This window comes from Nicotiana tabacum, chromosome 22, assembly GCF_000715075.1.
Source record: "Nicotiana tabacum cultivar K326 chromosome 22, ASM71507v2, whole genome shotgun sequence".
NCBI lineage: Eukaryota > Viridiplantae > Streptophyta > Magnoliopsida > Solanales > Solanaceae > Nicotiana > Nicotiana tabacum.
In genome coordinates, this window is record NC_134101.1 from 199,802,270 (window position 1) to 199,874,358 (window position 72,089).

General features: G+C 38.9%; 2 protein-coding genes across 2 annotated transcripts; both read right to left on the minus strand.

Moving 5' to 3' along the window:
• Nucleotides 1–41,412: 41,412 nt before the first annotated feature.
• LOC142176221 (secreted RxLR effector protein 161-like) lies at nucleotides 41,413–41,978 on the minus strand. The gene is made up of 2 exons (XM_075243343.1): nucleotides 41,799–41,978; nucleotides 41,413–41,703 (listed from the first exon to the last, which is right to left on the minus strand). Exons 1-2 carry the CDS (start codon nucleotides 41,976–41,978, stop codon nucleotides 41,413–41,415), a joined length of 471 nt encoding a protein of 156 aa, XP_075099444.1.
• Nucleotides 41,979–44,693: 2,715 nt separating this feature from the next.
• On the minus strand, nucleotides 44,694–45,206 carry LOC142176222 (uncharacterized). Its single transcript, XM_075243344.1, has one exon. The coding sequence runs from the start codon at nucleotides 45,204–45,206 to the stop codon at nucleotides 44,694–44,696; it is 513 nt and encodes a 170-aa protein (XP_075099445.1).
• Nucleotides 45,207–72,089: the final 26,883 nt, after the last annotated feature.

The window sequence follows — 72,089 nt, forward strand, 5'->3', positions numbered from 1 at the left end:
TTTAAACTAATTCGAAATTAAGCCTCACAACTACACCACGGGAACCGTACCTGTAGTTGTGATGATTTTATTACGTGCCTAAAGCAAGCTATGATGGTTCATGAATTATTTTAACCTATTTAATTAACTCGTTAAATAGTAACATAACATGTAGTATTAAATGAGAGAGATACTAAAATGACATAAAACCTCTATGTTAAATTTTCCAACATTGTAACATAAACACTCTCATCATTGGGGTCACATGCCAAGATATAATTGAAATCAGAATAAGAGTGGAAAGGCTAATAAAGACCAAATTTAGGTGACACTCATCCTACGAAATCAATGATGGAAGACCAAATTGGACTACTGTAAACATTATTGCTAAAATGATGGAAGAACAAACCTTTTAACTGCTGAAATTTTAGATCTAAACAATGAAAAATAGAAAATCTCGAACAGTAATGTGGACCGCAAATATCAACCGGAAAGCTCGAACACCTCAACCTTCGACAAACTCCATTTTTAGCTTCTGTCCAAGTATTGTCCGTGTTCTCTACTGTGTGTGCGTGTTTCGGCGAGCTGTTGTAAATGGGAAGAAGCAGAAGCAACAACTAGGTTTGTTCTCGTCGGATTTCGGCAGTAAAGAAATAGCACCGACTGCTGCTGTCTCCGGCGAGTTCCAGGTGGTGTGAGAGATGTGTCGTTCGCATGGTTGGTGTGCGGTTTAGGGGTGGACGTTGGTTCTATTGCTAGCGGAGATGGGGAAGTTTGGTGTGGGTGACTGCTGGTGTTGTTTGTGCTGGTGTCCTTGGGATGATATGGAGGAGTTCCTTTTATAGATTGTGTGTTTTGAAGAAGAAGATGGCTGACTGTTGGTCTCTAGCGTTAGCCTCCTTTTATAGGTTTAGGGTTTTAGGTTATTTTTGTGTATTTGCCAATTAGTCCGTAGGTCTTTTGTGTATTAGGTCCTTAGGGTCTTTTTATTTATTTTTGTTCCAAAGAAGAGTCTAGAAGGGTCCCTAGGATTAGCTTAATGAGTATTGGATATTGAGCTTAAGGAATGGGCTAGAAACTTGGGCCTTTATGACTAGCTATGTTTAAAATTAGCTTAATTAACTAAAAGTATTATCAAAAATATTAATTAGCTCTACTTAAGTAAAAATAATTATTAAAATAAGACTGACCATTAAAACAAAATCATTTTTTTGGTATTTTTCCAAGATTAAAAATGACTACAAAACACTAATGAACCTATTTTTTTGTAATTTTCGTTTTCTTGTAATAAAATAAAGTAAACAAGTAAAAATGAGTTGAAATAGCTATATTAGGCCTAAATTAAATATTTTACGCTAAAATGTGAAAAATCTTGGGGAGGGTCAAAAATCACATGTGTACAGCTGCCCCTCTTTGACTGGAAAGACGAAGTCTTTTCAAGCAAAGAACGACTAGGCATATTTTTTGGCCCGACCCTTAATTGGAGAGACTAAAACTAAGAGAGAGGGGAATGTGACCGAGCCCTGGTATCTGAGCTTCCTACATATCCTTGGCTATAAAGGAATCACGCCACGTGTAGTTCAGAGATAAGTGAGATGATGGAGTATGCCGAGGTGAAGAGCCAGTCGAGGTGCCGTTCCGCAGAGGTCCCGGTCCATGGTTCCGTTATTACATCAAAATCATAATAAAAAAAACTAACTAAGCCTGTCAACTAGTTACAAAATTCCTATCTATATCTTCAAACTTGATCTTGTGATTCTTGTTGCCTTGTTGACTTGTATTCTCCCGGTGAAATCCCTTTGATGCCGACTTGAATTGTAATCTGAGATGTTTTTCCTTTCTCCAGGTGGATGCCTGACTGCCAAAAACTTGAACTGTATTCTGAGATGCTTTCCCTTTCTCCAGGTGGACGCCTGACTATTGAACTTGAATTGTATTCCCGTGCTCTCAGATGGGCGCCTGATTGCTGAAACTTGAATGCATTCCCTTGTTCTCCAGGTGGGCTCCTGATTGCTGAAGCTTGAATGTATTCCCCTGTTCTCTAGGTGGGCTCCTGATTGCTGAAACTTGAATATATTCCCTTATTCTCCAGGTGGGCTCCTGATTGCTGAACTTGAAATGTATTCCCCTGTTCTCCAGATGGGCGCCTGATTGCTGAACTTGAAATGTATTCCCTTGTTGTCCAGGTAGGCGCCTAATTGCTGAACTTGAAATGTATTCCCTTGTTCTCCAGGTGGGCGCCTGATTTCCACAAAATAGACAAAAACAAAGAAAACTTCTGCCCCAGTTTGGCATGCTACCAAATATCAGTAAGACTTGAAAACTGAAACTTGAACTATACTCCCTTGTTCTCCAGGTGGGCGCCTGATTGCTGAACTTGAAATGTATTCCCTTGTTCTCCAGGTGGGCACCTGATTTCCACAAAATAGACAAAAACAAAGAAAAATTCTGCCCCAGTTTGGCATGCTACCAAATATCAGTAAAAACTTGAAAACTGAAACTTGAACTATACTCCCTTGTTCTCCAGGTGGGCGCCTGGTTGCTGAACTTGAAATGTATTCCCTTGTTCTCCAGGTGGGTGCCTGATTGCTGAACTTTGAAATGTATTCCCTTGGTCTCTAGGTGAGCGCTTGATTGCTGAACTTGAAATGTATTCCCTTGTTCTCCAGGTGGGCGCCTGATTGCTGAATCTGAAATGTATTCCCTTGTTCTCCAGGTGGGCGCCTGATTGACAAAAACTTGAAATGTATTCCCTTGTTCTCCAGGTGGGAGCCTGATTTCCATAAAACAAACAAAACAAATGAAATTTTCTGCCCCAATTTACACTAGGAAGATTTGTGAGTTGTTAGCAATATTGTAAACCACTTATACTATTGATGCAATGATGAGAGTAAATTAATGACTAGACCAGGATGTGCATCTCCTATGAGTAAAACCCAAAACTTTGACTAGCAAATGCGTCTTCTAAAAATAAAACCTGAATGAACCAAACTACGAAGTGCGTCTCCTACGGGTAAAACTTGTATGAACCAAAACCAGGAAGTGCGTCTCCTAGGGGTGAAATCTCAATTTAGGAAGTGTGTCTCCTACAGGTGTATCCTGAAAGACCCAGACTAAGAAGTGCGTCTCCTAGGGGTGAAATCTCAATTTAGGAAGTGCGTCTCCTACAGGTGTATCCTGAAAGACCTAGACTAAGAAGTGCGTCTCCTAGGGGTGAAACTTCAATGATTCAAACTAGGAAGTGCGTCTCCTATGAATGAACTCTCAACTTAGGAAGTGCGTCTCCTAAATGTGTAACTTCAATGACTCAAACTAGGAAGTGCGTCTCCTATGAATGAACTCAATTTACGAAGTGCGTATCCTAAAAGTATATCCTGAAAGACCCAGACTAGGAAGTGTATCTCCTAGGGGTGAAACTTCAATGACTCAAACTAGGAAGTGCATCTCCTACAAATGAACTTAAATGAACCAGACTAGGAAGTGCGTCTCCTGGGGAAAATCTCAATTTAGGAAGTGCGTCTCCTAAAGCAAAAATATAACCCGAAAGACCCAGACTAGGTGGTGCGTTTCCTAGGGGTGAAACATCAATGACTCAAACTAGGAAGTGCGTTTCCTAGGAATCAACTTAAATGAACCAAATAGGAAGTGCGTCTCCTAGTGGTAAAATCTTAATTTAGAAAGTGCGTCTCCTAAAGCAAAAATTATAACCCGAAAGACCCAGACTAGGAAGTGCGTCTCCTAGGGGTGAAACATCAATGACTCAAACTAGGAAGTGCGTCTCCTAGGAATGAACTTAAATGAACCAAATAGGAAGTGCATCTCCTAGTGGTAAAATCTCAATTTAGGAAGTGCGTCTCCTACAACGAAATATAACTTGAAATACCAAGACTAGGAAGTGCGTCTCCTAGGGGTGGAACATCAATGACTTAAACTAGGAAGTGCATCTCCTAGGAATGAATTTAAGTGACCGAGACTAGGAAGTGCGTCTCCTAGGGGTGAGAACTTCAGTGACTAAAATGCATATGATCCAAACTAGGAAGTGCGTCTCCTAAGGGTAAAATCTCAATTTAAGAAGTGCATCTCCTACAACAAAATATAACTTGAAAACTCAGATTAGGAAATGCTTTTCCTAGTGGTGATGTGTGATCTTCTCAATAGCCTTTGCGTAAGCAGAATCGGGGCATTACACCTGAAAATTTCAACCTTCCAAGCTTTGATATGAACATAGCTTCCGTCCCTATTTCAGACAAAGAAAACTTGTGAGTTTAAACATGGTGGTTGGTTTGTGGCTTTGACTTTGTGGCAATTGCTCCTTCACTTGCCATTATAACTTTGATTTCACCTTGAAAGACATTGCTTGCTTATTGACTAACCAATTTCTCTGTCACCCTTATCACAGAAAATACCTCTTCTCCGTTAGACCCAATACCCTCTATTTGTTGCATTGCTCATGAACTGACATTTACCAAACCTTTGTGTTTCATATGAATCCCAAAGCATGTTGATTGTTAACAACTCAGTGCGCACGTTGTTCTTTCTTGACTTATGCCACTTTGATGTGCTAGACAAATTCCGTTTTGTACAATTGGAAAGTTGGTAGCAAATTTTGAAGTCATTTTTCACTTGTTCTAACCAAATAGACTCAAGAAGGGTAAGTAAACAAAACAAAAGGAACAGAGTAAGGACAATGGAAAGAGATGATTCCTAACAAGAAAACTAAACACTTATCAGATGTAGATACCAACTCTAGTGACCGTGACATGCACCTTTGGATTAAATGGCCTAATCTGCCAAGCAAGTTCAACTCTTATTGTACCTCTTCGCCGTGAAACTGGGCTTCAATGCTCCGATTTTCCAATTTGATTCATGATCCTTACTCGACTTGTAGAGCCCGAAGGGTTTTCACCATCAAGACTCTCTCATTTTGTTCTTTCTCTCAACTTACTGTCGCCTTATGGTGATTGTGGAGGTTTTCACCGATAAGACTCCCTCATTTTTGTTTTCCTTGTGTAGAAGGGAGTGTTGCCCCTGATGTGAATCATACCTCTAAATCGCTTGCCTTGGTACTACACAAAGATTGATCAGAAGGTCTTTCTTTGGACCATAATGTGAGCTTTTAGATGGGGTTAGAAAGAAAGGGTATCATAAAGGCTCAAAAACAGCTTAAAAGGGCTCAAATTTACAACTTTTGGAATCAGATCTCTTACAACAACCACAACTTCTATCCCAGTTTCTTTGCTTGGGGACTTTTGAATTTTTATTTTGATGGGACCGAACCGTGAGGTTGCCTACGTATCCTTAAAAGGAATCAGGTCGAACGTAGTTCATGGAAACTTTTGTTTTTGTTTTTCCTTTTTGTTTTGTTTTCTCTTCCTTTTTCCTTTTCTTTTTCCTCTTTTTTTTCATTTTCTTTTCTTTTATTTATTCTTTTTCCATTTTTCCTTCTCTTTTTCTCTTTTTTTTTCTTTTCTCTCCCTTTTTCTGTATCACATTTCTAAACTCTGCTTCTGATTCCAAAAGAGGGATATGAAAGAAAATAAATAAGGCTCAAAGGGGCGACAAAGGATAAAGTGTTTAGATAGAAGAATAAAATACCTTCGTCATTCCAATCTTCAAAGCATGCCAAACACAAACAACATAATTAAACAAACCAAAGAAATCATACGTAATATCTTTTGACTTCATCAGAATTGATAGCCATATCTACACATTTACCTTCTATATCTGTTAAATATGAAGCACCATTGGACAACACTCTCATTACGATGAATGGCCTCTGTCGATTTGGGGCAAACTTGCCTTTAGCTTCAACCTAATGCAGCAGGATGCGTTTCAATAGTATTTTTTTTATTCTATCTGCCCCAGTTTCACAATTCAAGCTTGAAGTGATCTCAAAATGCCTTTACTTTTTTCCCTCAAATGTCCCTATCATCTTCAAAATTGTTTCATTGCTTCATGACTAAACTAACATTTTAAGACCAGGCTGAGAATTATGAGTGCATGTCATGTCACTAAAGTCAACAGGAAAAGGACTATAAAAGGAAAAGAGAACTAAACAAAAATGACTAAAAATAGAAAATAGAAAATTGCATTAGACAGATGGTGAAAGGGTTTGAACAACAAAACAAGCAAACTAAACTGGGCTACAACCCTGGAATAAACCTAGACAACACTAAACGAGTTACTAAGAAAAATAAACTAGGCAAAATAAAAGGATAGAAGGGTTTGAATCACAAGACAATGTCCGGATTACAACCCTGAAAATAACCCGGACAACAGAAATGACAACAAAATAAACCACCAAGACTCCTCTCCAGCTAGCCAAGAGATGAAACATCTTTCTAATTACCAAGCACGACATCTTAGCCACTGGGTTCCACATCAATATTGCCAAAACCATTAACAACTTCAATATCATTAACTTCAGTTCGCAAGTTTCCAAGAGGACTCGCATGCTCCCTGTCTCTGTCATTGATCACAATTACCCCTTCTTGAATCATTCTTTCTATTTCCCTTTTCAAAGAACGACAATCTTCAATGCTATGCCCTTGGACATTAGAGTGGTACATGCATCGTATAGTAGGATCAAAGCTTTTTGCATATGGGTCTGGAGTATAGCCGATGAGTGGCTCAATCAGGCCAAAATGCTTTAACTTTTCAAACAAGCTTGAGTAGGACTACCCAATTGGCGTGAAACTATTTCTTTGCCTTTGTTCCCTTCTCTGCCCCTGTTTTCTAGGGTTGTTGGGTGCTCAAAAATGTTGTGAAGGCAAGAATGCATTATGCAGTGCTGGCGCTCGCCATAGGGAGTGACCTGGTGGTTGGACATATGACTGGACATTGTTCGGAGGATAATACTGAGGTGGATTATGTGGAGCTCAGGGACAGGTTTGGGGTTGGAGTTGAGGCTGGGTATATTGGCGCGGCGGACCTTTTGGTCCACGTCGTGACTCTGAAACAACTATGGCAAAATCATCATGTTCCTTCTGACCCAACAAGCTTCCTGTGTCGTTCTGAATTGCTTGCGTTGTGGGTTTTAAAGCAGAATAACTCATGATCTTGCTGGACTTCAACCCATCTTCTACCATTTCTCCCATTTTTACCACATCATTAAAAGACCTACCCACAGCCGTGATCAAATGCCCAAAGTAAGTTGGTTCTTGAGCTTGAAGAAAGAACTCGGCCATCTCTTTTTCTTCCATAAGAGGATTGACTCTGGCAGCTTGCTCTCTCCATCTGAGCCCGTATTCCCTAAAGCTTTCATTGGGATTCTTTTCCATCTTGGCGAGGGACATGCGATCTGGGACAATTTCTATATTGTACTGAAAGTGCCTGGCAAAGGCCTGAGCCATATCATCCCACTTGTACCACCTGCTAGCATCTTGGCGGGTGTACCACTCCAGAGCTGCCCTACTCAGACTTTGACTGAAATACGCCATCAATAATTTGTCTTTCCCACCGACGCCTCTCATCTTAATGCAGTAGCCTCTCAAATGGGCCACGGGATCTCCATGTCCGTCATATAAATCAAACTATAGCATCTTAAACCCATCAGGCAGTTGGACGTCAGGAAACAAGCACAAGTCTTTGTAAGCCACACTCATCTGGTTCCCTATCCCTTGCATGTTTCTTAAAGACTGCTCTAAGATTTTCACCTTCCTGGATATCTCATCTTGCTCCACTATCTTAGCAGGCTTTTCAGTTTTACCGGGAGGCTCAAAATGAGGAGCGTGAGAGTATGAATCTGAGACTTTGAAAGTTGGTTCTAGAGCATAGTGTTGGGCATTAGGGACTTTGAACACAGCCTCGTTAGAGGATCGAGGAAAGGTAGCTGGGGGAGGAGCTACAAGAGCATGAGTGGCCAAAGGAACGTGATACAAGGTGGTTTTGGCGGGTAGAGTGTTAAAAGGTTGTGGGGTGATATCATCAGCAGTGGGAATCTGGATTTGTGATAGTGGTGGGATAGTTGTAGGGTTTTCAGTGTAGTTAGTGGGGAATGAAGGTGGAGGATGCCCCTGATCCAAGACTGATACATTTCTGCCATATGTTGTTTCACCCTTTGGACCTCCTCTTTTAATTCAGATTCTGATTCCAGAAACTCCCTTGATGGGTCAACAACTCTTGTGCCCAAGTTTTTGCTAGCCATGACTACCTTGCCCTTTGACCTTGTGTTGTATGGACGAGTTACCTTAAGAACTACAAACCAACCACCCTTCTGCTATAATGAGGAGAACAAAGAGGAACAAAATGAAGTCATTATGTTAGCGTTAGGGAATTTAACAGCTAAAAATATCACATTTAGTGCAATGCACCTAGCAACAATTAACGGTTCAAGAATGACTTCGAGGGTCACAAGGTCACTTGGCATTATCCCAATTTGTCCATTTGAATCTTCTCTTTTCTTGTCTTTGCTCGCACTTCTTAGCTCGCTCTTTTCCTTCCTTTTTTTTTTCTTTCTGATTATCGCTTTTTTCTTCCCTCTCATTTCTCACATCCCATGATTTCATCTCCTTTTTTTTGGTTATTTTTTTTACTTTTAATAAATAAAAAAATGATTCGATCGAACCCTATGTAGGTTGCCTACGTATTATGACGCCGCATGAATCAGATCTTTACGTAGTTCGGGAAGATCGGGAATAGAGTAAACAAACTAATGTTCTTTTTTTTCTTTTTACCTTAATAACTACTCTGATGGGAAAAGAGAAACAAAAGAAGCAATTTTTTTTCTAGACTGAATGTTCTATAACCTACTCTAAACTCAAGCTTAACGAGCATGTTTTTTTCTTTTTGAAACAAATAATCTATGGAAAATTATTAAGGAAAAAACCCTACAAGAAAAAAATATTTTTGATTCTCTTTTTCTAGGAAGGAAATCTAAAGAATAAACCAAAGAAGAATATTTTAAATTTTCACTTGATATCCTGAAGAAAAGATTTCGAAACAAGAAATGAAAAAGATAAAAAACTGTTTTTGGATTTGAATTTTTAATTACCTAAGGAAGAAACTCTGAAAATAAACCAAAGAAAAAGTATGTTTTTTTATTCTATGTAAAGTATCCTAAAGTTCTAATGAAAATAAGAAAAGTTTTTTTTTTCCATTTTTCATCAATTTCCCAAAGAAGCACCTCCAAAGATTTTTTTTTAGATTTTTGGAACTAAAATCTTAAAGAAAACTTTTAACAGAAATATAAAACGCGAAACCTCCTTTTTTTTTGGATTTTTGAGTTACAACACACTTTTTCAAATATAAAGTAGAAAGTACAATAACAAAAGACTCGGTGTTACTGTACAAAACTAAAATGTAAAAGACAACATAAAATGAAGAACATACTCAAAACATAAAAACTAAAACAAATCTCCTTAAGCAACTCCTGAATGAGCGATCCTGACTGGATGATCACGGGGTGTTTGTCATGCTCAAACCCCGGTAAGTAGATCCACACCTGTATGAAAAAAACTCAAACTAACACTAGGTGAGACAATAACACTCCTTATTGGACACATTCAAGACAAAATTGAGGCTATTTTTGAAAAATGGCTTATTTGGCCAAAAGGTGGCTAGAAGTGCAAAATTTGGCTATGACCTCGCAAAGCCAAGAACCTAAGATTTACTAGGAAGACCGGAACCTATGTGGGTTGCCTACGTATCACGCCCCGAAAGACGAGAATCAGGTATGCGTAGTTCGGGCAGATTGGATACGGACGAGAATATTTTTTTAAAAAATAACTAATTTAGAGGAAACATACTTTTTTGTCTTCTCTTTTTTTTTTGAAAAATGATGAAACATGTAAACTCTTTTTTTGGATTTTATTTTCCTCTTTTTTTTTTTGATTTTTTGAATTTCGGAAAATGATGAAAAAGTGAAAAATCTTTTTTTAAAAAATGTTTTTCATGTTTTTATCCTTTTCTTAACAAAAATGTGAAAGAAAACATAACTGGGCCCTACTTGCTTTATTTTCACAATTCACCCTCTCTTTTTTTCTTTTTCTTTTTGTTCATTTGCCCTCAACTATTATTGGTCCGCCAAATGACCCTTTTACCCTTGAAGATTGCAACATGTAGCACATTAGTATGCATCAGGATGGTCTTTTATTTTTTAGGTACACCTGTCCTAGACGGACCCAACCCCTGTGTTGAGTCTCCAAAGTCAAAATGCACATGATGCAAACAAACGTTCCTACTAGGGATCCGGCACGAGGTATTGTTATACTAGGTTTAAAAACCTAGGTTTATTTGTTCTAGACCTGGCTTACCCGAGCGGACAACTCGAGCCGAGGGGGTGGGGGCTGCGTACCGGTAACCAAAAGATCATCCGGCTTTGCAACTTGTCCGAACCTCGTCCTATTTGGGATATGACACTAACAGAAAGAAGTCACGACCAGTGTGCACTCCTCAGGAGAGAGAAGAGAGGGGTTTCGTAGCATTTTATATATACAATTCAGATAATATCAAAGCGGTAAAAAAAAATAACATTTAGCACATTAGTCCCAAACATCTAACAAAATCAGATAAAGCCAACTATAACAATTTATCTACGCTCGAATTCTGAACCCTGAACCAGAGATTCTGGGTTCGTCCCAAGCAGAGTCGCCAGAGCTGTCACACCTCCTTTTACCTACACCCCGGAAGAGAGTATATAAGGGAGTTTTTTCCAACTTAAAGTGACAATCGAAAACAGGATTATTTTATTAAAAATTCAGATTCGCCACTTGGGATAATTTTATGGTGTCCTAAGTCACCGGTTCAAATCCCGAATCGAGGAAAAGATTGACTCTGTATTACAGTCCGCGAACACATAAATCTGGGTAAGGAATTCTGTTAACCCGGGAGAAGGTGTTAGGCATTCCCGGATTCCGTGGTTCTAGCACGGTCGCTCAACTGTTATAATTGGCTTATTTTCTGATTTTAGTACACTTTTAAACCTATGCACATTTTTAACTTTAAACCGCTTTTAATTAATTAAGTTTTAGAAAGATTTCAATGTCACATAAAATGCGTTTTGAACCAAGTCACATAAATGCACCCGCAGTCCGCAACATATTTTATCTAACGTTGTTGAGATTTGGATTTGGGTCACATAAATGCACACTCGAGTTTAGGAAGTTAAATTATTAAAAACGTGCCTAAAGCAACTCCGCACTTTCAAGTTTGTGAGGGCCATGAAAATTCAACTAAATGGCACGCCTCGAGTTCTAAGGATTAAAATTATTTAATTGAGGGCCATAGGTTATATGATTCAAATGTTTGAATGGCACACCTCAAAACTATTCAACTAAATGAACTACGAATATTCATATTTAAACTAGTTCAAAATTAAGCCTCACAACTACACCACGGGAACTGTACCTGTAGTTGTGATGAATTTATTACGTGCCTAAAGCAAGCTATGATGGTTCATGAATTATTTTAACCTATTTAATTAACTCGTTAAATAGTAACATAACATGTAGTATTAAATGAGAGAGATACTAAAATGACATAAAACCTCTATGTTAAATTTTCCAACATTGTAACATAAACACTCTCATCATTGGGGTCACATGCCAAGATATAATTGAAATCAGAATAAGAGTGGAAAGGCCAATAAAGACCAAATTTAGGTGACAATCATCCTACGACATCAATGATGGAAGACCAAATTGGACTACTGTAAACATTATTGCTAAAATGATGGAAGAACGGACCTTTTAACTGCCGAAATTTTAGAGCTAAACAATGAAAAATAGAAAATCTCGAACAGTAATGCGGACCACAAATATCAAGCGGAAAGCTCGAACACCTCAACCTCCGGCAAACTCCATTTTTGGCTTCTGTCCAAGTTTTGTCAGTGTTCTCTACTATGTGTGCGTGTTCCGGCGAGCTGTTGTGAATGGGAAGAAGCAGAAGCAACGACTGGGTTTGTTCTCGCCGGATTCCGGCAGTAAAGAAATAGCATCGGCTGCTGCTGTCTCCGGCGAGTTCCAGGTGGTGTGAGAGGTGTGTCGTTCGCGTGGTTGGTGTGCGGTTCAGGGGTGGACGTTGGTTCTGTTGCTAGCGGAGATGGGGTCGTTTGTGGTGGGTGACTACTGGTGTTGTTTGTGCTGGTGTCCTTGGGATGCTATGGAGGAGTTCCTTTTTTAGATTGTGTGTTTTGAAGAAGAAGATGGCTGACTGTTGGTCTCTAGCATTAGCCTCCTTTTATAGGTTTAGGGTTTTAGGTTATTTTTTGTGTATTTGCCAATTAGTCCTTAGGTCTTTTGTGCATTAGGTCTTAGGGTATTTTTATTTATTTTTTGTTCCAAAGAAGAGTCTAGAAGGGTCCCTAAGATTAGCTTAATGGGTATTGGATATTGAGCTTAAGAAATGAGCTAGAAACTTGGGCCTTTGTGACTAGCTATGTTTAAAATTAGCTTAATTAACTAAAAGTATTATCAAAAATATTAATTAGCTCTACTTAAGTAAAAATAATTATTAAAATAAGACTGACCATTAAAACAAAACCATTTTTTTGGTATTTTTCCAAGATTAAAAATGACTACAAAACATTAATGAACCTATTTTTTTGTAATTTTCATTTTCTTGTAACAAAATAAAGTAAACAAGTAAAAATGAGTTGAAATAGCTATATTAGGCCTAAATTAAATATTTTATGCTAAAATGTGAAAAATCTTGGGGAGGGTCAAAAATCACATGTCTACAATCATGACTCATTTGACTCAAGAAAAGTTAATTTTTGAAATGATCATTTCAAAAATAAAACCCGGCTTTGCAAATACGACCTTTCAGCACTTCCGGGGAGAAGATTTTAAGGCTATGCTTGCTAACCGGCCAAAAATTCGAAAAAGAGACCAAAGGTGGCTGTTCTTGCTAAAACAGCCTTCCGGCGTCCTTTTGGGGGCATTCGGCTATTTTAGACAAAAATGGCATCACCTTGCTTATTTAAAATAAAATAAATTTTTTTGTTCTTTTGGGCTATTTTTGCAAAAGGGAAGTTGGACCCGATGGGGATTGCCTACATATCCCACATCCGACGAAAATCAAACTGGCATAGTTCGTGCAATTCTGACAAAACAAAAACCAACTCTTTTTTTTCTTCTTTTTTCACAAAAATTATCTCTTTTTTTTCTTCAAAATTTTGGCAGAGTTTCGATATGTTTTGGACATTGGTTTTCAAAAAACAGACAATTATCTCTCTCAGTCCCCACATTTTCCTTTTCAACTTTTCCTCTATGCGCCGGTCAACATTCAAATCCAAAGCAAATGAATGCACAAGTAGCAAGTAAGATGCATCAGGATGGTTTTTTCATTTTGGGTACACCTGTCCTAGACAGACCCAACCCCTGTGTTGAGTCTCCAAAGTCAAATGCACATGATGCAAACAAACGTTCCTACTAGGGATCCGGTATGAGGCTGAGTTATTCTAGGTTCAAAACCTGGGTATGTGTTCTAGACTGTGAACCCGAGCGGACAACTCGAGCCGAGGAGGGGGCTACGTACCGGGAACCAAAAGGCCATCCGGCTTAGTAACTTGTCCAAGCTTCTTTCTTATTTCAAGGTATGACACTAACAGAATAGGGAGTCTCGACCAGCGAGCACATCCCCGAAGACGAGAAGAGAAGGGTTTCGTAGCAGTTTATATACAGTTCAAATAGTATCAAAGCGGTAAAAGCAATATTTAGCACATTAGGCCAAAACATGTAATCAGATAATAAATAAAGCCAAATATAACAATTTATCTAAGCTCGAATTATGAACCCTGAACCAGAAGTTCTGGGTTCCAGTCCCCAGCAGAGTCGCCAGAACTGTTACACCTCCTTTTTTCCTACACCCCGAAAAGGGTATAAGGGAGTTTTTTTCCAACTTAAAGTGACAATCGAGGCGGGATTCATTTATTATTAAAAATTCAGAGCCGCCACTTGGGATAATTTATGGTGTCCCAAGTCACCGGTTCAAACCTGAATCGAGGAAAAGATTGACTCTGTTTTACAGTCCGCGAACACAGAAATCCGGGTAAGGAATTCTGTTAACCCGGGAGAAGGTGTTAGGCATTCCCGGGTTCCGTGGTTCTAGCACGGTCGCTCAACTGTTATAATTGGCCTATTATATGATTTTAATACATGTTTTAGCCTATGGTTCAATTTTAACTTATTAACCGCTCTTATTCATTTTTTAGAAACAACGTCATTTAAAATATGTCTTGAATCACGTCACATAAATGCACCCACCGTCCACAACACATTTTATTTAACGTTGTTGGGATTTGGATTTGGGTCACATGAAATGTACACCCGAGTTTAGGAAGGTAATTTTAAATTACGCGCCTAAAACAATTACGCATTTTTCAACTTTGCGAGGGCCATAGAAAATTCGTTAAATGGCATGCCTCGAATTCTAAGGATTTAAAAATAATTAAATGAGGGCCATGAGTTTTGAGGTTTTATTGTGGATGGAGTGATATAAATTGATAAGTACAAAAGGCCTAAAGAAATGAGTTAGCTACATGTATATCACTGGAGCCTTTTGTTATAGCATACTACAATTCAGAAAGGTGGAGTTGACATTTATGTGAAAATAACAAAAGACAGGTGCCAGCTTTGGGTTCATCTCCATATCATCTTCAAAAGACCGACTTTTGTTTTCAAATTCTATAAAGAAACTAACAAAATTTTATAACAAAATAATGAATCTTAAATGACCATATGAGCATAAAAAAAACCATGCTGGGAACTATTTGGATGAACCAGAAGGAACAAAACAAACATGGACATACAAAAATGCATTTTAAATTTGATTATAACAAAGAACACTTAAAGTAATTAATTTATTTAACACTATGCTAAAGAGAAAGTTGTAGTATCACCACTATAACTTCTACAATACCATTTTGAAGCAGAGGAAGTTGAATCTTCACATGGTTAATTTAAGAAAATATGCAGCTAATAACATAAATTGATGATAAGATCCTTCCACTAACACAATCTATTTTTTTTACATCTTAATGTTGACAAATTGTTCAACTTCACATACTTCTTTAAATTTCAAAATATGAATATGGTGCTACATGAGCTTGAAATCTAAATGTAAACAAAACAATACCTGCTGGTTACAAGTCATGAACCAAGAAAAATAAAAAAAAGTAAAAAAAAATAAATAAAGAAAAACGAGACAGAGTCATGAACAAACTAAAATAACGTTAACATTTTCAAATCTCAATTCACTCAATCAAAGAAACATCATTCATGCGAATAGATCCAATACAAAAGAAACTTTATCAAAAGAACCAAATCAATTTGCTTCTGCTTCAATAATGATGCTCCGACATTTTTTAACTCAAAAGCTTGAATTACATACCTACAAAAGAGTGAATTCAAATGAATAAAATTTGAAAGTTGTAGAGTCAATACAGCAACAACAACAAAATCTCTATCAACTCTTCTTCAAACCCAAGATTCAAGGCCCGAAATGTTGAAAGAAAAATTTAATGAAAATTTTCAACCTAAATTTCTCTCCTCCCCCTCTCTTCTTTTCTTCTTTTTTCTTCTCAAATTTTTTCTTCTATTTATATCAAAATTTTCGAGATTTTCCAGATTTTTTTAAAAAATATTTTATTATTTTATTATTTTTTAATTAAAAGAAATCCTACTTACAAATTGTTTTTATTTTTTTATAAAAAGAAATCCCACCTTTCTTTACTTTTATTTTTTAAATTCCAACTTTAATTACTTTTATCTTATTTAAAATCCCACTTTTTTTACTTTTAAAAGAGAATTCCACTTATTTAACTTTTCTTAAAAAAATAATCCACTTTCTTTTGCTTTTCTTTTAAAAATGCTACTTTCTTTTACTTTAATTTTTTTTAATTTTCAGATACCTTTATATTTATTTTTTAATTCCAACTTTCTTTTACTTTTTATTTTTTTAAAATTTCCACAAAACTTTACTTTTATTTTTTTAATTTTCTACTTTCTTTTACTTTTTAAAAGAGAATTCCACCTACTTTTACTTTTATTTTTTAATTCAATACTTCCCTTTTTCTTATTTTTTAAATCACTCCTGAAAATTAAAAAATAAATTAATATTTTTCGGAATTTTTTAATTATTTTAAAATAAAAATAAAAGAATATTAATATTAATAATTCACCTTTTGAAATTTTGTATTTTTACCTATAATAAAAAGTGTAACAAAACTAAAATTTGTAGGTTAAAACCCCTAAAATATTTACATAGAAGAAGTGATAAAAAATTAAATATTGTCAAAAATTAGGTGCTCACAAGTTGTAGTAAGTACGACGGCTTTTCGGCCCAGCTTTATATTGATATTTAGTTAGCAATTGCAGTTGTCTTGCAATGTGGCCCATGGCCAAAGTATGACATTATATGTTCAGATTCCCTTAGTCGTAAGTTGGTACGCAAGCATAAGTGAGGCACCGGGTGCCGGTCTCGCCCCCAGGTTCGGGGCGTGACAAAAGTGGTATCAGAGCAGTTCTGTCATAGGGATTTTACAAGCCGTATCTTGTAGAGTCTTGTTTATGGGTGTGTTATGCACCACACTTTTAAGCAGGAGGCTACGAGACATTTAAGGCTGTCACTCTTACTTCTTACTCTAGATCGTATGGTAGAGCTCACTTGTAAGAATTCAGTGTCACAACCCAAACCGATGGGCTGCGACGGGCACCCGATACCTTACTCAACCGAGTACCAACGTAACGTATCTTTCATATTACATCATCATATACACGTGACATACAGGCCTAATAGACCAACATTATCATTTACAAACTCAAAACAAAGGACGACAAGGTCGTACAATCTTTCACGTATACGACATATGTCTACAAGCCACTAAGAATACATAAATGTCATAGAGGTCGAGATAGAGTCCCCCATACCAAACAATACACGTCTAAATCGTACTAACCAAACAAGCAACTCCAAAGCAAATAGAGCGCACCAACATCTTCCGCTGAGTTGATAGCCTACTTGGAGGGCTCTTGACCTGTCTATCGGAACCTGCAGGCATGGAACGCAGCGTCCCCAGGCAAAAGGGATGTCAGTACAAATAATGTACCAAGTATGTAAGGCACATAAATAAATACATAAGAGATATGGAAGACATATGGAGTACATGACTCAACCTGTGAGTCTGAATAATTTTGTAAATCATAAATTACTTTCAGCGTCATGCATATGCGTATGAATGTCATGTCGTGCATAGGTACATATTTCATAATATCATCAGCCTCTGAGGGCATCCCATCATATCATATCGGCCACTGTGGGCAAAATTATCATCGTATACCAGCTGATCAGGTGGTGGTGCGTATATAACACCATAACCTTTCCCATATCCCATATACATATATATAAATACATATATACGCATATATAACGCCGTTTGAATACATACCCATACACGCGTATATAACGCCGTTTGAATTATATTTCAGCCACTGTGGGCAACATCATCATCATATACCAGCTGATCAGGTGGTGGTGCGTATATAACGCCGTAACCTTTTCCCATATCCCATATACATATATTTACATATATACGCGTATATAACGCCATCTGGTCATGGGTCAATGCACATGAATGCAGTGCATAAAAAGTATTACATTAATAAAATCTTTCGGAATCTCATAAGATCATTTTGCCTTTGAGTAATATCATCAAGTAAACTCTTTTCCACTTTCGTATTTTTTTCTGAGACCCATGAACATATGATAAAATATTATGACACATGGAATTTCAAGAACATAGATATCTCTAATACTTCTATGAATAGAGTAACTCATGGAATTTGTGCATTTGCACGTTTCGTTCGTATCGTATGGATCATGCCAAAAGAAAGAAGGGATAGCCTTAACATACCTAGAGTAGAGGAAAATCCGTGTAATGTCCTTGGAAAAGATTGCAAAGATTTCTCGTTGTAATGAAGTATTAAGAATCAGAACTTTGCTTGAATTTGATAATAGCAACGTTCTGTTCTCTTTTGTTTGAAATTGAGAATGGCAAAAGTTTGTTCTGTTAAAGAAACTTTGTTTGAAAATCACTTCCTAAATTCTCATTGTAGTAAGATGACTACTATTATGATGATATACGAATGTAAGTATGAAGTGTCCTTTTACTTTTCTTACTTGGTTGCCACCTATTAAATGACTAAGGAGTCATTTGTTTTAAATTGTGGCCAACTGCCACGTTTTCTTGAGGGTGGAATTTATAAATTTTTATCCACTTATTAGTTAACTGGGTAATATTTGTTACCCGGTAATTAATCTATTACCCACATAATTTAAGAATTATTATAAATTACTTAAAATTCTATTTATTTTTAAAAATACTTCATATATACTTTATATATTATACTACCGTGGTCATATGGTACCTTGCATGGTACTAGTTCATAATTATCGGGTATTATCGCTCGACCCGTATTTTATTCCAAATTGATCACTTCCAACTAAACTCGTTTTCTTTAATCTGTGTACCCCTTTATCCTTCATAACACTTATTTATCGCCTGTTATAAATAGCATAGATACGTTAATGTCAAGATGATCTCATCCCCGAGTCTACGTTGGTTATCTGAAAACGAAATTTTAACGTACAATACTTTAGGATGTAACATCGTTGTAACTTAATACTGCAAAATGTAACATCACCGTAATGTAATACTGCGGGACGTGACATCTCACTTCCGGGCTCTCATTAATTTATTTATGGCGTATTTTCATGTACGAAAATATGGGGTGTAACATCATTCCCCCCTTTGGAACATTCGTCCTCGAATGTTGACTAATGCACTTATCGTTTTCATATCCCATAGCTCTTGCGAATACTTTAGTAGTCCTCTTGCCATCTAGGCAACTGTTATGTGAATAAGTCCAAAGTCTAGGGCATTCCCCCCTTAGGCATCCTTCTCACACCACAACTTGTAGTCAGAATCCATCCAATCTCGTAACTGTTGCTACCTTTCATCATGCAACATGTACAATTTTGACCTTGTACGTGTGCCCAATCTCTAGGCTTCATATGTAGAGCTTGATAAGATGTCCCTTAAGGCATCTATGAGTATACTGAAGTTCTTTGCTCGGTACTTTGTTGAATTCACGAATATGTATCTTATCGCATAAGTCCGTTTAGCCATCCGTATGAATTTACTTCCATAACTCTTACTTTAATTATCATTACTGAGGTCTGTTACCAAATCCCAGATTGCTCTCATTGCTTATCCCATATGTATAAGTCTAAGTCCTTTAATGCTTCCTCATTACTGTTTATCCTAAGAGCAATGACCTAACCTCATTTCATACTTTGTAACTTTTATCCATCCATTGTTGATTTACCTCAATATCTATCTACAATCCACCACTGATAATTGAAACCTCTTACGTAATATCTTGCTACTAGGGCTTACGTTGCATCGATAAATACATGAAGTGATTCCCATAATCGTATTTTATAGTATCTCATTGTGATTCACCTTATGAGGGCATTCTAATCAAGTGCCGTCCGCAAAATCTTTTCTCTTCCTCCCCTTTATTTTTTTCCTTCAAATCATTATTCAATCAATGGCCCAAACATCATCTTTTATCTGTCACAATTACATCCTCATTTTATTACCAGGTCAGCATTCCATTTCTTCTAAATGATACTAGTCATAGACTCCTTTGAGCTCATTCACGCTATACTGGGCTTTATATAATTTAGATAACCCATCAACTCCCTTGATTTCACGGGCTTAATCTCGAGGATTTATCCATTTTCATCATCTTCTCGCTTGCCCTTTTCTTATCCTTACTCCTGTCTTGCTAAAACCCTGTTGTTCTATCATACTTTAGCTTGCGACCGATTTCCTTATGCTTTTCTGGAACATCGAGATATCACATCGCCTCTAACTTTCCTTTCACTCTCTAATTAGACCTTTCGGTACCTAGAAACCATAGGCTGGAAGGTATGCCACCGACGACGCTGCTATCATTCCTGGGTACTGAATCCCCGTGCTTCTAGCCCATTATCCGCAGTGTGGACTATTCATAACCTTCTGTATTTGAGTATCTTGTATGTTATTTTACATTTTCCTTACTTACCTTAAAATATTGTCTCACACTCTTCTATATTTCTTTCATAACCTCCCTTCCGCATAGGTAGAATTCACATCCACAATTTAAAACTCTATTATAATACTTGCACCTATGGTGCCTATACAATCCGATGGGAGTTCCATACTGACTTCTTATGAGGCTGGTACTTCTTCTAACTGGCTTTATCATATAGTCGTTATAGAATATAGTTGTTGTGCTATCTCTCTTGCACCTCTAATATTAAGAGTGATTATGTTATGTTCTCAATCATGATTCCTATAACTTCTGGGTCCAATAATCGGATTCCTGATTTACTTCGTTAATATAACTCTTTTAGTTTCCTCTTCCTTCTGATCAGTCTTTATGTAGGCTTAAGCTATCTTCCAATCTATGGCTCATGGTATTAGTTATTGCCTTAACCTTTCAAGGGCGTTATGGAATATCCGTGATACAATCTTCTAACAATTCAATCCTTTGTCTATGCCCTAGGCTCAATTCTTTCTTTTAACTTATACCAGAGTCTTCTGTGGCTGTATGATTGTCAACAAATATGATTCCTGGATAATGCTCCAAAATCTTGAGTGTATCCATAACGTACTAACTCTGAATCATTGATCGAATAACTCTTCCGTTCCATCTTAGTTTTCTTTCAATGTGAGCTATTACTTTTCCTGGTCTTTTTACCCCCTTGTTGCGTCCATACTTAGCTTATATTAGTGCCCACACTTGCCAGAGTTTTTATACAACTCATATGATCTTGAATATTACTTTTAATTTTTACTCCCTGTTCATTGGCCACTGTAGGTGCTACTTTCTTAGGGAGTTCATACAATGTTGTTTTGAGACTGTTGTCACATGACCATTTCCTCTTTAGGTCATTGTACTGAGGTTGAAGCCTTCTTCCTTATTTTCTCAGCTAGTCTTTCGTCGTAGTACTTAGGGAAGACCCTCTGACTCTTATAAAGATACGAGCTTATTATCCTGTATTCCCAATTGAATTTTTGATGTTCGTGCTCACTTGTAATTATCCTTAGTTACTTACCTCCATACTCATCTGCTCGTACAGCTTCTTCTGAACTGAAGTTTTGACTGTCTTCCCAGTGGGACTGTCTTTTATTTCCGTAATACTCATATGGTACCTTTAACTACTCCAACTCCTATTTGAATATTTCTCAAGTATTACAATGTTATAACTATGGGGCTAAATTCACTATATTGGGTTTTACTATCTTTATCTTGCACGACTTGCTGTCTTGTATTGTATTCTCTTGACTAGCCATGACTAGGCTCTTTCTGAATCAACTACTAACTACTCATTGGCCCATCCTCATGTCAATATTCCGCGAAATCTTTCTTGGGTTATTTCCTTGGTCTTAACTTACGTCTCGCATTGGCTCCTTAATTATCAATAACATCTCGGGCAGGAACCCTTACTTCTTCTCCTTGTCGTTGCGTTTGCATAATGTTCTAGAATCATAGTATAGCTGTAGCATTTGGATAAGTGCAATATCATCCCTTTCTTATTTTTATCGCATTCTTCCTTTTATCATTCCATATTCCCCCCTTTAGGGGAGTACTAAGAGTTGGAGCTACGATGACCTGCCTATAGATGTTTCACCTTTTCATCTTTGCCGTTCTTTTACATCATCGATGGCCCTTACTCACCTTGCGGTAATCCTTATGTACCAAGGATACAAATTTCCTTACTCACAATGGTGACACTTAGTGTAACTGGCATATACATTCCCTTGATCTTAACTTTGTTCCCCTTGCTTGCTAGGGATACGTCTTCCTGAATGACCATTCTTTGAATTTCCCATGAATCTTCTTTTATTATCCATTCTATTATCGTCGGAACGCGATCTGAAATTCTCATGACGCCGACCGTTATAGAGTCACTCAGTCCCTAATTTAGGTTTAGTTTATCTTGTTTACCAGTCCATACTGACTTCTGTTACTCTGGGGATTAACTCTCTCCTCTAGTAGTCGTGTTGGAGTCACGAACTTATTTCTCGAAATGAGGATATAACCTTATGGCCTATACTTTTTTGTTGTCTTAAGGCCCATCACTTTTCGTCTCTTCCTTCATTTGACTATAGGTTCTGTAACATTCTACCGTTTTTATCCATGTATCACACCTTTTTCATAATGCTTCCTTATCTCTCTTCTCATTACTCTGCTAATATTTCTGCATATCCCTTTTCTTGTGAAAATTTCAATACGACATTCTTTCGCTTTTAGCTTTCCTTTGCTCCATCCAGTGGCTCTTCAAATTGCTTAAAGTTCTCACTTTACTAGGGCCGCGAGCCACGCTAAGGTAATATGTATCCCTTCAAGGCTTATAGTGCATGTCTTTGTAGTACACATATCTGGCTGCACTATTTTAGAGTGCACTATCTAGGTATCTCATAAAGAAATCTATTAGCACATTTGCAATATCCTTCGAAAATGTCAACTGACGCAATCAATTCATCCATCATATCTTCTTATACTACTTTTGTTAACCCCCATAGGGCATATCTGGAAGGGGTGTGACCAATTGTATATAATTCTTTTACTATTGAATATAACTCAAAAAACTTATGTCCCTCTGCCTCAATTATAAGCGTTGTTAACCTTCATCAACTGGGTATCTCATACCCTTTTTTCACCTTGCTCCTTTTACTTGCTGAAACTTGTACTTATCTTCTTAATCTCTCATTGTCCTTTACCATAAACATGGATAGACATTCTTGCCTTAAGGCTTCTTATCAGGAAGCTTACACCTTTCATTACACCAATGATATGCTAAAGACCTCATTTACTTATCGTAGGCATCATACAAAAATCCGATTCCTCTGACTCAGCTCTTCCAAAACTATCTCTCTTTCCAACATTCTTTCCGGATGTAGGCATCGTCTTATTACGAATAAAATAGATTTTCGGAATTTGAATTCTTATAAGTGGCTTTACCACACGATCTAGAGTAAGAAGAAAGAGTGACAATCCTAAATGCCCTATAGCCTCCTGTTTATAAGTGTGGTGCACGACACATCCATAAATAAGACTCTACTAGACACGACTTGTAGACTTCGAGAACTGCTCTGATACCACTTTTGTCACGACCCAAACCGATGGGCTGCGACGGGCACCCGGTACCTTACTCAACCGAGTACCAACGTAACGTATCTTTCATATTACATCATCATATACATGTGACATACGGGCCTAATAGGCCAACATTATCATTTACAAACTCAAAACAAAGGACGACAAGACCGTACAATCTTTCACGTATACGACATATGTCTACAAGCCACTAAGAATACATAAATGTCATAAGGTCGGGATAGAGTCCCCCCATACCAAACAATACACGTCTAAATCATACTAACCAAAAAAGCAACTCCGAAGCAAATGGAGCGCACCAACATCTTCTTCTGAGTTGATAGCCTACTTGGAGGGCTCTCGACCTGTCTATCGGGACCTGCAGGCATGAAATGCAGTGTCCCCAGGCAAAAGGGATGTCAGTACAAATAATATACCAAGTATGTAAGGCACATAAATAAATACATAAGAGATATGAAAGACATATGGAGTACATGACTCAACCTGTGAGTCTGAATAACTTTGTAAATCATAAATTACTTTCAGCGTCATGCATATGCGTATGAATGTCATGTCATGCATAGGTACATGTTTCATAACATTATCAGCTTCTGAGGACATCCCATCATATCATATCGTCCACTGTGGGAAAAATCATTATCGTATACCAGCTGATCAGGTGGTGGTACGTATATAATGCCATAACCTTTCCCATATACCATATATATATATATATACATACATATATACGCGTATATAACGCCGTTTGAATACATACACATATATGTGTATATAATGCCATTTGAATACATACCCATATACGCGTATATAACGCCGTTTGAATTATATTTCAGCCACTGTGGGCAACATCATCATCATATACCAGCTGATCAGGTGGTGGTGCGTATATAATGCCTTAACCTTTTCCCATATCCCATATACATATATTTACATATATACGCGTATATAACACCATCTGGTCATGGGTCAATGCACATGAATGCAATATATGAAAAGTACGTTAATAAAATCTTTCGGAATCTCATAAGACCATTTTGCCTTTGAGTAATATCATCAAGTAAACTCTTTTCAACTTTTTTTTCCTGAGACCCATGAACATATGATAAAATATTATGACACATGGAATTTCAAGAACATAGCTATCTCTAATACTTCTATGAATAGAGTAACTCATGGAATTTGTGCATTTGCACGTTTCGTTCGTATCGTATGGATCATGCCAAAAGAAAGAAGGGATAGCCTTAACATACCTGGAGTAGGGGAAAATCCGTGTAATGTCCTTGGAAAAGATTGCAAAGAATTCTCGTTGTAATGATGTATTAAGAATCAGAACTTTGCTTGAATTTGATAATAGCAACATTCTGTTCTCTTTTGTTTGAAATTGAGAATGGCAAAAGTTTGTCTATTAAAGAAACTTTGTTTGAAAATCACTTCCTAAATTCTCATTGTAGTAAGATGACTACTATTATGATGATATACGAATGTAAGTATGAAGTGTCCTTTTACTTTGCTTACTTGGTTGCCACTTATTAAATGACTAAGGAGTCATTTGTTTTAAATTGTGGCCAATTGCCACGTTTTCTTGATTGTGGAATTTATAAATTTTTATCCGCTTATTAGTTAACTGGGTAATGTTTCGTTACCCGGTAATTAATCTATTACCCGCATAATTTAAGAATTATCACAAATTACTTAAAATTCTATTTATTTTTATAAATACTTCATATATACTTTATATATTATACTACCATGGTCATATGGTATCTTGCATGGTACTAGTTCATAATTATGGGGTATTATCGCTCGACCCGTATTTTATTCCAAATTGACCACTTCCAACGAAACTCGTTTTCTTTAATCCGTGTACCCCTTTATCCTTCATAACACTTATTTATCGCCTGTTATAAATAGCATAAGTACGTTAACGTTAAGATGATCTCATCCCCGAGTCTACATCGTTTATCTGAAAACGAAATTTTAATGTACAATACTTTAGGGTATAACATCGTCGTAACTTAATACTACAAAATGTAACATCACCGTAATGTAATACTGCGGGACGTGACATCTCACTTCTGGGCTCTCATTAATTTATTTATGGCATATTTTCATGTACGAAAATATGAGGTGTAACATTCAGATTCCTAAATTTTATTATATTCTTAATACAATGATACCTACATCTAGAAAGACGGTTGGTAGGGGATTGAATACAGTTGTGGAAGAATTGAGTTAGATGAACTCAATTTTGCATCATGCTTATGATGAGTAAATATAATGTCTCCAACAGAACATGTGGATACTAAGATGTATAAGTTTCTTGATAAGGATCCATAAGGCAAGAATATCTATCCACTCTTACAGTAAAAAGGAATAAGAAAATCGGGAGGTAGACACAAGTTTCAGCAAGTAAAAGAAGCAAGGTGAAGAAGGGTACGAGGTACCTAGTTAATGAAGGTTAATAATATTTACAACTCAGGTGGAGGAATATAAACCTTTTGAGTTACCTTCAATTGTAATAGAGGTATGTACAATTAGTCACACCCATTCCAGTTATGCCCTATGAGAGTCAACAAAAGTAGTATAAGAGAAGGACGAAATATCATGATCTGGCTAGGGTTGGAGTAACCCAAAATGATGGATGAATTATTTTTGAGTTAGTTGACATTTTCGAAGGATATTACAAAGGTGCTAATAGATCTCCTTGTAAGACACCCAAATGCTGCACTCTAAAATAGTACAGCTAGATATGAGCACTACAAAGATAGGCACTGGAAGCCTTGAAGGGATAAATATTACCTTAGTGTGGCTCCCGTCCCTAGTAGAGGGAGAATGTTAGGCAACCTGAAGAGCCAGTAGATGGAGCAAGGGGAGGTAAAATCAAAAGAATGTCTTATTGAAGTTTTCAGAATAAAGTGATAGACATAAATATTAGCAGGGAAATACGAAGATGGATAATGAAGCATTATGAGTGAGATGTGATACATGGATGACAACGGTAGAGTGTTACAGAATCTATAGTCAAATGAAGAAAGAGACGAGATGTGATGGGACTTAAGACAACAAAAGTGTATGGGTCATACAGTCACATCCTCATTTCGAGAAATAAGTTCGCAACTATAACATGACTAATCGAAGGAAAAGTTAAACCCCAGAGTAATATAAATCAGTATGGACTAGTGAACAAGATAAACTAAACATGAATTAGGGGTTGAGTGATTTGATAATAGTCGGTATCGTGAGAATTTCAGAATTCATTTCGGCGATAACAGAGTGGACAACAGAAGAAGATTCATGAGAAATCCAGAGAATGGTCATTCAGGAAGACGCTTCCCTAAAGCAAGCAATATGAGAAATGTGCAGCTTAAGGGACGATATGTTCCAGTTACACTAAGTGTAACCCTCGGAAGTAAGGAATTTTGTTATCCTTGGTACCAAAGGATTACCGTAAGGCGAGTAAGGATCATCAATGATGTGAAAGGAAAACAAAGATAAAGAGATAAAACATCTATAGGTAGATCGTCGTAGCTCTAAATCTTAGTACTCCCCAAAAAGGGAGGAATATAGAGTAATGTGGCATGAAGTCAGAATTAAGTGGTTCTAGTAATCATGGAATGGTAAAGAAAGAATGCGGTAAAAACAAAAAAAAGGAATGAGATTACACTTATCCACCTCTTACGTATATGCTATGATTCCAGAACATTATGCAAATGCAACATCAAAGAAAGGAAGTAAGAGTTCCTGCCCGAGATGTTATTGATAAATAAGGAGCCAATGTAAGACGTAAGTTAAGACAAAGGAAATAACCCAAGAAAGATAACGCGAGATATTGATATGAGAATGGGCCAACGAGTAGTTAGTAGTTGAGACGAGAGGATATAAACAAATCAATAGACCATGCAAGATAAACATAGTGAACCCCAACATAGTGAATCTAGTCTTGCAGATAATGATATTGTGATCCTTGAAAAATATTTAGGTAGGAGTTGTGATAGTTAAAAGGTTCCATATGAGTGTAACGGAAATAAAAGAGAGTGCCACGGGGAAACAATCAAAATTTAAGCTCAGGAGAAACCCTACAAGCTCAAGGGCATGTAGGTAAGTAACTACGAATAAGTATAGGCAAGGAAGGACATTAGAAGGGTCCGTCGAGTATATGATATAATAAGCTCACAACTTTACAAGAGTCAGAGGGTCCTCCCTATGTACTACAATGAAAGACTAGCTAAGGAAAATAAGGAAGAAGGCTTCAACCTAAACACAGTGATCTAAAGAGGAAATGGTCTTGTAACAACAGTCTCACAACGACATTATATGCACTCCATTCGGAAGTGGAACCTATCAGGGCTAATGAAAGGGAAGAAGAGAAAAAAAAAGAAAAAAAAAGTAATATTCAAGATAATGTGAGTTGCACGAAAATTCCGGCATACGTGGGAACTCAGATAAGCTAAGTATGCACGCAACAAAGGGGCAGAAAAACCAGGAAAGGTAATAGCTTACATTTGAAGAAAGCTGAGAAGAAACGAAAAGAATTGTTCGATTAGTGATCCAGAGTTAGTTACATCATGAACACACTTAAGCTTTCAGAGTATTATCCATACAGCATATATGTTGACAATCATACAGCCACAGAAGACTCTGGTGTAAGTTGAAAAAAAGAATTGTGCACAGGGCATAGACAAAAGATTGAATTGTTAGAAGATTGTTTCGTGAATATTCCATAGCGCCCAGGAAAGGTTAAAGTAATAACTAATACCAGGAGCCACAGATCAGAATATAGCTTAAGCCCACATAAAGCCTGATTAGAAGAAAGAGGAAACTAAAGAGTTACATCAACTAAGTAAATCAGGAGTTTGATTATTGAACCCAGAAAATTATGGACATAGTGATTGAGAACATTGCAGGATCACTCTTAATATTGTAGGTACAAGAGAGATAGTACAGTAGCCATATTCTATAATGGCCCTACGATAAAGCCAATTAGAAGAGTACCAACCTCATAAGAAGTCAGTATGAAGCTCCCACCGAATTGTGTATGCACTAGAGGTGCAAGTATTATAATGGAGCTTTAAGTTATGGGCGTGAATTATACCTGTGTGGAAGAGAGGTCATGAAAGAAATAGATGTGATGTGAGACTTTAAGGTAAGTAAGGTAAATGTGGACAATGTACGAGATACTCAAAAGCAGAAGGTTGTGAATAATCCATACTTCAGATAGAGGACTAGAAGCGTCGGGATATAGTGTCCAAGGATAATAGCAGTGTCATCAATGGTATATCTCCCAGCCTATGGTTTCTAGGTACCGAGAGATCTACTCAAGAGAGTAAAGAAGAGTTAGAGATGATGTGATGTCTCACTTGGTGTTCCAAAATAACACAAGGAAATCTATGATGCAAGCAAGTTGAAGGAAGGCTGCGAGTAGTATAAATAGATATGTGTAGGTCACAAGCTAAAGTATGGTAAAGCGACAAGGCTTTAGGGATATAGGAGTAAGGATAAGAAAGGGAGAGTGAGAAAGTGATAAGAATGGATAAGTCCTCGAGATTAAACTCATGAAAATAAGAAAGCTGATGATTTCTCTAAGTTATAGAAAGCTCAGTATAGTCCGAATAAACTCAAAGAGTCTAAGATTAGTAGCATTTAGAAGAAATGGAATGCTGCCTTGGTAGTGAAATAAAGGTTTGATTGCGATAGATAAAGGATGACGTTTGGGCCTTCGATTGAGTAATGAATCAAAGAAGATTTCATGAATTGTATGGGATTAAAATACCCATGTAAGGTAAATCACATTGGGATTCTGTAGAATATGATTATGGAAGCATGGTATCGCCCCTTGGTGGATCAGTCTAATCATTTTAGAGGTTCCCCGATGAGACGTCAGCCCTAGTGATTACGTAAGAAGTTTCAAGTTATCAGTGGTAAATTATAGATCAATATTGAGGTGAATCAACAATGGATAGATAAAATTTACAAAATATGAGATGTGATTAGGCCATCAATCTTAAGGATAAGCAACAAGAGTAGCCTGGAGGTGGTTACGGACCTCAGTAACGATAAATTGAAGTAAGAGTTATGGTATAGTATGACCAATGTAGATGCAGTAAAGTCACACAAATGGATAACTAGGTCTATGAAATAAGATATAGCAATATTCGCAAATTCTACAAAGTACCGGGCGAAAAACTTCAGTATACCTATAGATGCCCAGAGAGACATACAAAGTAAGGCCTAGAGATTGGCTAAAAGCTGGAGGAAAAATGAGAGAAGAGTCGCATATGAATGCTTACAAGGTCAGTATCATACAAGCTGCATGATGGAAGGTAGCAACAGTTACGAGACTGGAAGGACCCTGACCACAAGTCGTGGCGTGAGAAAGAGGCCTAGAGGAGAGGATGCCCTGACCTTTGGAATTATTCACAGAACGGTTGCCTAGATGAAAAGGAGAGTACTAAAGTATTAGAAAGAACTATAGGTTATGATAATAATAAATGCATCAGTCAACATTCGAGGACGAGTGTTCCAAAGGGGGGAATAATATTACATTCCGCATTTTCGTACGTTAAAGTTTTGTTGTAAGTTAATCGACATAAGTTTGGGAATGAGATTATTTTGAAATCATAAGCATTATGCTATTTCAAACAAGTAATGAGTAAATTCGTGAAGGTGCGAGGGTAAGAAAATCAAAGAAAATGGGTTTCGTCAAAGTTGGAATGTTGGGATAAAATATGGCCCGAGTGTGACGACCCGGCCAGCCGTCTCATGAGTTACCGCTCTATTTCCACCATTTCTGCTTCTTATTGCTTTGTCTATCGGTTCTATATGTGATCGGGTTGGTTGGCTCGGTTTCGGAAAATTTGGTAAGGTTTGAGACACTTAGTCTCTTTTGAGGAAGCTTAAGTTGGAAAAGTCAACCGAATGTTGACTTATGTGTTAGAGGGCTTAGGTGTGAATTCTGATGGCTTGGATAGCTTCGTGAGGTAATTTGGGACTTAGGAGCATGATCAGAATGAGTTTTGGAGGTTCGGAGTAGATTTAGGCTTGAATTGGCGAAGTTGGTATTTTGGCGATTTTTGGTTGGTAGGTGAGATTTTGATATAGGGGTCAGAATGGAATTCCAGTAGTTGTAGTATTTCTGTTGTGTCAATTGGGATGTTTGTGCAAAATTTTCGGTCATTCGGACGTGGTTTGGTTGGGTTTTTGATCAAAGGAGGAATTCAGAAGATTTTTGGAATCTTAGGCTTGAATTTGATGTGATCTTGGTGTTTTAATGTTGTTTGAGGTGTTTTAAGGATTGGTACAAGTTTGAATAAGGTTATGGGATATGTTTGTATTTTTGGTTGAGGTCCCGAAGGCCTCGGGGTGATTTCGGATGGTTGACAGAGAGGTTGGAATTTTTGGTGAAGCTGCAGGTTTTCTGCTTCTGGTGTTTCGGCACTTGCAGATTGGGGACCGCAGGTGCGATGCCGCAGATGCAAGGAAGAAGGCCGCAGAAGTAGAAAGTGGCTGGGAAGTCTGGAGCCGCAGAAGCGGTTGGTGAACCGCACCTGCGATGGCGTATCTGCGTCTAGTGCATCGCAGATGCGATTTTGGCCGCTTTAGTGAAAACCGCAAAAGCGGTTCAAGGACCGCAAATGCGGTACCATAGAAGTAAGAATTTGGCCGTAGATGCAAAATCCCTGGGCCATAAGGTATAAATTGTTTCCTTCACGATTTTTGAGCTATTCCACCATTTCTAAGTCGGCTTTGGATGGATGATTTTGAAGAATGATTTCAAGGGAACTTCATTGAGGTATTTTGGACCTAAAACTCGTTCCTATGGTATTATTTCACAGATTAGAGCTATAATTAATGGAATTTAAGGGTTAAAATTGGGGAGACTAGGGCTTGGTATTGGAGACCTAGACTTGAGGATTTGAGGGATCATTTGTGGTCGGATTTTGGTACTTTTGATATGTATGAACTCGTGGGTAGATAAGGAACCTATTGGTGTGAATTTTATCGAATTCTAAGATGTGGTCCCGGGGGTCGGGTTTTGGTAATTTCGAGATTTGTGTTGTAAATTGATTATTTTCGCTTGGGCTTTATTCCCTTAGCATATTATGATGCCGTGATTTTGATTTTGGATAGATTCGACACGAGTGGAGGCCGATTCGAGGGGCAAAGGCATCGTGGGCTAGAGTTTGGACCGGATTGAGGCGAGTAATGATTGTAAATATTGTCCTGAGGGTATGAAATCTCGGATTGCACATCGTTGTGCTATATTGAGGTGACGCACACGCTTGATGACAAGCGTGGGGTCGTGCACTATTGAGGATTATGACTTAGTCTGTCCCGAATGACTATTTTACTGCGTATTTGACTGGAATCTAGTTGTGAACATCATGTTTTGGGTTGAACGCCATATTTGGGCCTCGTGCCAACTATTTGAACCCTTAGGGGATTTTTATTGATATTTTCTCACTGTTTTGACTTTATACTTGAACTCAGTCATGTTATATTCCACTGTTTTCATAACTCAGCCATGTTTACTTTGTTTTAACACTTAAATGATCTTTTAAATGATATTTTGGGTTGAGAGTCATGTTTTACTATAGCCCGAGTGGCTTGTGAGGATTTTGACTGAGTAAGGCCGAGGGCCTATGTTGTGAGGAAACACTGATTATGATTATGAGGCCGAGGGCCTGAGATATGTATTCCACGAGGTGGCTAGTTGATATGAGGCCGAGAGCCTAGTGACGATGCCACGAGATGGCTTGATATTACGCTTGGGCCATAAGGTCCCCCTCCAGGAGTCTGCACACCCCCTGTGAGCGCATGTACCCATTATGATGTGAGATATAGCCCGAGGGGTTGGTATTGTTCTAAGATATTGCCCGAGGGGCGAATTCGTTGACATTGTGCCCGAGGGGCGAATCATTATGTGTTTATCTTTCTTATTTTCCTGTCATTTACCTGCTTAATTGTTAAAAGGGCCTTTTACAAAGTTTAAACTGAACTGAAATGATTTTTACATATCTTTACTGATTCACTATTTTACTGCTTCATTATAGCCTGAAATGTGTCTTATGTGATTTTTTGCTTTCAGTCTTTATTTATGATTATGACTCACTGAGTTGGAGTACGCACTTTACTGCCTACACCCCATGTGCAGATTCAGGCATTGCTTATCCTGCTGTTGTGAGTTGAGAGCTCCCGGCAGACTTCGGAGTTCATGAGGTAGCTGCTTGGCGTCTGTAGTCCCGTATTTCTCCCCCTTTTATCTCATTTCTATCTCTTTTTCAGTTATTCTGTACTAGCTTGGTAGGCATTTCACACTTGTAGTGTACTGATAGATGCTCATGACTAGTGACACCCTGATATCGAGCTGTTTTGGGTTTATCTTTCACAAACTGTATTATTAACTGCTTACTTTTGGATTATTTATTACTTTTTAGACTAAATTCTTATTATTTAATTGCTTAAATTTGAATTGGAAATGCGTTGACTGGCCTTGTCTTCACGAGAGGCGCCATCACGACCGTGTCCATGTTTGTGGTCGTGACAAGTTGGTATTAGAGCCTAGGTTACATAGGTCTCACGAGTCATGAGCAGGTTTAGTAGAGTCTCGCGGATCGGTACGGAGACGTCTATATTTATCCTCGAGAGGCTGTAGAACCTTTAGGAAAACTTCATATTCTTGAAATTCTTGTCGTGCTAATTTGTTGATCTGAGTACTAAACTTCCATCCTTCTATTCTCTTACAAATGGTGAGGACATGCGCTACCGGTCAGGATGGACGACCACCAGTACCAACAGCTGTGGCCACTAGAGGCCGAGGATGCGGTCATGGTTGCGGTAGGGGCAGAGCTGTGGCCTGCACAACAGCTAGGGCAACACTTGCAGATCCACTAGCCGCCCCGGTTCCGGATCAGGTCCCAGTTATGGACTCTCCAACAACACCAGCTCAGGCACCAACCGTGCCTATTGTGATTCCGGGTCTCCGTAGGCCTTGGATCATATTCTATCAGTTTGCATTGGCCTAACTCAGGCAGTCTCAGCAACTACAGCCGCAACTACTTTTCAGGCCGAGGGAGGCAATCAGATTCCCGCCGCTTGCACATTTGAGCTGGTCGTGCAGGGACTTCAGACGCCGGGGGCACATCCAGCCCAGCCGGTTGCAGCTTCTCAGGACTATGTAGTTCCTGCCATGCCAAAGGAAGAGCAGCGTAGGTTGGAGAGGTTTGGTAGACTTCAGACTCCGACTTTCAGTGGTGTAGAGAGCAAGGATGCCCAGGGTTTCTTGGATAAGTGTTAGAGGATGCTTCGTACATCGGGTATTCTGGAGACGTGGCCCGGGGGTTGGGTTTTGGTAATTTCGGGAATTGTGTTGTAAATTGATTATTTTCGCTTGGGCTTCGTTCCCTTAACATATTTTGACGCCGTGATTCTGATAGATTCGATGCGAGTGGAGGCCGATTCGAGGGGCAAAGGCGTCGCGGGCTAGAGTTTAGACCGAATTGAGGTGAGTAATGATTGTAAATACTGTTTTGAGGGTATGAAACCCCGATTGCACATCGTTGTGCTATATTGAGGTAACACACACTCTTGATAACGAGCATGAGGTCGTGCACTGCTGGGGATTGTGACTTAGTCCGTCCTGAATGACTATTTTACCGCGTATTTGACTGAATCTAGTTGTGAATATCATGTTTTGGGCTGAACGCCATATTAGGCCTCGTACTAACTATTTGAACCCTTAGGGAATTTTTATTGATATTTCCTCACTGTTTTGACTTTATACTTGAACTCAGTCATGTTATATTCCACTGTTTTCATAACTCAGCCATGTTTACTCTGTTTTAACACTTAAATGATCTTTCAAATGATATTTTGGGCTAAGAGTCATGTTTTACTATTGCCCGAGTGGCTTGTGAGGATTTTGACTGAGTAAGGCCGAGGGCCTATGTTGTGAGGAAACACTGATTATGATTATGAGTCTGAAGGCCTGAGATATGTACGCCACGAGGTGACTAGTTGATATGAGGTCGAGAGCCTAGTGATGATGCCACGAGATGGATTGATATTGTGCTTGGGCCGTAAGGAGCCCCTCCAGGAGTCTGCACACCCCTATGAGCGTGGGTACCCATTGTGATGTGAGATATAGCCCGAGGGGCTAGTATTGTTCTGAGATATTGCCCGAGGGGCGGATTCATTAACATTGTGCCCGAGGGGCGAACCTTTATGTGTTTATCTTTCTTATTTGCCTGTCATTTACCAGCTTAATTGTTAAAAAGGGCCTTTTACGAATTTTAAACTGAACTGAAATGATTTTTACATATCTTTACTGATTCACTATTTTACTGGCTTTTACTGCTTCATTATAGCCTGAAATGTGTCTTACATGATTTCTTGCTTTTAATCTTTATTTATGATTATGACTCACTGAGTTGGAGTACTCACTTTACTCCCTACACCCCGTGTGCAGATTCAGGCGTTGCTGATCCTGCTAGTGCGAGTTGGGAGCTCCCGACAGACTTCGGAGTTCATGAGGTAGCTGCTTGGCGTCGCAGTCCCGTGTTTCTCCCCCCTTTATCTCATTTCTATCTATTTTTCAGTTATTCTATACTAGCTTGGTAGGCATTTCAGACTTGTAGTGTACTGATAGATGCTCATGACTAGTGACACCCCAGTATCGGGCTATGTTGGGTTTATCTTCCGCAAACTGTATTATTAACTGCTTACTTTTGGATTATTTATTACCTTTTAGACTAAATTCTTATTATTTAATTGCTTAAAAATGAATTGGAAATGTGTCGACTAGCTTTGTCTTCACGAGAGGCGCCATCATGACCGGATCCGGGTTTAGGGTCGTGACCCGAGCTAAAATACTCGGTATTTATGGACTAGTGCCATACAAGGTACTATATGACCACGATAGTAAGGTGTATAAGGTGTGTTAAAAATAAGTAGTATTTTAATTATTTTGAGATAATTACTAATAATGTGGATAATTATTGGTTAACATGGATTAACAATTAATTAAGAAACTAAGTGCTTTGGAAATTGTGATAAGGATAAGGCCCCTCCCAATATGGCAGCAAACCACCTTATCATTCATGACTTATTAAGTCATTAGATAAGGTGGAAAATTATGGGATATAGTGGCCACATCCACCTATAAGGCATCCAAAAACCTTAAGATTTTGTAGGATGGCTAAGTAAAATTTTGTAAGAAAAATGGTAAGTAACGTCAGTGTTCAAAATATGCATATGCATATATCACCTAAGCATATAAGGTCTTCAACAATTCAAAGTAATGTGAGATTTTGTAATTATAAGGGAGTACGGTGCAATTTTTCTCAAGAATATCATATGGATTTTCCCTCTACTTCGATCCGCCGTTACGTGTTTCATCGCGATTGGCATGTGTTAGAAAGATTTACAAGAGAATCGGCTCAGGCATGTTAAGGCTAAGCTCTTCCTTCATTTTGGCATGATCTCGTAATTACACGAGTTTGATAACGAGGCATAAAGAAAAATTCATATCCCGGAATTTATGCATATTTTGCTAGTCTCGCAAGTTACGTATATTTTCCTAGTTTTGTAAGTTACAATATTCTCTTTATCAGGACTTCATATTCATTTGAGTATTTCGTTCTTCCAGTCAAGAGAGCAGAGAGTCTATATATATAGTATTACAGTATTTTCATTACCATCGAGCTATAATCCTATTGGGTAACCTCTGATCTGATGGTAAGTTATATACCGAGCTTATTGTGGCCGAGCGCCTGTGAGAGAGCCTAGTTGGTCGAGATATAGAGACTAGTATGGCCGAGAGCCTATGAGCGATCCCAGTTGGTCGAGATACAAAGCCTAGTATAGCCGAGCGCCTATGAGCGAGCCTACTTTGGTAAAGCAGTTATATATATATACCGAGCCTTATAGGGCCGGACAACTATTTCACTTGCTATATTGAGAGAGTTGAGTCAGTATCAACTGGGGAGCATATCTTCAGATTATCTTTGACTCCCAGTTACTTTCAGTTATTATATTATCAGTTCAGTTTTAGCTTTTTGTATATTGCCTTACATACTCAGTACATTATTTCATACTGACGTCCCTTTTTCTATGGGCGCTGCATTTCATGCGTGTAGGTTCAGAAAGAGAGGCAAGTAGATCTCCTCCTTAGGTGTTGCCCGAGTTCAGCTTGATCAGTAAGCTCCATGGTCTTTGGAGTTACCGGGTCTAGAGCTTTATGTACATCTTGTGTGTGTGTATATATATATATACACACACACGTTATGAGTAGGTCGGGCCCTGTTCTGATCACAATATACCCATCAGTAGAGGCTTGTAGACATATTCTATCGGTTAGTGCAGTATGATGGGCTTGTAGTCCTTGCATGTCTATTTTGTTGGTTTGTCAGCTATAGTAAGTACGTCGGCCTTGTCGGCCCAGTTTTATATTGATATTTTGTCATCAGTCACAGTTGTCTTGCAATGTGGCCCATGGACAAAGTATGACATCATATGTTTAGTGTCCCTTAATCGTAAGTTGGTACGCAAGCATAAGTGAGGCACCGGGTGCCAGTCTCGTCCCTAGGTTCGGGGCGTGATATGGTTTGAGGGTATTAACTCTAAAATAAAATATAATTTATATAAGGTAAAGCATCAAATGAGATAATGAGTTCAATTTAAGAATCAGTTAATGTAAAGCGTGAAAACAATTTAAATAAAGTAATTTTGAGAATCAATTAATGTAAAAGATAAGAACAACTTCCTTACCATAATCCATTTTGTCACCAACACCCAATAGATTATGAGATAACAACTCCATGTAAGTAAATTCATCTTGTCAACCAAATCATCAAATAATAACAGAGATACATATTAGCACGTAAAAATGATGCATCAAATTATGTAATATGCATGACACACATAAGAAGTCACAAACCGTTCCAATCACAAAAATACAACAAGAGTCATTTCGAAGTGCCACATATCATAACTCGCAAATCACAATCTTTTTATATCGTCACGTGAGCCTTACACTTATTTTTTTTAAAATATTTTTCTCGAAATAGCTTCACGCACTTTAGCCCCTTACCTCACCGCGTGTGCTTCAAATAAAGTAATTTTCCTTACTAGCAACATGCGCATAAGTCCCCCTTATCTCACCGCATGAGCATCAATATCACTAGATTTATACCGTGGCATGCACATCTGTTACGATGCAAAACTCAACATGTAGTGATGGCGCCTATCATGGTACTAGGCAAGCCGACATCTCACACATACCAATATTTTTAAAACCCAGTTATACGGAAATATAATTTAAATAAGTAAGAATCTTGCAAAAACTGGATATAGATATCGAAACTCAGCACAAAATTCTCCTAAAAGATCCGGTTATCACGGAGTACATGAGCATCTACATAACAACACGGCCTAACCAATAGAACACTGCCTAGAAAATAAGAACATTATAAACAAGACTAAAAGATATAGGAGGAGAGTCAAGGTCTGCGGACGCCAAGGTAGCTACTTCGATGATCTCCGAACTGATGAAATGTTGGGAATCAGCAACTGCCGTGCCCGGAAACACCTGGATCTGCACTCGAAGTGCAGGGTGTAGCGTGAGTACAACCAACTCAATAAGTAACAAGTCTAACCTCTTGTCTGAAAGCAGTGAAGAGCTCAAACAATACAGTAAAAATACAGAGAGAAAGGTAGGCATGCTTCTAGGTTCAAAAGTTAACAGCACATATAAAATATGCCACGGGGTGACTGATAAGAAGAGTATGACATCTCTATATCTACATGCCAATGTGAATACCGTATATGATGCATGATAGAATTTAAGGGTCCACCAAACTCTACAGAGAACCAGGTTCTTTATTAGTTCTCACATAATAAACGCACATTGCAGTAAGTAAATGGCACAATGGAGTTTTACGTGGAAAACTCATAGCTCACGGATCAAAAACCACAACCTACCCTTGTAAGATTTCAACTTTACTACTGAGCAGCTTTAGATTACAACCTATTGTAACCTAGGAATTAACCTCTTAATCCCTCACTAACTGGTAACAATCTATTACAAGCCACTTTATAATAACTCTATTACAAAGACTAGTTATTACAAAGACTTTAAACCTAAGGAATTAACCTCTTAATCCCTCGCTAACTTGTAACGCTCTATTACAAGCCACTTTGTAATAACTCTATTACAAAGACTTTACAACTCGACTAACTCTAGCTAAAACACAAACACAAGGGTTTATGATTTACAAAGATTTCCTACACAATGCTTCTAACTAAGCTAAGTAGGAATTACATGTATAGTGCTTTAACAAATGTACAACACAACTAAGTACATGTAATAACTTTAATACATGGAACTGGTCCTTGGTTATGTTGTTCTTCATTCTTGATGCCCTTGAGAATCACTTGCAATATTGACACAGACTTGAGAGAATGCTTGATGAGTTCTTGAATGTGAAAGTAATTTGTTTTACCTTTGATTGATGTTAATATCTCATTTGTGACATCACTTGAATGATGTAAGCAAGTTAGGTAAAGGGCATTCCCTATAAAGTTGACTATTGTACTGTGTCTGTACTGTAGCGTGTGCAAGCAACAACTTTACAGCTACGGTAGTTGACTTGTACAGTCTCCTTGGGAACTGGTAGCTATCTAGTCCCTCTGTTGTTCCCTCCACTATTCCTTTGACCCTGAAGAGTTGATCGTATCTCCAATTGGAGACTTGGTAATCTTTAAGTTCTTGAGGTTGTGTATCATGTTCCTTATCTGGTTCTTATCCATAAGTTGTTAGATCATCAAAACATAATAGGGATACACATATAACCTATTAATTTCCCTCTTTTTGATGATGACAAACTTATAATTCAAGTTCCCCTTAAAAATTCTTGTATTCCCCCTCAATCTGTTCCCCATCTTGTCCCCCCTCAATTATTTTTCCCCCTTTTGGCATCATAAAAAGATCATTAACAAGCATTAAGAAAAAAGAAGTCCAGCTTAGTTAACTCATGTCACATGTGTGCACACAAACATGAATGAAAACAAAACATAAGAGCAATGCATACACAACAAAATGAGGAGGCTTTCATTAATTTTGGATAATTAAGTAGGGAGCAGTTCCATTGTTTCCAAACACATCCACAAAATAAAAGCAACAAAAATAAAGCTACCGGTCATAAACATCATCAGAACTAAAATAGAGGATAGACACTAAGAACTTGACACTTGGGAAAGGAACACTGTTTAGGGAGCACTGGAAGGGAAAGGCCTTGATGAGGAGGCAAGGGTTCGAAGAAGGATGTCCATTCAAGCATTGGCTAAAACCTGCTTGTTGAGCAGTCTCTCCTTCAGGTCCTCAACCTATTTCCTGAGGTCAGCATTTTCTCTTGTTAGACCGGTAACCTCTATACTTTGAGAGCTGCTGGAACCAGGTGCCTCCTAAACCTGAATGAGTTGACCTTCGAAAATGGCATTCCTTGCCTTCAGCTTCCTTATATACGGCCCTACAACACCTTTTGTTTTTTTTTTAATTTTTCTTGCCAGCGTCCTGTGTATCACTAATCTTGGTCTTCTTGGAGGAACCAGGTTCCTCACTGGCATCATCCTTCCTTTTCATTGATTTTCTTATACTCTTGCCTTTCTCTCCAGATTTTCTGGAGATCTTCTCAGCAGACTCCTCAGCCACTCTTTCACAGGACTCCTCAACCATTTTCTCATCCTCTTTCTCACCAGAGTTTTCATCCTCAACCTTTCTCAACTCCTTTTCACTCACAGATGACTCCCTCTTGGACTTTGGAACAATAAGTTTCTTTGTGGACTTACGAACCAGGGGACCAGGTTCCTCTTCTACCTCATTATCCACATTCATGACTAGTGCAGGAGCCACTACCTTCTCATTGACAATCTTTACATCTTTAACCAATCTCCTCTTCTTCTTTTCCTTTTTTACTTTACCTTAAGACGGACTCAAGTTCTTCCTTCTTTTGCAACCTCATGATGGGTCTCTTAGATGACAACCCCTAGGGAGGTGCCTTTCTACTCCTAGCACTAATAAATCTCGCCAGAGTCACGTTATCATAATCTTCTTCTTCTTCTTCTTTACTATCCTCCTTCTCCTCCTCAGACAAAGATCGCATCTCAGGAACCACAATTGTTAATGGCTCAACATAGAAATGAGGAGAGGGAGCATGATTAGTACTGGCCTGGGATCTTGTGGAAAACCAGGGGTTTTATCCCAAGTGGAAGCATGGAGATCCTCTTGGGAAGAGGGATCATGTCCCTCAGTTGGTTCCCCAGTAATACTGTCAGGTGCCAAAGTTTTGACAGGCACCAGTTCCCACCATTGACCTCTGCACCATTTTCTTTCCCCATGAGACTCAGATACAACCTTATAACCTCCAACCAGAGTTCCCTCAGCAGCTATTGATGCATATTTTCTTTAGCCTCCTGTTCTTGTAAATGATTTTCAGACATGGTGGAGTGTAGTGGGTTGAAGAAAGTATTTTTTTTGGTTTGAAGAAGAAAAGAGGAATTTTGGATTCTTTGATGTGAAAAGTTATGAAAGTGACTCTGAGAGGAGTTATTTAATAGGGGTGAGGAACTAGTTAGGAATGGGTATCAATTTTGGGTAGTCGGGTCGCTTCAGATAAGATGCTTGGGTTCAAAAGGCGGGAAAGAGGGAAACTGACAATCTAATAATGTGGCATCATTTCAGCCGTTTGAAAAATTATGCATGAGAGTACAAAGGAACTACTAAATTGTGTCAGGGGAACCAGGTTCCCTGATAGATTTTGCAAATGTAAGCCTCATCCTTTGACCAACGTGCAATACATTAGTTGCTTGTTTGCTCTGTAATCGTCATGCGTGTCTACCTATAACGGTATAGAGATGAGTTAGACTTTGCCAGAAAATACCTTTTAGCTAATTTTACCTGTACATTTCTTTCATAGTCAATCATTGTGGGACCAGGTTCTTAGTTGGGTTTTATCAACCCCAATGCCAAGCAATTTCTTTCAAAATGCTCTCTACTCAGGGCTTTGGTGAATATATCTGCAATTTGATATTCTGTGCTGCACAACTTCATGCATATGTGCCCTTTCTCAACATTGTCTCTGAGAAAGTGATGTTGCACATCAATATGCTTTGTTCTCTTGTGTTGAACTGGATTCTTAGCCATGTTGAGTGCACTAGTATTATCACATAGTAAGGGCATGCACTCAGAGAACTCACCAAAATCTTCCAGCTACTGTTTAATCCATAATAGTTGAGCATAACAAGATGTAGCAGCCACATATTCAGCTTCTACGGTAGAGAGGGCCACTGATTTTTGTTTTCTAGTACCCCATGAAATCAGATATGAACCTAGAAAAAGTGCCATGCCAGAAGTGCTTTTCCTATCCACCATATACCTAGCATAGTCAGCATCAACATACCCTATTAAGTCAAAGTTATCTCCTGAGGGATAGTAGAGAACCAGGTCCTGCATCCCTTTGAGATATCTTAGGATTCTCTTGGCAGCTTTCAGATGAGATTCCTTTGTATTGGATTGAAACCCGGCACAAAGACCCATACTAAAAATAATATCTGGTCTGCTATAGAAGTGACCCTATGATACATGGTCTGATTTACAGGGGAACCGAGTTCATCCATGTCTAGACAGGTAGCTGTGGCGATGGGAGTGTCAATGGTTTTTGATGTCTCCATATTAAATATCTTTAACAGCTTCTTGATGTAGTTCTGTTGTCTTATTATTGTCCCCTTGGGAGTTTTCTTCACTTGTAAATCTAAGAAAAAATTCAGTTTCCCCATCATGCTCATTTCTAACTCACTTCCCATGAGTTATGCAAATTCTTCACCTAGAGAGTCAACTGTTGCTCCAAAGATGATATCATCAACACAGATCTGCACAATGAGCAAGTTCCTTCCTCATTTCTTCAGAAAAAGAGTGTTTTCAAGTTTCCCTCTTGTAAAGCCATCTTTAGAAGGAATTTTGACAACCTTTCATACCAAGAATGAGGAGCCTTCTTTAACACATACAAAGCCTTGTAGAGTTTAAAAATGTGCTTCCGAACTCATCAAGTTTGTTTCTGAATACCAACCTGGTTCCTATAATAGTTCTGTCAGCATGTCGTGGAACCAGGTTCCACACACTATTCCTCTCAAATTGACAGAGCCCTTCTTACATAGCTGTAATCCAGTCTGCATCTTTGAATGTTTCCTTGATATTCTTGGGCTCTATTTGAGAGAGAAAGGATGAGAAGGCAAGTGAATTTCTTGTCTTTGATCTGGTTTGAATTCCTGAATCAAGAGGAGTGATTATGTTTTGAAGAGGGTGTGAGCTCTTGTGCTTCCAGTTGGACACCTTAATTTTACTAAGAGAAGATCCAGGTTCTTCTAGATTTGATCCATGTGTCCTGTTCCTCACCTCAGTAGGTGGAGTTCCATGTACAACATCCACAACTCTGTTTTCTGCTTCAGATATTGTGATTAAGGGACCAAGTTCCTCTATGTCGGCTAAAGTCTCATCTTTAGTTCTGAGGAACAAGGTCCATGTAAATTTGGAGTAGTCATCCACAATGACGAAAATATGTACCTCTTTCCTCCTCTACTTGGCACCCTCATAGGTCCACATAGATCTATATGGAGGAGATCAAGTGTCCTTGAGATGCTAACTTCCTTTTTGGGATTGAAAGAGGATCTGACTTACTTTCCTTTTACACATGCATCACACACCCTGTGATCCTTGAAGCTTGAATTGGGCATACCACAAACAAGGTCCTTCTTGACCAATTTGTTTAGTAGTGTAAAACTTGCATGACCCAGCCTTCTGTTCCATTGCTCAGCATTATCATCAACAACACTCAGATAACTAAGATCCCCTTGTCACAGATTTGGGAAATACTCAGCAAGCTATACTTCAACCTCTTCACGTAGTATACATTTTCAATAAAGTGGGAAAGAGAATTCCCGATCCTTCCAACTCCCATAATGTATACCTTCTTTCCATTTACAAAGGATACACTCCTTCCCTATAGGGCCTTCTGTGAAAGAACATCATTTGTACTTCCAGTCATGTGCTTTGAGCAACCGCTATCTATGTACCACTATTGACTGCTCCCTTTCATTGTTCCCTGCACAAGAAAATCAAGGGTTAGACTTAGGAACCCAAACATGTTTGGGTCCCTTGTAATGAGGAAAGGGGTGAATGAGGGCTCTTTTGGTCCAAGCAGGCATTATACGTTTTTTATGTGAATGACTAGGTTCCCTAACAGCAGTTACATTTTCACCAAAAATTTTGTTTTTCTGTTGAGACCAAATTCTAGCCTTACAATTTTCTTTAAAGTGCTCAGTGTTACCACAATGAGTGCAAAACTAATTGTCAGGTATAGTAACGTACTTGCTATGAGGGTTGTAGGGAGTCTTTTCCCTCTAGAACCGTTCCCTGCCTGTTTCCCCCATTGTTTGTGTACAAAGCAGTGATAGCATCAGAGGACCAGGTCCGCTTAAGTGATTTTTCAAGATCACTCTTCACTCTTCCTAGTTTTTCCTGAAGGTGTTTGTTTTTCTTAAGCTCGGCATACAAACTAGATTTCACTAATCTTAACTCATTATCAAGCTTAAGGTGTGCCTTACTTGCAACTTCCTTTTCCTTTTGAGTGTTCACATGCCTATTTTCTCTTCTTAGTTCCTCAATTGTTTCTTTTAGGTCTATAACTACCACCAATAGGTCATTTCTCTCGTACTCTATGTTTGCAATTCTCTTAGTCAAGGTATCTTTTTCCCTTTTAAACTCTCAATGGTCTCTCTTAGATCAACCGCAACCGCCACTAGATCATTTCTCTCGTGTTCTATTTCTCCTCGTTCCGTGGTTAGTGCATTTTTCTCATTAATAAGACTGTGATAAGCATCAATTAAAACATTTGCCAAAGATATAAACTTCTTATGAGAATATGATTTCAAATTTCTTTGAATATCCAGAAGGTTTACCTCATCATCATCAGACTGCGCCATCAAGGCAAACATAGAGTCATACTCAGCTGCTTCACTTTCCACTACCATCATGGAGCTGTCACCTTGCCCATCATTTTCTTCAAATTCACGGGAAGAGTCTCCCCATATAGAAAGAGCCTGTTTCACAACGTTGTCAGCGGCGTCTTTTCTTTTGAATCTTTTGTCAGGAACCTAGTTCCTCTTAGCTGCTTTATTAGTGTTGTGTTTGTATTGATGTTTCTTGATAAGAGGGAAATCCTTGATGAAGTGTCCTGGCTTACCGCACTTATGACATAGGTCATAACCTTTTGTCTTGCTGGAGCTACCCCCTTTTGGAGTGCCTCCATTTCTGTGAACCATTTTATGAAACCTTTTTATCAGGTAGACCATATCAGCATCCTCACCACCTAAGTCATTGCTGTCCGTATTGGGGACCAGGTTCTTCTCTCTTTTTGGCTCTCTTCTCTTATTGTCCTTCTTCTTCTTCATTTCATAAGCCTTCAAATTTCCAACAAGTTCGTCCATGGTCAGCTTCTACAGATCTTTTGCTTCTGTGATAGCATTTACCCGTGTTTCCCAAGAACCAGGTAATACACTAAGTATCTTCCTGACGAGTTTGTTCCTGGGGATGATCTTTCGCCGTGAGTGAAGCTCATTGATGATAGATATGAAGCGAGTGTACATATCCTGAATGGATTCGTCCTCCTTAATTCTGAAAAGCCCATACTCTGTGGTTAGCATTTCAATCTTGGACTGCTTTGCCTGCGTTGTTCCTTTCATGAGCTGTTTATAGAGCTTCCCAGATCTCCTTAGCGGATTGATATGCTGAAATCGTGTTGTACTCATCAGGACCAATGCCACAAACAATAATTTTCTTTGCACGAAAATTCTTTTCTTTGCACGAAAATTCTTTTCTATGGACTTTCGGTCAGCGTCATTGAATTCCTTTCTTGTTTCTAGAACAGTTACCACTGGGTCACCACTGGTTTTTGTTGGGATGAAAGGTCCATCACAAATGACATCCCAAAGCTCGGAGTCTTCAGCCATAATGAAGTCGTGCATCCTAGTCTTCCACCATCCATAATATTGGCCGTTGAACCTTGGTGGCCTGTAAGTAGACTAGCCTTCTTCGAAGCTTCAAGGATCAGCCATGAGGATCCTTTATAGGTGTTAACCTGATAGAAAGAACCTGCTCTGATACCAATTGATAGAATTTAAGGGTCCACCAAACTCTATAGAGAACCAGGTTCTCTATAAGTTCCCACTAAACACACGCACACTGTAGTAAGTAAATGGCACAATGGAGTTTTACATGGAAAATGCCCAGCTCTTGGGATCAAAAACCACGGCCTACCCTTGTGGTATTTCAACTTTACTACTGAGCAACTTTAGATTACAACCTATTGTAACCTAGGAATTAACCTCTTAATCCCTCACTAACTTGTAACACTCTATTACAAGCCACTTTGTAATAACTCTATTACAAAGACTTTAAACCTAGGAATTGACCTCTTAATCCCCCACTAACTTGTAACACTCTATTATAAGCTACTTTGTAATAACTCTATTACAAAGACTTTACAACTCGACTAACTCTAGCGAGGACACAAACATAATGGTTTATGATTTACAAAGATTTCCTATACAATGCTTCTAACTAAACTAAGTAGGAATTACAAGTAGAGTGCTTTAACAAAGGTACAACACAACTAAGGACATGTAATAACTTCAATACATAGAACTGGTCCTTCATTATGTTGTTCTTCGTTCTTGATGACCTTGAGAATCACTTGCAATATTGACACAGACTTGAGAGAATGCTTGATGAGTTCTTGAATGTGCAAGTAATTTGTTTTACCTTTGCTTGATGTTAATATCTCATTTGTGACATCACTTGAATGATGTAAGCAAGTTAGGTAAAGGGCATTCTCCATAAAGTTGACTGCTGCACTGTTTCTGCACTGTAGCAGATGCAGGCAGCAACTTTACAGCTGCGACAGTTGACTTGTACAGTGTTACACCCCATATTTTCATACATGAAAATATGCCATGAATAAATTAATGAGAGCCCGGAAGTGAGATGTCACGTCCCTCAGTACTACATTATGACGATGTTGCACCATGTAGTATTGCACATTGAATTTGTCATAAGGTAACTGACATCAGTCTAAGAAAAAGATTATTTGGAGATTATAAGGATTATTCTATTTCAAACAAGTAATAAGTAAATTCGTAAAGGTGAAAGGGGAAGCAAGTCAAAGAAAACGAATTTTCGTCCAAGTTTGGCATGTTGGGATAAAATACAGCTCAAGCTAAAATACTCAGTATTTATGGAGTAGTACCATACAAGGTACCACATAACCATAATAGTAAGGTGTATAAAGTATGTGAAAAGTGGTTAATATTTTAAGTAAGTGGGAATAATTCTCAATTTTGCAGGTAATTGATTAATTACTGGGTAACGAGACATTACCTAATTAATTGGGGATATATTTGGATAAGATTAAATCCCACCCCACCCTCACATGGAATCAAGCCACTTCCTAAGAGATATGACTCTTAGTCTTGGTTAAATAGGTGGCAATCTAATTTGTTGTATACAAAACATTTATGCAATCAAAAGGACTCCACCAACGTCCAAGAATGTAAGTGGAGTTTCGGGTTTATGTTAGATGATGAACTAAAGAAAGCAGTTGTTGATGAGGATGTGAGGGCTGCTATTGCTAATAAAATTAGCCTAGAGCAGATAGGACATGAAATTGATCTTATGATATCTGGCAAACAACCAGTCAAAGCAATGAATTGTATTGCTGACTTGAAATTCTTTTAGGCTGTTTTTAGTATTTCTACTAATTTTGAACCTTCAATTTCGGAGGAATATGATAGGAAGACACAACTTCATTTAAGTGACGTAGAATAATTTTGAAAGCTGAAATTATAGCCAAAGAAGATGCAATGGGATTTTGTGATTCTAAGGGAGTACGGTGCAATCTTTCTCAAGAATATCATATGGATTTTTTTCCTACTTCAATCCGCCGTTACATGTTTTCGCAATTGACATGTGTTGGGAGGACTGTCAAGAGAATCGACTCAGGTATGTTAAGGCCATCCCTTCTTTCTTTTCGGCATGGTCCAAGTTATACAGAAGAAACGAGCAAATGCACCAATTTCATAAATGACTCTATTCATAGAAGTATTAGAGATATCTATGTTCTTGAATTTCCATGTGTCATAATATTCTATCTTCTGTTCATGGGTCTCAGAAAAATACGAAAGTTGAAAAGAGTTTACTTTATGATATTACTCAAAGGCAAAATGGTCTTATGACATTCCGAAAGATTTTATTAACGTACTTTTCATGCATTGCATTCATGTACATTGACCCGTGACCAGATGGAATTATATATGCATATATATATGTATGTATATATATGTATATGGGATATGAGAAAGGTTATGGCGTTATATATGCACCACCACCTGATCTACTGGTATACGTTGATGATTTTGCCCACAGTGGCCGATATGATATGATGGGATGCCCTCAGAGTCTGATGATGTTATGAAACATGTACCTATGCACGACATGACATTCATACGCATATGCATGATGCTAAAAGTATTTCATGATTTACAGAGTTATCCAAATTTACAGGTTGAGTCAATTACTATATATTTCTTCCATGCCTGTTATGTACTTATTTATATGCCTTACATACTCGGTACATTTTTTATACTGATGTCCCTTTTGCCTGGGGACACTACATTTCATGCCCACAGGTACCGATAGACAGGTCGAGATCCCTCCAACTAGGCTGTCAGCTCAGCGGAAGATGTTGGTGCGCTCCATTTGCTTCGGAGTTGCTTGTTTGGTTAGTATGATTTAGACGTGTATTGTTTGGTATGGCAGGACTCTGTCCCGACCTTTATGATGTTTATGTACTCTTAGAGGCTTGTAGATATATGTTGTGTACGTGAAAGATTGTACGGCCTTATCGGCCTATGTTTTGAGTTTATAAATAATCATGTTGGACTATTAGGCCCGTATGTCACGTGTATATGATGATGTAATAAGAAAGATACATCACGTTGGTACTCGATTGAGTAAGGTACCGTGTGCCCATCGCGGCCCATCAGTTTGGGTCGTGACAAAAGTGGTATCAGAGCGGTTCTGTCCTAGAGAGTATACATGCCGTGTCTAGTAGAGTCTTGTTTATGGGTGTGTCGTGCACCACACTTATAAGCAGGAGGCTACAGGGCATTTAGGATTGTCACTCTTTCTTCTTACTCGAGATCGTGTGGTAGAGCTCACTTATAAGAATTCAAATTCCGAACTTCTATTTTATTTGTAATAAGACAATGCCTACGTTCAGAAAGATGATCGCTAAGAGATATAGCTGTGGAAACATGATGAGTAAATGCGAGGTCTTCAGCAGATCATGCGTGTACTAAAAGGTACACAGTTCTTGATAAGGAGCTTTTAGGAAAGAATATTTATCCACTCTTACGATAAAAAGGAATAACAGAATCAAAAGTTAGACACAAGTTGCAGCAAGTAAAAGAAGCAAGGTGAAGAAGGGTACAAGTTACCTAATTAATAAAGATTATCATTACTTACCATTCAGGAAGGGAGATATAAGCATTTTGAATTACTTTCAACAGTAATAGATGTACGTACAACCGGCCACACCTATATCAGTCATGCCCTATGGGAGCTAACAAATATAGTTTAAGAAAAGGATGGAATATCAAGATCCGACTGGAGTTAGAGTAACTCAAAATGGTGAATGAATTGTTTGTGTTAGTTGACATTTTCGAAGGGTATTACAAATGTGCTAATAGATCTCTTTATGAGACACCCAGATGGTGCACTCTAAAATAGTACAACTAGATATGAGTACTACAAAGATAGGCACTGGAAGCTTGGATGGGATAAATATTACCTTAGTATGACTCTCGTCCCTAGTAGAGCGAGGACGTTGAGCAAACCGAAGAGCCGATGAATAAAGCAAGGAGAGCTAAAAGAGAAAAAAATGTCGTGTTGAAGTTTTCACAAGAAAAGGGATATGCAAAAATATTAGCAGAAGAGAGATACGAAAATATTATGAATAAGGTGTGATACATGGATAACGACGGTAGGAAAAGAAAAAAAGAAAGAACAAATGACAGTATTATAGAGTCTAGTCAAGTGAATGAAGAGACGAGAGGTGATAGGTCTTAGGACAACAAAAAAGTTTGGGCCATGAAGTCATATCCTCATTTTAAGAAGTAAGTTCGTGACTCTAACGTGATTACCAATAGGAAAATCTAGACCCCAAAATAATAGAGAACAATACGGGTTGGTGAACAAGGTAAAGTAAACATGAATTAGGGATTTAGTGATTTGATAATGGTCGACATCATGAGAATTTTAGATTTCGTGCCGGCAATAATAGAATAGACAACAGAAGAAGATTCATGAAAAATTCAGAGAATGGTCATTCAGGAAGACACTTCCCTAAAGCAAGCAATATGAGCAAAGTTAAGCTTAAGCGACTGTATGTGCCAGTTACACTAAATGTCACCATCACGAGTGAGGAATTTTGTTATCCTTGGTACAAAAAGATTACTGCAAGTGAGTAAGGATCATCGATGATGTGAAAGGACGCCAAAGATGAAGAGGAAAAACATCTATAGGCAGGTTGTCATAGCTCCAAGTCTTAGTACTCCCCTAAATGTTATAGCTATGCTATAATTCCAGGACGTTATGTAATAAAAATGAGAAAGGGATGAGATTGCACTTATCCAAATGTTACAGATATGCTATGATTCTATGATGTTATGTAAGCACGAAGTAAAAAAAAGGACTGTAAGGGTTCCTGTCCGGGATGTTATTGATAGATAAGGAGCCAACACGTGAGGTAAGTTAAGACAAGGAAATAACCCAAGAAAGATTACGCAGAATATGGATATGAGAATGGGACAACGAGTAGGTAGTAGTTAATTCAGGAAGAGCCCAGCTATGGCTAGGCAAGAAGATAAAGACAAATCAACAGATAAATTCAAAATAAACATAATGAAGCCCAACATGGGGAGTTCAGTCTCATAGATATGACATCGGAACCCTTGGGAAATATTCGGATAGGAGTTGGGGTAGTTAAAGGTATCGTATGAATGTTATGGAAATAAAAGAAAGTGACATTGGGAAGACAGTCAAAATATTTAGGAGCAACCCTACAAGCACAAGGGCATGGAGGTAAGAATAAATAATTATAGGTAAGTACAAACAACAAAAATTCCATCGGGTATGCGATGTAATAAGCTCGCAGCTTTACAAAAGTCAGAAGGTCTTATCTAAGTACTACAACGTAAGACTAACTGAGGAAACAAGGAAGGAAGCTTCAACCTAAGCACAGTGATAACAGTCTCACTACAACATTGTATGTACTTCATGAGAAAGCGGCACCTACCATGGTTAAGGAACGGAAAGAAAAATCAAGAGTAATATTCGAGACCATGTGAGTTGCACAAATTTCGGCATGCGTGGGAACTAAGATAAGCTAAGTATACACGCAATAGAGGGGCAGAAAGACCAGAAAAAGTAATAACTTACATTTAAAGGAAGCTCAGAATTTACAAAAGGGATTATGCACTTAAGACTTCAAAGTGATACCCATATATATTGACAATCATACAGCTGTCGAAGACTCCGGTATAAGTTTAAAGAAAGAATTGAGTCCAGGTCTTAAACAAAGGATTGAATTGTTAGAAGGTTGTATCCTGGATATTCCATAGCGGCCATGAAAGGTTAAAGTAACAACTAACACCACGAGCCATAGATCAGAAGATAGTTTAAGCATATATGAAGACTGATCAGAAGTAAGAGGAAACTAAAGCTATACATCAACGAAGTAAATCAGAAATCTGATTATTGGACCCTAAAAATTATAGAAATCGTGATTGAAAACATTGCAGAATCACTCTTACTATCAAAGTTACAAGAGAGATAATGCAGTAGCCATATTCTATAACGGCTCTACGATAAAGCCAGTTAGGAGTGTCCCAACCTCATAAAAAGTTAATATGAAGCTCTCACGAGATTGTGCAAAGAAGTGCATGTATTATAATAGAAGTTCAAGACGTGGATGTGAATTATACCTATGTGGAGGGAAGGTCATGAAAGAGATAGAAGATGTGATGTGAGGCTTTAAGGAAAGTAAGGTAAATGTGAACAATGAACGAGATACTCAATAACAAAAGGTTGAGAATAATCCATACTTGGGATAGAAGGCTAGAAGCGCGGGGATTCAATATCCAGGAATGATAGTAGCAGCGACAGTAGCATATCTTCTAGCCTATGCTCTAGGTATCGAAAAGCCTGATTATAAGAGTAAAGAATAGTTAGAGACAATGTGATGTCTCTCTTGATGTTCCAGGACAACATAAGGAAATCTATGGTGCAAGCAAGTTGAAGGAAGGACGCGAATAATATAAATAGATATGTATGGTCCCCAAGCTAAAATATAGTAAAGCAATAAAGTTTTATGACAGGAGTAAGAACGAGAAATGGCGAGTGAGATGGTGATGAGAATGGATAAGTCATCGAGATTAAGACCCATGAAAACAGGAAAGTTAATGGTTTCTCTAAGTTATAGAAAGTTCAGTATAGCCTGAATGAACTCAAAGGAGACTAAGACTAATAACATTCAGAAGAGATGAAATGCTGCCCTGTTAATAGAATGAGGGTGTAATTATTATAGACAAAAAAATGACATTTGGGCCTTAGATTGAGTAATGATCTGACGAATAAAAGAAAGGGATCTCATGAATTGGACAGGATTAAAATACCCACACAAGGTGAATCACATTGGGATGTCGTGAGATACGGTTATGAAAGTAGGGTATCGCCCCAGGTGGATCAATCTAATCATTTTAGATGTTCTCCGATAAAACGTGAATCCTAGCAGCAATATTATATAAAAGGTTAATTTATTAGGGGTGGATTATGGATCAAAATTGAGGTGAATCAACAATGGATGGATAAAAGTCACAAAGTATAAGATGAGACTAGGTCGTCACTCTTAAACAGTAATGAGGTAGCATTAAAAGACTTAGATTTATACATATGGGATAAGCAACAAAAGTAACCTGGAGTTCAGTAGAAGACCTCAGTAACGATAAATCGAAGTAAGAGTTATGGTATATTATGACCTACCTACATGCAGTAAAGTCATACAAATGGATAATCGGGTCTATGAAATAAGACATAGCAATATTCGTAAGTTCAACGGAGTATCGAGCAAAGAAATTCAGTATACCTATAAATGCCTAGAGAAACATCTTGTTAAGCTCTGTATATGTTCACAAACTAAAGCCTAGAGATTGGCTAAGAGTTGGAGGAAAAAAACAGAGGAGTCACATGGGCACATGGAAGGTAGCAACAATTACGAGATTGAAAGGAATTAGATCTCAAGTCATGGTGTGGGAAAGAGGCCTAAAGGGGGGAATGCTCTGGCCTTTGGACTTATTCATAGAACAGTTGCCTAGATGGAAAAAGGACTACTAAAGTATTCGCAAGAGCTATGAGATATGAAAACGATAAGCGCATCAGTCAACATTCGAGGATGAATGTTTCAAAAGGGGGAATGATGTTACACCCCTTATTTACATACATAAAAATATTCCATAAACAAATTAATGAGAGCCCTAAAGTGAGATGTCACGTCCCGCAGTACTACATTACGATGATGCTGCACCCTGTAGTGTTGTACATTGAATTTGTCATAAGGTAACTGACATCAGTCCAAGGACAAGATTATTTGGATATTATAAGTATTATGCTATTTCAAACAAGTAATAAGTAAATTCATAAAGGTGAAAGGGGAAGCAAGTCAAAGAAAACGAATTTTCGTTCAAGTTTGTCATGTTGGGATAAAATACGGCTCAAGCTAAAATACTAAATATTTATGGACTAGTACCATACAAGGTACCACATGACCATAATAGTAAGGTGTATAAAGTACGTGAAAAGTGGGTAATATTTTAAGTAAGTGGGAATAATTCTCAATTTTACGGGTAATTGATTAATTACCGGGTAACGAGACATTACCTAATTAATTGGGGATATATTTGGATAAGATTAAACCCCACCCCACCCCTACGTGGCATCAAGCAACTTCCTAAGAGATATGACTCTTAGTCTTAGTTAAATAGGTGGCAATCTAATTTGTTGTATACAAAACATTTATACAATCAAAAGGACTCCACCAATGTCCAAGAATGTAAGTGGAGTTTTGGGTTTATGTTAGATGAAGAACTAAAGAAGGCAGCTGCTGATGAGGATGTGAGGGATGCTATTGCTGATAAAATTAGCAGAGAACGAATAGGAAATGAAATTGATCTTATGATAGCTGGCCAACAACCAGTCAAAGCAATGACTTGTATTGCTGACTTGAAATTATTTTGGGTTGTATTTAGTATTCCTACTTATTTTGAACCTTCAATTCCAGAGGAATATGATAGGAAGACACAACTTCATTTAAGTGACGTGGAATAATTTTGAAAGCTAAAATTATAGCCAAAGAAGATGCAACGGGATTTTGCAATTCTAAGGTAGTACGGTGCAATCTTTCTCAAGAATATCATATGGTTTTTTTCCTACTTCGATCCGCCGTTACATATATTTGCAATTGACATGTGTTTGGAGGATTTTCAAGAGAATCGACTCAGGTATGTTAAGGCCATCCCTTCTTTCTTTTCGGCATGGTTCAAGTTATACAGAAGAAACGAGGAAATGCACTAATTCCATAAATGACTCTATTCATAGAAGTATTAGAGATATATATGTTCTTGAATTTCCATGTGTCATAATATTCTATCATCTGTTCATGGGTCTCAGAAAAATACGAAAGTTGAAAAGAGTTTACTTTATGATATTTTTCAAAGACAAAATGGTCTTATGACATTCCGAAAGATTTTATTAATGTACTTTTCATGCATTGCATTCATGTACATTGACCCATGACTAGATGGCATTGTATATGTGTATATATGTATGTAGATATATGTATATGGGATATGAGAAAGGTTATGGCGTTATATATGCACCACCACCTGATCTACTGGTATACATTGATGATTTTGCCCACAGTGGCCGATATGATATGATGGGATGCCCTCAAAGGCTGATGATGTTATGAAACATGTACCTATGCACGACATGACATTCATATGTATATGCATGATGCTAGAAGTATTTCATGATTTACAGAGTTATCCAAACTTACAGGTTGAGTCAATTACTCTATATTTCTTCCCTCTGCTGTTCCACTGAGTTATCTAGTCCCTTTACTGTTCCCTCTGCTGTTCCTTTGACCCTGAATAGTTGACTGTCTCTCCAACTGGAGACTTGGTAATCTTTAAGTTCTTGACGTTGTGTATCATGTTCTTTTTCTAGTTCTTATCAGTAAGTTTGTTAGATCATCAAAACATAACAGGGATACATATATAACCCATCAATGCACCACAATGAAATTCCAAGTACTCACACTCTCAGAATACTTAGTCTGACCGTCTCGATTCTCGCTCATCGCAATCAGTCACTCAGCACTGTACGATACCTGCTGTGGCATGCAGCCCGATCCAAATATAGCCATAAGGCCTGTTACGACATGCAGCCCGATCAATATATATATATATCCATAAGGCTTGTTGCGGTGTGCAACCTGATCCACATGCAGCCATAAGGCAAGTTGCGGCAATAAACCCGATCCCACAAACATATATAGCAATAAGGCTCGTTGCGGCGTGCAACCCGATCCACATATATATAGATATCACTCATAGCACAACACTCAGGCCCCAACTCAGTTACCAATCTCTCCAGTCTCTCGGGCTCACAACACTCATGCTAAACAGCCCTAATCAATGATACGAGATGAGACACTATACGATAACAGAGACTAAGATATGACACGTAATAATGAATTTGACTGAGTACACAAAAGTAATTAAAAAAATAATTCACAACAAAGAAAGACCATTGTGGGTCCCAATAGTACCAGCATATAGCCTAAACATGATTTCCAGCATGAATCACAACTCAAGTGTCCTAACACATAAATTACAACAAAAATGATCAGATAAAATGGCTATATAGTTCAAGGGAATCGACTAAATCAAGATTTGTACGGTGTACACCCACACGCCCGTCACCTATCATGCGTGTCACCTCAACATCAATCAAATAGCACATAATTCGGGGTTTCATACCCTCTGAACCAAGTTTAGAAGTGTTACTTACCTCAAACTGTGCAAAACTCTACTCCAACAATCCCTTGCCTCGCGAAACGGCCTCCGAATGTCTCGAATCTAGCCATAATAAGTTCGATACAATCAAGACGAGCTAAGGAATCAATTCCATAAGAAAATACTAAATTCTTAATCAAAAGTCAACTCAAAAGTCGACCCATGGGCCCATGTCTCAAAACCTGATAAAAGAGACAAAATTCCAAAGCCTATTCAACCACGAGTCCAACATTATCAAATTTATCAAAATCCAACACCAAATCGACACCAAATCCCCAATTTAAACTTTCAAAATCCCTAGCCTCAAACTCCTAAATTACACCTCAAAACCACACAATCTAGGTGGGAAATTCAATGGGGAAACATAATTATTGAAGAGATTTAACCATAAGTGACTTACCTCAAGAATCTCTTTGAAATCCCTCTAAAAATCGCCTAAGCTCGAGCTTGAATTGTCCAAAATAATGAAAATCACGGAACCCTCAATTTTAATACACTGCCCAGCCTTGTCGCTTCTGCGGATAACTTAACCGCACTTGCGGTTCTGCTTTTGCGGAATTTCCTCCGCTTCTGCGGACATGCCTCATAGGGCTCCCTTCGCTTCTACGATTCTTCCTCCGCATCTGTGCTCTCGCAGGTGCAGAAATTCCATCACACCTGCGCAAACTCCCCAGCTGGACACGCTTCTGCGCCCAACATGCCAGATTTGCGACCACGTAGGTGCAAAAAATCCTTTGCACCTATGAATACTGCACTCCCTTATCCTGGCCTCATCTTGCTCCCCAGCTCGCACCTGCAAGCTCGTATCTGCAGTCAAATCTCCGCAGGTGCGATTGCACCAGAAGACTCCCAGTTCAGCAACCTTAACTCCAAACCTTGATTTGTTAATCACCCGAACTCAACCTGAGGCCCCCGGGACCTCAACCAAATACACCAACAAGTCCTAAAACAGGATACGAACTTAGTCGAGCCTTCAAATCACATCAAACCACGCTAAAACCATGAATCATGCATCGATTCAAGCCTAATGAACTTTTGTAGTTCTAACTTCTACATTCGATGCCGAAACCTATCAAATCACGTTTGATTGACCATAAATTTTGCACACAAGCCATAATTGACACCATAGACCTACTCCAACTCTCGGAACCCCAATCTGTGTCTAGAAACCACAAAGTCAACTGTTGGTCAAACTTCTAAATTTCCAACTTTCGCTATTTCAAGCCTAATTCAACTATGGACCTCCAAATCACTATCCGGACATGCTCCTAAGTCCAAAATCACCAAATGGAGCTAACATAACCACCGAACTCCATTCCAGAGCCATTTACGCACAAGTCAACATCCACTCAACCTTTTCAACTTAAGTTTCTGACCTTGAGACTAAGTGTCTCAACTCATTCTGAAACCTTCCCGGGCCAGAACCAACTACTCTGGCAAGTCACGTAACAATAATTAAGCAGGAAATGAGTTATAAATGGGAAAATGGGGCTACAACTTTCAAAACGATCGGCCGGATCGTTACGTCCTCCCCATTTTAAATAAATGTTCTTCCTCGAACGGGTCTAGAAACATACCAAGAGTCTCAAATAGGCGTGGATATCTGCTCTGCATCTCCCGCTCAGTCTCCCAAGTGGCCTCCTTAACTGGCTGACCTCTACACCGCACCTTCACTGAAGCTATGTCCTTTGACCTCAACTTTCGAATTTGTCAACCTGAAATGGCTCCGCATCATAAGTCAAATCACCATCCAACTGAACCATGCTGAAATCCAAAACATGAGATGGATCGCCGACATACTTCCAGAGCATAGAAACATGAAATACTGGAAGAACACTCGACCGACTAGGCGGCAAGACAAGCTTGTAAGCCACCTCTTCAATCCTCTGAAGCACCTCAAACGGTCCAATATACCAAGGGCTCAACTTGCGCTTCTTTCCGAACCTCATAACACCCTTCATGGGTGAAACCTTGAGTAGTACCTTCTCCCCAACCATGTAAGCAACATTACGAACCTTTAGATCGATGTAACTCTTCTATCTAGACTACACCATGTGAAGCCGATCCTGAATCAATTTAACCTTGTCCAAAACATCCTAAACCAAGTCAGTACCCAATAGCCTAGCCGCACTCGGCTCAAACTATCCCATCGGAGACCGACACTATCTCCCATACAAAGCCTTATATAGAGCCATCTGAATACTCGACTGGTAGTTGTTATTGTAGGCAAAGTCCGTGAGCGGCATTAGATGATCCCAAACCCCCCCGAAATCTATGGCACAAGCGCGTAGCATATCCTCCAATAACTAAATAGTGCGCTCGGACTATTCGTTCGTCTGAGGGTGAAATGTTGTACTAACTCAACTTGAGTCCCCAAATCATGCTGCACTGCTCTCCAAAAATGCAATATGAACTACGTGCCCCGATCTAAAATGATTGACAGTGGTACATCGTGAAGACGAACAATCTAGTGGAAGCAAATCTCAGCCAACCGCTCCGAGGAATAAGCAGTCCCAACTGGAATGAAGTGCGCGGACTTGGTCAGCCTATCCATAATCACCCAAATAACATCAAACTTCCTCGAAGTCCATTAGAACCCAACTACAAAATCCATGGTGATACACATCCATTTCCACTCCGGAATCTCAAGCCTCTGAAGCAATCTGCCCGGTCTCTGATGCTCATACTTCACCTGCTGACAATTTAGGTACCGAGCTACAAACCCCACTATGTCTTTCTTCATTATCCTCCACCAATAATGCTGCCTCAAGTCCTAGTACATCTTTGCGGCACCCGGATGAATGGAACACCCCGAGCTATGGGGCTCCTCAAGAATCAACTCATGTAGCCCATCTACATTAGGCACACAAATCAAACCATGCATTCTCAACACCCCATCATACCCAATAGTAACATCCATCGCATCACCGTGCTGAATCGTGTCCTTAAGGACAAACAAATAGGTATCATCATAGTGGCACTCTCTGATGCGATCATATAAGGAAGATCGAGAAACCATACAAGCTAGAACTCGACTGGGCTCCGAAACATCTAATATCACAAATTGGTTGCCCAAGGCCTGAACATCAATTGCAAGCGGTCTCTCACTAACAGGAATATATGCAAGGCTATAATCATTGCCTTCCTACTCAAGGCATCGACCACCACATTGGCCTTCTGGAGGTGATACAGAATGGCACTATCATAGTCCTTTAGCAGCCCAATCATCTCTGCTACCTCAAATTTAGGATGAGCCCTCCAATAGGGATGATTCACCATCGACGAAAAGGAGGAGGGTAGAACTTCGGAAGGACGTTGCCACCAATATTGGAAAGAACATAATTGATGCTTCGAGAGCAACGTCTTTGCCTAGGTCAGGCACATGTGCTATTTTTATGGCGGACGCCATTTTGGCGGGGAGTTCCCCCAGCGCCGAAAGAATATATCAAAGTGGGGGATCTGTACGATCCACCGAGGGTGGCACGTCATCTGCTATCAGAGGAGGTGGAGTTGTGCATGCCGAGGACGACGGTTCAGGTTCGGACGTCGATGTTGATACCCAATTTTTTCCTATATATTTTTAAATATGCACAAAATTCCTTCAAAATAGCATATATATGCATATATAAGCATGCACAAGGTTTTTAAATTTTTCCCATAATTTTAAGGGTTTAAATCGATTTATTTTTCTCCCCTTTTATTCATAAAATCCCCAATAATTATTTCCCAAATTATTTTTATGATGATTTATTCATTTAATTTCTATACTTATACCAAAATGTGGCTAATATATTTTTATGCATTTTTTATAATTGCATTTGGTATTTTTAAAGCTAAATTGCATATAATTGCAATGTTAGCCCATTTAGGGTATAATTATATTTTATATGCGTAAAATTAATCCATATATTTTTAAAATGATAATTAAATGTTTTAAACCATTTTTGCACATCAAATATTTTTAGAAAACTATTTGTTATTTATTATAAATTAAATAGGGAAAAATAACTATTTAAATTATAGCCAGATTTAGCATTTCAATTGCAGCCCAAAATTGGACCCAACCCCAACCCAAGTTCTTATTAAAATACCCGATCCAGACCCTATATATACTTACCCAAACCTAGAACCCATCTGCCCGGTCAAATCCTGACCGTTGATCTCCCAGATCAACGATCCATATGATCCCTTTCCTTTTTTAATTCAAAAGACCTCCTAACCCTACCTCATTTCCAAACCCCCGCCGCCTTTGACTCCTCTCATCCCCTCTCTTCTCTCAACCTAACCCTAAATCCTTTTCAACCTCCTCCCTTCTCCAGTCTTCTCCGGCGACCGCTCTTCAACCACAAGCCTCTAATGGTTCTTCCATCGCCTTGCTCATCCTCCCTGAGGCCTTCAAGGGCCCTGGGCCACGTCGACTTGTATCTAGGGTTACTATTTTGGTTGTTCATGGTTTCTCCAGTGTGCTTTTGAGCAAAATCACGCTATATTTGTTACGATCTTTGAAGTTCTAAGCAGGTTCTTCTACCTCTATTTGGGTTTCCTTTGAAACCCTAACTTTCATTTGTATCTCTTAGATCTGTGCTATTTTTAACGATTCAAGTTTGTTTCTTCATATGTTTTACACTATTCTCAAACCTCTTTTGCAAAAAATCATCGATTGTGAGTTGTTTTATTTTCTTTTAAAAGTTAGGGTTTTCGGAACTTTTTCTACACTCTATTTAAGTTGATTCTTCATGTTTAAACCTCTATCCTTTGCATATCTCCACCGATTCTGTGTTTCTACTACTTTTTCAACTCGTCTATGTGAAAACCCTAGTTCTTGGTCTTAACCTGTATTTGATGATTTGTCTGTTTAATCTATATGCTTGCTTGTTTCTCATAAATCCCTGAGTTTTGTGTGATTTTTACCCTACTATGCCCATTAGTGTTTCTAATTTTTGCTTCTCCTGCCTATACTATGTTTATTCTATTAACTCCTCTAATCAGTGCTATGTTCTATGCGAATCCCTGATTTTGTGTGATATTTACCCTACTATGCTATTAGGGTTTCTGATTTTGCCTCTTCTTGCCTATTGTGTGTTTATTATGTTTGTTCATAGAAATTTATAGTAATTTCCCCTAAATCAGTGCTATTGTCCATCGGAGTCCTTGATTCCTTATGATTGATATCTTTCTAATCTCTTGTGATATTCTATACTGATTTTCAACCTCTCAATCATTTTTCTTTCCTTATTTTATGGTCAACTATGCTATCGAATGACTCTTATGTTATTTCCTTAATTTAGATATTATGTACTTAGCCTTAATCACATGTTCTATACTTGCACTATGCTGAAACTATTTCCTTGTATGATCTCTTTCCTTATTTGTCTTTACCGTTTGAAATTAACTCCCTTAATTAAGGGAGTACTACTACTAATTTTATACTAATTGATACCTAGTTCCATAATTACTGCTTGAATTTGATTCTTACCTTATTATTCTACCTAGTTTCATACTATATATATGCTCTCTCATTAACACACACAACACAGGAACACTTGGTTCAAAATTATCTCCCACTTAAAAATTCTGCTCTCTCTCTCTTGTGCTACTTGCTACTGCTCCAAGTTAGCCGGCTGCAAGCCAAGGCTAACCATTTGTGTTCTCTTGTTCTTTCATTCTGCTTACTATCCTCTTTACTAGTATGTACTAGTTTCAATTCAAAGTTCCCAACAACAATATAATTCTCTTATTGCTTCAGTTCATTTTGTTCCTAATTTGCTTCTATTTGTGATTTTGTTGGAAAACTTGTAGTTGATAGTTACATTATTAGCATGTTATCATGTCTTCCCCTCCCTTGAGATCAGTATATTTTCCCTTATGTGTGTTTCTGAGTATATCCTACCATCATCTCTTACTTGTTATATATTTACCACCATGAATTCCCCAAATCCCTATCCCCCTGCATGTGAGTATGTTCTTTATGTCTAATTTATTAACTATGTCTAGTTAGCTGCTTCTGGGCATGACTATATCAATCCCTAGGTCTTTGCTTAACTATGTGTCCTATGTATTCCCAAACCCCCTTTACCCCTGTTTGTGACTACCAAACTTGCCTTGATGCTGTGACTCTTGGCTGTGTATGAACCTATCCTAAGATGTTTGGACTTTGTTAACTACTCCAATCTCTTTTTTTTCAAACAGTCTCTGTTGCTTTACTAAATTACTTTCAAAACAGACTTTTGTTTTAATACAGCCTTTTGCTAAAACCTTTCAACTTGTGTAAATCACTTTCACTCTACTCTTAGTCAATAAGTTCTGCCCCCCTCCAGTATGTGTGCTGCCTTGGGATCCTCTTGAGAACCCTCTGAACTTTGGCATGCTGAGGCTAGCCTTTTCACACTACACTTGTTCAATTCTTGGTTACTAAGTCTAGGTGTAAGCACTGCCCGGGATTCTTGAGATCTTTAGGGAACTTTAATGCACCTAGACTCTAATTTTGTCTATGGAATTGAGGCATATGAGGCCATTGGAGGCTTTGGGAAATCTGGACCTAATCGGAGGCTCCCTATAGAATAACTTCTTGATTTTTTATTTTTACTTATGTAATTCATTCATTGGCCTGTAATAATTTGTAAACAGATATTGGGGTATTTAGTGAAAAGGGTGGGTAGATACATGTTTTATGGGGTAATTCGGGTAGAAATCATGCTCATAGGACTTTTCTTTTAAATCTATTTGCTCTACTAAGTAAAAATCATGCTCCTAGGACTTCATGTTTAAATCTGATTGTTTTTCCAATAGAAATCATGCTCCCAGGACTTCATGCTTAAATTCGAGTGCCTCACCAAGTAGAAACCATGTTTATAAGGTTTTACATTCTGTCATGTTTAGAAACCATGCCTATAGGTTCCAAATAATCATGCCTTCAATCAAATTAACTTATAGATGCCATGTTTATAGGACTTAATTAAAATTATGGTACAACGAGTATTTATGTATGTTTCCCCGCCTGCAAACCTTTAAAATCAGTGTCAAACGTAGATGTCATGCTTATAAGGAACCATATTCGAAATTCCGCCTGTAAATCTAATTTAGTCTAAATAAATCAACTTGATCACGCCTAGTTCATTTCTGAATTGGTTTTATTACGTATTAAGTATTTCCTAAAACAATTTCTTTCAAACTGCCTCAATCTCATTAGATATCATGCCTATTGGTATTAAAGGAGTCCATTTAAAAACCTGCTTTGTTTTTGCATTAATATAGACATCATTACTCCGCGTATAGGCAAGCCCACTGCATCTGTGAAACTGTCTCAATTGCTTAATATTTTCTGATCCTAACAGGCTTTAAAAAGAGTCCATAGGCAACTTCTAGGGTATAACTTCTGAGTCTAAAAGAGGTTGTTTGTCTTCTGCATATTCACTTAGATATCCTGCTTTAGGACATTGTCTAATAACATACCTTAGCTATGCTTGAGTCGTGCTGCTTATGTGTTCATTTGAGGAGGAAATTCTAAGCCTCTAATTGCTCCCTTTATGTGTTGAAAGTCCTAAGTATTTTTGATTGTCGCCTTAGAATTTTTGCCTTTTAAAACCTTAGGGGTATGTCTAGAACCACCTATAGGTAGAGGTCCGAACTCCCTCTAGGACCATGAAGAAGGGACGGGTAGCAGCATGCAATAAAAATCGTTGACCAAACACTCGCTTTGCATGACCAATAAGAGGATGGGAAGGGTAGATATGGGATATGATGACTATGCACTAATATCATGTGTAGCCCCTCATTGAGGAGTGTTTACTGGATATTGTGTGGGGTGATCCTATAGAATAACCAACCTAGGACCCCTCTTTACCAAATTCCTTCTTTATTTAAACCTTTGTTTTACAACTTGCCCAAACCTTTATCTTACTACTTGAGTTATTCTAATGTGCTTTACTTGCAACCTATTTGATTCAAATGTTTACTTGTAATGAACTAATTTGTGAATATAAGTTCGGCCAGAACCCACAGTTGTGGACCAAGAGGGATGCCTAACACCTTCCCCTCGAGGTTACTTCAAGCCCTTACCCTAATCTCTAGTAATGCAAACCAACCCAAGAGTTAATCGCTCTAGGTGCCCTAACACACCATAATCCGTTAGGTGGCGACTCTTCCAATACCCAATTCCCAAAAAAGAAATGAGTTACTACCCCCATGAATGTCAAAACCCGAACTTCCCCGCATCAAAGGGAGAAAAAATGGGACACGACAACATGGCGACTCTGCTGGGCATATCTTTTAGGCTCTTACCATAACGAACCTATCTTTTACAAATTAGTCCAAGCATGTTTATCCCGTACCCTTCTCCCTTATTTGAATTTAACTATCTTTTTTTCAAGTATTTATGATTTCTTTATTGCCCTGAAACTAACTTGTCTCTTTGTTTTCTTTTTCCTCTAATTCTCTTTCAATTATTTAAATGCTGTATTTATTTTTCCTATGTGAAAATACTTGACTACATGTTATTAATTGTTGCATAAATCATGCTCCGCATCATATTCCACTCATGCGTCTCAAATCCTATAGCAACGCTTTAATGAGTGGTTGCGCTATTCCCATTTACTACCCTTAAATCCAGAAAGGCTTATTTACGATAAAACCAGTCGATCAGCGGTACAGTTGACGGTTTTGTGCCTTCCCTCTCGAGCTGTCCGCTTAAGGGTAGCAGTCTAAAACCCCATAAAAACCTTACTCTGGTTAAAATTGTGCATGCATCATGGTCAAACCTATTCGGATCAGTTATGTTGTCCACATAATGATCCTTTAAGATAAGCCTTATCCAAAGTCCATCGGGTTTTCCATAATCCCAACGGACAAAACCACGTTCTGTGCATTAATTTGGAGAACTAAATGCTGATATGTTGATCATGAATGTATAAATAGTCGAGTCCGGTGGGGGTAAGGTCTAACCCTTTTGTTTTGCAGAAAATGAGGCACAGGTACCCCAGTTCGGTATGGTTAGCAACATCCCACCATTGTTGTTAGATTGGTGGGAGGACCTTTCCTCAAGTGACAAGAAACATGTGAAAAAGTACCTGGGTAACTTGCCTTCCTTGCCAGATATTGAACCAAACAACAAATTGATCGAGGCTGCTACCTTATTCTAGGATAGTGAAAGAGCTATGTTCCGTTTCGGTGACATAGAGATGGCACTACTTCTAGAGGAAATAAGAGGACTTGCGGGGTTGACTTGGGATAATCTTGGGCTTTTTGTGCCAGAAAACCGTACGGGCAGGGGATTTTTGAAGATGATGGGGCTGGAAAAGAATGTCGTCCTAGTGTGCTTAAAGGATTACTACATACCTTTCGAATATCTGTACGAGAGGTATGGCCATAGCAAGTCTTTCTGCACTTACCATGACGAGATCTCCCTCACTTATGTGGGTCACATCCACCGCAGAGTGTTTGTGTTCATTGTGTGATTTCTAGGCCTGATAGTGTTCCCAATGAAAAAGGGAAGAATCCACACTAGGTTGGCCATGGTCGCCAAGACTCTGATGGGAGGAATTAATGGGCAGACATATACCATATTCCCCATGATCATAGCCGACATCTACAGGGCTCTAGAGTGCTGTCAGAGAGGGGTCAAGCATTTTGAGGGTTGTAATTTGTTTCTGCAGTTATGGTTGCTGGAGCATCTCCAAAAGGGTCGCTATCGTCAAGAATTTTCGCGAAGGGCTTGGAACGACCACATTGCCTTCCATCACCCTAAGTAGATGACCTACATTCCAGACAGATCTGCTTATCCAAAAAGTGCCAGCGAATGGGTAGAGTTCTTTGTCAATCTGACCGAGGGGCTGGTGCAGTGGATGGTTGAATGGTTCCCAACAGACGAGTTTATTATCAGGTTCAGGGATGCTCCGCACTTGGTGTTGATCCAGTTGAGAGGGATATATCCATATGTCCCTATGCGAGTTATGAGGCAAGCAGGTAGAAAACAGGTTGTACCAAGGGTTGTCAAGATGAGTCATTTCAGGGCAGATTTCCAAGACGATGACGTACCTTACAAGTGCCAAGCTTAGCACATGTGGCACTGCAAAATCATTATGGAGAAAAGCACTGTTGAGCCAGACAGATATTATGCGAGGTGCGAGCCTCTCTTCCCGGCATGGTTGGAGGACAATCTGAAAGGAATGGTGACATCGGAGACTGGTCGAGGGAATAGAATCATAGATAAGGAATCTGAAGCCTAAGTCAAATACAACAGGCTACGCAAGAGGGTCCACGACTCTAAAAATAAGCATCAGGAAATACATGAGAGGAATGTGAGGTTGATCAAGGAATGGAAAGAGATGGCAGTCACTTCCAATAGGAAACTGGAATATCTGGAGCGAGGAATAGTGGAACTGGAGGGCAAAGTCATAAAGAGGATTGAAAATTGCCAGAATGCTGAGGGAGCTGAGGGAGGACATTTGGCCAGAGCCTACTTGTCTGTATGATGGAGTCCGGAAGATTGAATCTGGGGAAGGTCCTTCTGGGACCAAATAGATTAGATTTACTTGCCTTTGCTAAAATATAATAAGGCAAAGTGCCAGTAGCGACTTGTTTATTATTATGTTAGTGTCATTTTGGATTCCTCTACTTTTATATTATGAAATGAAGCATTTATTGGCATTGGAAGTTATCCAAATTTATTTTGTTGCTAGGCCTACCTCGGGCACAACGAGGCTCCCAAATTAGGATACAAGTTTACATTTTGCAATATATGTTTAAATACTGCAAACATTTCAGAATCCTCACTAACTTGTTACCTTTTTGTTTTTGCTTATCTTTATTATTATTTCCATCCCCTTAGGTTGGTTCACTCATACTGGCCTCATCAGTATATCATACCAGATCTAAAGGCCCTCCACCTCCTCCTCTTCTAAGGAACAAAAAAGGCAGAGGAAAATCAAAGATGGACGACTTAAGTGGAATCCGAATGGAAAACATTAAGAACGCAAAGACTTCTGACGGCCGCAGTACTCTGGCCCTGAATGACCTAGTTCTGAGACTGGAACAAAAGATACTAGAATTATAAGGAGAACTCAAGAAGGTCCGCAATTTGGAAAACTTGTCACTCACCCTCAATGTCCCTGATATCCACCAACAGAACGCAAAGAACCCAACACCTCCTCAGAACACACAAAACCAACAACAGTAAAATCCTACCGTACCAAATCAATATGCAACTCCACCCCAAAATATCAATCCGCTGCCAATACCAACTCCACCACAACATCATCATCAACCAATTCTGTACCCACCAACTACCACTTACCACACTTCCCAAAATACACGACCACTTGTTCTCGATCCACAAAACTCCACCAATGACCACCACTATAGCCAAGTTCCTGGCACCCATCAGACAAACCCCATATACGTAGAAACTATACCACATTCTACCCAACCAATCTCCTGTGCACCGGAACCATCCGAAAATGACCTATTCATTGAGAACATGGCTGATGAACTCAAGAAGTTAACAAGTCGGGTTCAAGGCGATAGAGGAATAGAAGGTTTGAACTATGAAGATCTATGCATATAGCCCGACGTGGAATTGCCAGAGGTGTACAAACCTCCCAAGTTCGAAATGTTCGATGGTACAGGTGATCCCAGGGTTCACCTAAGGACCTACTGTGACAAACTTGTTGGGGTTGGAAAAGATAAAAAGATTTGAATGAAGCTCTTTAAGAGAAGCCTTACTGGGGATGCTTTGTCTTGGTATATCAGCCAGAATCCCAAGAAATGGTCCAATTGGGTAAGCATGGCATAGGATTTCATGGACCGGTTCAGGTACAACACAAAGAATGCACCGGATGTATTCTACATTCAGAATCTCAAGAAGAAACCTACTGAAACTTTCCACGTATATGCTACTCGTTGGAGGTTGGAAGCCGCCAAGGTCAAGCCCGCTTTGGATGAAGAACAGATGAATAAATTCTTCGTTAGGGCACAAGATCCATAATATTATGAGAGACTGATGGTCATCAAAAATCACAAATTATCTGATATCATCGAGCTCGGGGAAAGGATCGAGGAAGGAATCATGAGCGGGATGGTAACAAATTTTGAGGCACTGCAGGCCACAAATAAAGTACTACAATCAGGTGGCATATCGAAGAAGGGAGATGTTGGGGCAGTAATGGTGGCCCAGGGCCCAAAAACTCCACTCACATATCAAACACCTCTACCCACCTACCAAACACCTCCACCCACATATCAAACACCTCCACCCACCTATCAAACACCTCCACCCATATATCAAGCATCACCACCTACATATCAACCTTCATCTCCTAGAAATTCCCAACTAGTCACTATCTATCGCACCTATAATTCCCAACCATCCCACTTCCAATCACCACAAACTCGCCAAAATTATCCAATACCAAGTCCCAACTTCAACCGCAAGCCACCCAGATAGTACACCAGCATTCTTGAGCCTATTGACCAATTGTATGAAAGGTTAAAGGCCGCAAATTACGTCACTCCTGTTCTTGCTGTGGTACTAGAAAATCCATCCTAATGGGTCAATCCGAACAAAACCTGTGCATACCACTCCAGTATGAAAGGGCACACCACTGCTTAGTGCTGAACATTGAAGGATAAGATCCAGACACTCATTGACAACAAAGTCATACAGGTAAAGGAAGCCGCACCTAATGTACGCAACAATCTCCTCCCTGATAATAGAGGTGACGGTGTACAAGTTATAGAAACAAATGAAGAATGGCACCCTAAGGGGTCAATCGGGCTCATTCGAGAAGGTCATGACTTTAAGGTTGCAGTCACACTTACTCTTATTGTGGTTTAGACTCAAGAACCTATTCATGTTGAGGTAACTGCATCAGTTCCATTTGAGGTAGAAGTAGCTCCGCCCGCAGCCACCTCCGCTCCATTTAAAGTAGAAGTGGTCACACCTTTTACTGTGACGGTGTTAACCACACCCCCATTCAACTCAAAAGCAATACCCTGGGATTATGTTGCCAAGGATCAGCAAAAAGGGAGGATTAAGATAGAGGAATCTGATGCCGCACAAAGGATGACTAGCACTGGAAGTGTCTATACACCTGAAAATTTGGGAGGATCAAGTAAAGATGCTACTGCTAGGCAGCCTATCATTGAGATAGGGCCGGATAAATTGTGGAGGAAAGTATAGGCAAAAGAGTATTCTATCATTGACCATTTGAACAAAGTCCCTACTCAGATACCGATCCTGTCTCTATTACAAAATTCAGAGGCACATAAGAACACTCTAATGAAAGTACTAAACGAGGCTCATGTACCCAATAATATCACTGGTGGAGAAATGGCCAACATGGTCAGTCAAGTATTAGAGAGCCACAAGTTTATCTTCCATGAAGATGAGCTACCGCCCGAAGGTTTAAATCACAATCAAACATTGCATATCATAGTACAATTTGAAGACAAGTTCATTGCCAGGGTCCTGGTTGATGGAGGTTCGAGTCTAAATATTTGTCCACTGGATACCTTGAAAAGGTTGGACAAAGGTTTCCATGAAATACAGACCGGAAGCATGAATGTGAAGGCTTTCGATGGGTCCCAGAGGGCCACGATCGGGGAAATCAACCTTTGCTTGAAGATGGGACCATCTTGGTCGATGTTGAATTCCAAGTGCTTGACATACCAGCCTTATATAATCTTTTGTTGGGCCACCCATGGATCCATACCACTGGAGTTGTGCCCGCCACACTACATCAAGCTATAAAATTCGAATGGAACTGTTAGGAGGTAATCATTCATAGAGATGGGAGTAATCCCATCTACACTAGTCAAACCATCCCGGCCATTGGACATAGAAGGAGGCTAGGAGGGGAAACCTATCATCACATTGAACGGGTCAATGTCATCGAGAATGATAAGTGGTGGAGTAACAAATAGAAAGCATACTAGTATTGTCCGGATATGAGCCTGACAAAGGGTTGGTAAAGAACATCCAGGGTATCACCAAGCCGACACGACTGAAAAATCATGGTACCACCTTTGGGCTTGGATACCAGTATACATGGCAAGAGTACAATGATCGGTCGCATCCATGGCATGGACCGTATTAACCTCTTGAGCAACCGGTACCACGTTTGGAACAAGCTTTCCATCAGGCTGACACAATATGGGGATCTACGGAAGAAGAAGCGCTAGCTGGGCTAAAGGATCTGTTCTTGGAAGACGAGGACATGGATTGCTATGCCATAATTGAGGAGGAGGAGGAAGAAGGCCTCACCATTCAGACTGTGGCAAAGGGAGCTATTCTCAGAAACTGGACCGCCACACCATCCCGAGCCCGCCGAGTCCCTGGGTAGCTTGGCAGAATTTACTTCTATAACCGTTCTAAGCATTTAAGATTTCTAGTAATTTTGTTTTAAGATTTACTTATTTCAAAATAAATGCTCAATTCATCGAGGCAAGCTTTGTCTGAACAATTATCTCAGTTTTAATCAAATGCATTTGTCCTTTATCATTATTCATCACTATTTTTATACCTATCCCTTCTACAGTGTTATTGTTACTTTTCCTGATGAACCAGTGACTGTGAATGTAATGAGACAACGCAACATGATAATAGTGACTCAGAGGAAGAAGATGAGATAACTGAGGAAATTGTTAGAGAAGTTGAGAATTTTGAGAACAAGCCTAAGTCCAACTTGGATGAAACAGAAGTAGTAAATTTGGGAGACGCCGAGACCGTCAAAGAGACATGCATCAGCATTCACTTGTCGCCAATAGAGAAGCAGGAATACATCCAATTTCTAAAGTAATATGATGATATATTTGTATGGTTGTATGACAATATGACTGGTTTGAGCACATCTATAGTGGCTCACAAGTTGCCTACTAATCCCATGTGTCCGCCAGTCAAGCAGAAAATCAGAAAATTCAAACCAGACATGAGTCTGCAAATCAAGGAGGAAGTTACCAAGCAGATCAAAGCCAAAGTTCTCAGGGTGGTTGAGTACCCAACCTGGTTAGCTAACATCGTGCCAGTTCCGAAGAAGGACGGGAAGGTCAGGGTATGTGTTGATTATCAGAATATAAACGGAGCAAGTCCCAAAGATGACTTCCCACTGCCAAATATACACATCTCGATCGATAACTACGCCAAGCATGAGCTCCAATCTGTTGTAGATTGCTTCGCAGGTTATCACCAGATCTGGATGAATAAAGAAGATGCCGAGAAGACAGCTTTTATTATGCCTTGGGATGTATACTGTTACAAGATGATGCCATTCGGTCTAAAGAATGCCGGGGCTACTTACATAAGGGCCATGACAACCATATTCCATGATATGATACACAAGGAAATAGAGGTATATGTGGACAATGTCATTATCAAATCCAAGAGGGTCGTAGATCACATAGCAGACTTGAGGAAGTTCTTCGACACGCTCAGGAGGTACAATTTAAAGTTGAACCCCACAAAGTGTGCGTTCGGGGTTCCCGCAAGAAAGTTATTGGGATTCATTGTCAGTCGCCAAGGGATTGAGCTAGATCCGACTAAAGTCAAAGCTATTCAGGAGTTACCACCACCTAAAAGCAAAAAGGACGTGATGAGCTTCCTGGGACGGCTCAACTACATCAGTCGATTCATAGCACATTCCACAGTAATATGTGAACCCATGTTCAAGATGCTAAGGAAAGATGCCAAGACAAGTTGGACCGAGGATTGTTAGAAAGCTTTTGACAAAATCAAGGAATACCTATCCACACCGCCAGTTTTGGTCCCGCCGGAACTAGGACAACCTTTGCTACTTTATCTATCCATGTTAGATGGAGCCTTCGGATGTGTTTTGGGACAACATGATGAGACAGGAAGAAAGGAGCAAGCTATATATTACCTGATTAAGAAATTCACACTTTATGAAGCATGGTATTCTCCGCTTGAATGCACTTGCTGTGCTTTGACCTGGACAGCCTAGAAATTGAGGCATTATTTCTGTGCCTACACTACATACCTCATATCCAGGATGGATCCTCTGAAGTACATATTTCAGAAGCCCATTCCTATTGGGAAGTTGGCTAAATGGTAGATACGACTATGTGAGTTCGACATCGTCTAAGTAATTCAAAAGGCAGTCAAGGGACAAGCATTGGCAGATCACCTTGCTGAAAATCCAGTGGGAGAATACGAACCCTTGAAAACCTATTTTCCTGATGAAGAAGTATCATTCGTAAGAGAAGACATTACTGAAGCATATGACGGTTAGAGGATGTTCTTTGACAGAGCCGCAAATTTCAAAGGAGTAGGCATTGGAGCAATTTTGGTATCAGAAATGGGTCAGCATTATCCTGTATCTATTAAACTCAGATTTCCCTACACCAACAACATGGTAGAGTACAAAGCCTGTTGTACTAGGGCTCAACATGGCAATCGACATGAACGTTCAGGAGTTATTGGTGATCGGTGACTCAGATTTGCTTGTGCACTAGGTACAAGGAGAGTGGGCCACCAAGAATTCCAAGATATTGCCATATTTACACCATGTGCGAGAATTGAGAAAGAGGTTCACAAAGATAGAATTCCGACATGTGCCCAGACTTCAGAATGAGTTTGCCGATGTATTAGCCACTTTATCATCAATGATATAAAATCCAGATAAGAACTATATTGAT

Coding starts and splice junctions, on each gene's coding strand:
- LOC142176221 (XM_075243343.1), bottom strand. CDS start 41,978: ATGGGGAAACTGAATTTTTTCTTAGATTTACAAGTGAAGAAAACTCCC. Junction 41,704..41,798: donor TGGATGAACTCGGTTCCCCT/GTAAATCAGACC, acceptor TCCAATACAAAG/GAATCTCATCTGAAAGCTGC.
- LOC142176222 (XM_075243344.1), bottom strand. CDS start 45,206: ATGGCTGAAGACTCCGAGCTTTGGGATGTCATTTGTGATGGACCTTTC.